General features: G+C 39.6%; 1 long non-coding RNA gene across 1 annotated transcript; it reads right to left on the reverse strand.

The window, feature by feature from the left end:
* Positions 1 to 33,967: 33,967 nt before the first annotated feature.
* On the reverse strand, positions 33,968 to 38,696 carry LOC142855504 (uncharacterized). The gene is made up of 3 exons (XR_012911521.1): positions 38,628 to 38,696; positions 38,297 to 38,439; positions 33,968 to 37,416 (listed from the first exon to the last, which is right to left on the reverse strand). It is a non-coding gene; the product is annotated as an uncharacterized LOC142855504 (long non-coding RNA).
* Positions 38,697 to 72,089: the final 33,393 nt, after the last annotated feature.

Genomic DNA, 72,089 nt, shown 5'->3' on the forward strand with positions numbered 1-72,089 from the left:
TTATGCCCCGAAATAATTACATGGAAACTGTATTCTTTTAAACACTTCCTGGCCCATTAGTTCCAGCCTCTTATTGGCTAGCTCTTACATATCGATCTAACCCATTTCTAATATCCCTATAACACCACGAGGTGTCTTACCAGGGAAGATCTTAACCTGCATCTGTATCTGGTAGGAGAATCATGGCGACTCCTTGACTCAGCTTCTTTCTCCCAGCATTCTGTTCTGTTTACTTGGCCTACCTAATTTTATGTCCTATTAAAGGGCCAAGGCAGTCTCTCTATTTAACCAACGAAATCATCACAAAACAGCAGACTCCCACATCATTTCCCCTTTTTCTGTTTAAACAAAAAGGAAGGCTTTCATTTTAACATAGTAAGATTACATATAACAAAACAGATATTAAGCAAGAATTACAGTTACAATATTTATATCTATTTTATCTTTTATCATAACTAAGGAAAACTATAACTATAACTAACCATTCTTCAACTCCATCAAAGACCCCAGAAGGATATAATATTACCTAAGCAAACAAGAAATCCAAAGCTCTAGAAATGTCAGAGACATCTTGCTGCCTGGACAGTCACCCAAAGTTCCTCTGTAATGTTGAGGCATCCATCTTCAGCCTTCAGGCCCATAGTATCCAGCAGACATTTCCATGAAGCAGGAAATTGCAAAGACAGTTCAGTCACTATCTGCTGTGTCCTGCAGAATGTCTCACAAACTCTTTCATGAGTCATGAACCCCAAAAGACCGTCTCACCTTTAGGCAAGTTCAATAGTCCTCTCTCTGCGGGTTCTCTGTATCCATTTTATGCAACAGTCCAGGCAAGAGCAGTTTCTTGCCCAAATGGCTATCAAACTCCATAAGGATCCTCTTTGATGCCCATCTTCCTCTCGAAGTAGATTGGTGCCGCCAGGAGCAGACATGTCTCATTGTCATGAAAAGTCCTAAGTTTTCTTCCTCTCTCCTTTTACCCGTTTCTTCTCTTTCTATTGTGACTAGTTTGACATGTGCACATCTTTGTGCACAGCCAAGGTTTGCCACAGCAAATGGAGGAGTTTTAACCAGAACTTTTGATTGTATGTGGCAAAATACAACTGAGATGACAAAAAAGATTGTAGGCTGAGTTTTTCTGTCCTGACTGCCTGCTTCCAAATAATCAGCAGCCAGTTCCCATTACTTGGAGATGTAATAGAAATTATAAATGCTCAGCTAGTAGCTCAGGCTTGAAGCTATCTGGTTCTTACAAATTAACCCATTTCTATTAATCTATGTGCTTCATCTGACTCAGTCTTCATCTGCTGGTGACTCCTGATTCTGCCCTTCTTCATTCCATCATTCTCAGTTTGGCTTTCTTGCCTAACTTTATCCTGTTCAGCTTTTGGTCAGTCAGCTTGTTTATTAAACCAATCATAGCTACGTATATTCACACAGTGTGCAAAAGGATTTATTATTCCACAGCAAAAGACATTTAGGAGGAAGAATAAAGAGTAGATTGGTTAAGGTGACTGGGAAATATGATGGTGCTGACCATGGGATTAAAGAGATAACCACAGACCCAGGACCTTTAGAGTTCTCTCTGCTCCTATCTCTTTTCTCATTGTCTGAATTCATTCTTCTCTCACCCCAAGACTTCCTATCTTAGCTGCTATAATAAAAAGAGCCTCTGAGTCTTTACCTACAGTCTGTTTTTCTTTTCTAGCTAGTGAATGAGCAGATATACTGTGATTTTGGATCCAGTGTTGGATTCGTCTTGTGCTGGGGGGGGGGAAGGGTGTGTGTGGGGGGGCACTAATTCAATTAATTCAGCATAACCGTACAGAAGCCTGTGCTTACAAGTGGCATTCTTGCTTTGTTGGCTGCCAAATATTTCAAGTAGCATCCCTAGAAATGGGATATTCTGATTAACTAGATTTGGGGTATTTTTCCCCCCTGTGAATCTAAAGTAGGGATAATAGCAGCTCTAGCATTGCATTCTATAAATGTAAGAAAATAGACTAGGGAGCCAGAAATTATTACTGTCAAAATATGTTGGACAGGGGAGCACGGAACCACAATTCTTAGTTAAGGGAGCCACTTTAGGGTTGGCAAGAGACCTGACCCTAGAGGGGCTCCCAGGTGCCCAAGCCGAGGTCCCCAGTTAGTTCCTTGGGCAGCTGAGGATAGGGAACCTGAAATGACCCCATCCTAGAGCAATACTGACGAATATCTTGCATATCATCATAGAACCTTCATCTGGTGATGGATGGAGATAGAGACAGAGACCCACACTGGAGCACTGGACTGAGCTCCCAAGGTCCCAATGAGGAGCAGAAGGAGGGAGAACATGAGCAAAACAGTCGGGACCACGAGGGGTGCACCCACCCACTGAGACAGTGGAGCTGATCTATTGGGAGCTCACCAAGGCCAGCTGGACTGTGACTGAAAAAGCATGGGATAAAACTGGACTCTCTGAACATGGCGAACAATGAGGGCTGATGAGACGCAAAGGACAATGGCACGGGGTTTTGATCCTACGTAATGTGCTGGCTTTGTGGGAGCCTAGCCAGTTTGGATGTTCACCTTCCTAGATATGGACGGAGGGGGGAGGACCTAGGACTTACCACAGGGCAGAAAACCCTGACTGCTCTTTGGACTGGAGAGGGAGGGGGAAGGAGTGGTGGGAGGGGGAGAAGGGTGGGAGGAGGGGGAGAAGGGTGGGAGGAGGGGGAGAAGGGTGGGAGGAGGGGGAGAAGTGTGGGAGGAGGGGGAGGGAAAAAAATAAAAAAAATATGCCTTAAATATTAAGTGGTTGAATTCAATATAACACATCATGGAGCTTGTAGCTAGGCATGTAGCTGTACATTCCACAGGGAATGTTATAGTAGATTCTCCCCCTTTCAGGTCTTTTCCTAACTAGTACTAGGCCTAACTGCTTTGTTTTCAGGTAGAAAACATCATCTTCCCCAGTCTGGTGGCATGAGACCCCTCTGGCTCAGCTCACAGGCACCATAACTGACTTTTATCCTGAAGACAGATGTATGGTCTTTGCACCATTTCCTTCCACTGAGCTCCTTAACCTCCATCACCAAGAACCTTCCATCCCCTCTTGGTCTTTTCTCCTGCCCTTGACTCCTCCTATTCTCTCTTGCTTTCTATTGTCTTTTCATTGTTCTATGTTGAATTGCTCTCAAAAGAAAGGAGGAGTGGCCCTCTAGAATACAGCTTATACCCACTCCACCCATATTTGGGAAAATACTATTTTTTTTATGGCCATAGCCTAAAGTTTTTACTTGGGTATTTTCCCAAACCTGGGTAGTTGAGTGAAAAACAAACCAGAAGATGGTGATGGTTTAATAGACGAGGAGATGAAGGCTAGAGATATTAAGGTGATTTGTTCTAGGTCCCTGAAAGGCTTTAGTGGGCTAAAGCCTGGCAAACACAGGTCTGAGTATAGCAAAGATGGTGCTGACAGATTTTGCTTTTTATCTTTCTCCGCCCTTGCTAAACCATTAGATTGCATTCCTAAAGTTATCCATCAAGGTCTGTTCCCTTATTTGGCTACTGACTCATTCTTGAGACTGATCACCAAGGTCCAACTATCAAAACCTTAAGACCCAGTAATCAATATTCATTATTTTGACTAGACTAAATAAAATACTCAATTAGAACTTACCAAAAACATCCTTGCTCATTCTAACACAAACCTCCCCCCTTTTCCCCTCTTAAAATTAATACCTGCAAAGCTATTTGCTGTTTCTGCCTGAATCAGATTCTTTTGCCTTGCTTAATAAAGGATCTCTTTAAATTTAATATGTGCTCACTTATTGGTGTTTTATGTGTTCTGTGCCTAATCCGGGGTTCAGAGGGGGAGCATCCCACAATAAGAGGGTTGCTTCAGTCATAAACCTGGTATTTGACGTGCAGGGAATTTTTACTCCAAATCTCAGGCTTTTATGATTACTGTTTTCTTTCACTATGTCTATTCATACCTTTGGTTATCATTGCCACCTCCCCATGGCATCCTCACAGAGGTTGGGGGTACATGTGTGGTGATGAGGGCATTTTCACAGAGGGTGGGCTACATGTGTGGTGATGGCTTAGGTGTAAGCTTGGAGAGGTGGATTTTGAAGTGATTCTAGAAGAAAATCCAGGCCTTTGAGGAGGCAAAAAAGAAACATGGGCCACCTGAATAGAGTGACAGAATGAGAAGCGGCTTCTGTCATCTGCCATGGATCCATCCCTCAGGTAGCTGCAGCAACAGCACAGCCTTGAGGAACAGGATGACAGAAACAAAGCCGTAGAGGGAGCAGCTGCTGTGTTCAGAGCCCCCTTCTGAGGACGGCCATGTGTCTTCTTGTTTGATACTTGGGGTAACCCTGGGAGCCACTGAATGTCATTATCTCCTTTCTGCTAAGGGAACAGAGACACAGAGGTTAATTAACTTGCCCGCATTGCACATCTTGTAAGGCTTACACTTGACCCTCACACTTGAGTCAGTCTGACCCCAAAGTGCATTTTGTGTCTTAATTGCATGCTTAGCTATTGCTGGAGGCTGCTGTTGGAAGCTGGTGACCAGTCAAATATGCAGTCCTCCAAGTACACTCAGAGAGCCATTCTGTTTGTGAGAGACTTCATTTCTGGAAGGTTCATCTTTATTAGGACTGGCCACTCATTATCAATCCATAAACACTGAGGTTTTCGGTGGGAGAAGCAAACTCAGAGCGATTCCTGTTCGTTTCCCTTGCCACTATCACTCCTCTTTTGTGTGCATGGCATTTTGTATTTTATTTTATTTTATTCTGTTGCAGCAGAACAGCCACTTGGCCACCAACTTGCTCTGGGATCCAGGGCAGGCTGCTCACCGTCTCTAAGCCCAATGCCTTCATCTGTAAGCCTGAGCGTCTCATCTCCCTTCCAGGCTCAACATTCTCCCAATCTCGATTTCCTTGCCCAGTGAGTGACTTAGGAATCCCGTGGGGAATAAATCATGTTCTGTAATAATGAGCTTTCCCTCAGTTCCATCTGCGGGTTCCACTTTTCACAGTGAACCTTGATGGGTTGAGGATGAAAAACTGTTTAGGAATGAGTGCCCTACCCCTCGAGCTGCACTCTGTGGTGGAAGATGAAGGTGGCAGGTGCTCTGGGAGAGACTGGGAACAAGGTTTTGGGGCTTCGGGGGACACTTCTGCTGTTGCTCTCATCACTCACCGCCCAACCCCAAGCCCTCACAGCAGAATCAGTGTGGCATTGGAAGTAATCAATGAGGCTACTGCTATTTGCTGATTATGATCAAGTACCATCGTGGCAGAAAGAAATCAAACACCTGGGGCATCCCTGGCACTCAGGAGAAAAATAACAAGTATTTCTAAGCTTGGTGCTAAGGAGGTAAGATATTCAACAAGTTTCCCAGGGGTTCAGCAGATGGTGGCAATCGGAGAGGGCTTCTCAGAGGTAATGAGAGTCTATAAAATAAATAAAATGCTACATGCCCAATTTGGGTAATTAAAAGAAGAAGAAAAAGAAAAAAAATTCTTACCCTGGCAAAGATAATCACTATTAGCATTGTGGCACATGCCTCTTTAGTTTCTTATTATTACCTTACAGAATCAAAATGAAATCTCATTATGCATGTTGTTTGGCAACCTTAGAGTTTTTTCAATACATGACATTTTACTATGTTAATAAATCTTCAAAAGCATATAACTTTTACAATAAAAATTGCTTTTTTCCCCCTTTAGTGCAAAAGTATAGTGCTTGTAAAACATAGCATATGCAAAATGTTATAAAGAGGAAGCGCCCATAATTCTAGCTCCTAGCATTATTACTGTTACAACTTGAATACATGTAGCTTCTGAAGTTTATTTCTAGAAGCCTCTTTATGATGTGAAACATTATGTATAATATATTGCATTTTATGTCCATAGATATTTGATTATTGAATCACACCCAGATGGAGATGTAGATCAGTGGTCGAACATGTATTCAACATGCACCAGGTCTTCCATGGATTCAATTCACACTACCAAGGAAAACAAATACACGCCCCACTCACAAGCCTTTATGCATCATAAGGACAGGAACTCTGTCCATCTCACTCTCTGCATAGTTTCTTGCTCCAGGCTCAGCTCCTGAAGTACAGTAGGTGTTCATTTTACAATATTTACCAAGTGAGAGAATGAGTGAACGTCAGGCTTGTGCTTTGATGGATCTGGAACTGGGAGAGAATAACTTAAAAATGGGATAGACTTTTGGAACTATGGATAACAGGTTATGGATCTTTGCACATATATCTGTTTATTACCCATGCTTTAAAGATTAAAACATTCAAAATAAATATACAAGTCCCCCAAGACCATTTTCTGCTTCTAACTTCATGAGAAGCGTGTGTTGGGCTGTATTGGACTATTCAGATCAATCACACTTCCAAGCTAGCTCTAGGAAGGCAGGAACATGTATAATTCCTCTTACTGCTGCCAACATGGTGCCATATGTGTCTCTGGCATAAGTGTGTGAATGTGGAGGAAGGAGGAGGAAGGTGACGGGAAACCGACACTGTGGGGAATAAAGCCATGTGCCATTGCTGTGCTGTGACCAGAAACTGAAAGCAGTTTATCTCATTAACATTCCTCCTCCTTATCTCATTTTGCTAGACCTGATTGAAGAAATAAAGCCAGTTAAGGGGCTAAACTAACTTTGTTATAGCTGTCTTGTTGTAATGGAAGTAAAGAAACACTTCAAATGTTCCAAACGCAAAGAGACCAATTCATAATTTGGATCTGGAGATTTTTAACCTCCGCGTTGCAGGATAGGATCCAAAGGTGTCAGTTTAAGGATGTAGAATATGTGTGTGTGGGGGGGGGGCGTGGAGTGCCCTGTGGTTACTAATTACTTCAGCCCTCTCATTTTATAGATGAAGAAGAAGCTGAGCTGTAGAAGGGAGAGTTGAAGAATTCCAGGTCCCACTGTGGTCAGTGTAAGACTGGAACAAGAGACCAAGCGTTCTGAGTCTGGGATGATAATGAGCGCTGAGTGTGAAGTTAGAAGTTTAAGACATCCCAGTGCAACTCATGAGCATGATTTCAATGTCATTGTGTTATCTCCATATGAGGGAGGGCAGGAGAGAAAACAAATGAAAGAATGGAGAGGGAGTGGGAGGGAGAGGAGGCGGAGAGTGGGGGAGTGGAAGTGAGGACAAAGAGACAGACCAGCCTTCCTAGGTAACACATTCTGCTTTAGTTCCTGGAGAATAAAACGTGGGCTACATGGAATATTTGGGAAGTGAAGCTCTTATCGACTTGAGCACATGGGAAAAACCTGGAGGGTTGTAGTGTTGGAACTGACGCTGTGAGATGCTTTGGACATGAGAATGGAACGCTCACCATCCTCTCGTGTAACATAGATGAACTTAGCAGAGGAACTCCGTTTTGGTCACAGGAGACTAAGCAGTCCACCGGGAGCCACCGTTAAACTTCCTTGCATGAAGCGCAGCAAGAACCCAGAGGAGCTGAGCTGTGGAGCTGATGACACACGCTCCCAGAATTAACCTGGCCTCCTAGCAAGGCTAATGGAGTCCAGGTGAAACGAAGAAGACATTATGGGAAGCACAGAAATTTTATAAGCAACAAAGACATTATAATGGTTTGTGCAAAGCTCCTTAGCTGTTTTTATTTCCATACACATTTATCCTTCATTCTCACCCCAACTCTCAAGCCAGCCCAGATCACTGTTAATGATGTTAGATACCTGTAGCCTCCTCTCCCCCTTTCTCCCCTCCTTCCTCCTTCCAGGGTCTCTTCTGCAGCCTTTGAAACTGGTGGCGAACCCCAATCTCCCAGTTCTGGGATTGTAGACCTGAATTACTACACCTGGTTGCTCTCTTTCTGCCTCAGCTCATGTTAAACATGGCTTTTAATTGATGTTCTTGAAGTAGCTTTGAAAAAAATGATTCTGGTCTTGGGCCCAGAATACTGCCAATTTCTCCTTGCTGAGAGCAATGTCTTTCAACCCTAAAGCTGGTAACAGTCTAGGAGAGTTTGCTAAAAATGCAAATTCCTAAAAAGGATCCGGGGGATGCCCAGGAGTTTCAATATTTCTAGCTTGTTTCCAGTGCCTTTCCAAGGAACAGCACTGGGCAAACTGGCCCGTGTGGGGAGTCCCAATTCATTAGCCATGGTAATAACTTCAGATGGTAGATATTTAGGTCTGGGACAGACCGATGAAGAGCGAGAGATTGGTGTGTGGCGTATCTGCAGATGTTGGATACCACAGACAGACTCACAAAGAATGCGAAATTATAGTAAGGAGAATAAGTTCCTAAACTTATGGTTCTTGGTTTGAGCTTCTCAGGCTTCTGGCATTAGAACAGTATCAAAAGCCTAGCGTGCAGGTTTGGCCACTTAGGAGCTATGGAATATTTGGTTAGACATTTACATCCCGGAGTCTCAACCATCCTCATCTCTATAACCAGAATCATCATACCCACCCTAGCTCCGCGTAGATCATTAAGGGCCCATTAGGTTGAAATGGGAAAAGTAGTGACTGGAAAGTGACATGTTTATAGCCGGTTGTCTTCATCTGCCCAGGGGTGGAAGGAATCTTACCCGAGAGGGTGGGTGTGATTAACGAAGCTGAGCCTCCATGGGAGCCCTGTGTTCTGTCTTCACTCCTGCTGCTACTTGCAGGGGGAGAGAAAACATGTCCTATGACAGAATGTTTTGGATGATCCCAAGGACATGGGTTGCTTGGAGACCCGCTGTAGAGCGGCTTTCTCGGAAGGGATTTGGCTGAGTTGAATAGCGAGAAAGGTCTAAGAAAACTCTTCCCCACATGCTGAACCCCAAAAGGCCAATGAGGAGAAGAAAAGGCATATGTAATTAGACCTTGTGCTTTTCCATAAAAAGAGATCATGAAATATGTACAAAATGTTGTCTTTGAGGGTGTCATAGTAACTCAGTCGCATTTCCAATTTGGAAACTATGCTCCAGCCTACAGCTTGTGCAAGAACAATAGATTTCTGGCTTGGTTATGAATTGTTGGCCTCGCATGAAGCATGACATTTCACGCTCCACCATTTACTGGTGGAGGGCACTCATGGGGCCTCCATTTGCTCTGTTCTCAGCCAGTATTCACAGCTTAGGGAGACCCTGGTGGTTCTATTACGACTTCTTGATGAGCCAATTTTTAAGATGTTTCTTCCTTCCTTGTATTGTTTGTCCACAGAGAAAACAATGCAATTCTTTGAATTTAAAAGATCTTTTGTTCTCAGAGGTTGGAACTATCCTCTATATTAAAAAAGTAGGACTTGGCTGAATGTGCTTTTTCCTTTTCTGCCCATATTTAAAATATCTTTGCCCTCTGCCACTTCCAAACTGTTCATACGAATTCCTCGTGCTCCTCACCTTCTTCTGGTCTTTGCACCTCCATCATGTTGCAAATACAGTCTTCTTCAGGAGAGTCTTTGTTACCCGTGGAGAGTGTGTACATGCATGTTCATCCTGCCTTTGTCTCTTCTGTTATTATTTTCACTATGATTATTATCTTGTGGCTTAAACAATAGAAATATGTTTTTATTTTTTATTTATTTTTTTTTTAACAATTCAGGACAGAAGACCAAGGTAACAGTGTGCCTTGTATCGTGTGTGTGTGTGTGTGTGTGTGTGTGTGTGTGTGTGTGATATTTTCAATAAAGCATATGCACATGTATCTCTGGCCCCTGAGAACTCCTCATCACTCTACCCTTGTCTCTTGTTCTCTTCTCAGATTTGACCACTGTACTGTATTATTTGAATAACCATGTAGACAGAATTCTGTGATCAGGGCTAGAGAACTTTCCCATCTTTGCCAAAACACAAGGAAGATCAGTATGTTTCTCAGTTAAGACAAACCATCATTTCCCTCTAGGTCAGTTCCAGTAGCTGCACTTTGAAACATTTAAATGGTTCAAAGATCAAAATTATTTCTCAGTAGTATAGACTGAGAAATCTTCCTTTAACCTTGTCTCACTGATTTTGTTTCTCTTTCCCTTTATCCGAAGAATTAATATATATATATATATATATATATATATATATATATATATATATATATATATTTAGTTTCTCTTTGGCCCACCCAGTATTTTATGTTCACAGAAGAAGATGTGAACACATATTCCCATTTTCCTGCTTTCCTAAAATTCAAAACATCAAATTCTACAGCTAGCATTCTCTACTGGCATATGTCATCAGGTATCCTATATATCTTTCCATGTTAGTACGCAGGCACATTTCTCCCTTGTTTTTCTGATTTCTCACTTTTGCAGGTGCACACTATTTCATCCAGCATATGATACTGGTATATATCTGTCCTTCTGGCTTCTTACATTTCTGTACTTTCCATCAAGGGTATAAGATATTTTTCTTTGTTTTCTATTTTTATTAGCATTTTCAAGGTATGCAAGATGGTTTTATCATGATACTTTCATACACATGTATTGTTGTATGTTTCTTGTAGCTTTTCCTCTAATACACTCTCCTATCACTTCTTCCCCTCTTTGCCCCACCCCTCTCATTTCTGTGCGCAGTGCCCCGTTGGCTTTCATCCCCTTGCCACATGGACATAATTGAATATAGATTCTGTATGTGAGGCAAAAACATATGGTGCCTTATCTCTTTCCTCTCCCTGTATTTTCAATCATGTACTTACCACTCCTATTGGTGAACACTTACTTAGATCATTCTTTAACTTTTGACATTTCAAATAATTGTATTACGATACGCTTGTATATATGTGACTTCATATACATGCAGGCATGTGTGTAGAATTTCAGAAGGGAGACTCCCAAAGGGCAAATATATGGTTTTATGTGGATTCCAACACCCTCTGTCCCTAATAACCAAGTTAATTTGTGCTCACTCCAGCTTCATTTGTAGAATATATTAAACAGCTTTAGTATATTTTTCAACCAAATATAAAAGTAATGGTAATTTATGTTTATATTTGTGTCACTTCAAATGAGATTGAACACTCTTAAAATTTTTGTTAACTGCATGTAAAGTGCACGAATGTTAAGGCTACATCATCTTAATAAACTTTGAATAGATAGATCTCCATATAACTATCATAAAAGGAAGATAACATTTCCAGCATTCTGGAGAGCTGTCGTTTGTCTCTGTATCTGTCCCCTGCTCAGTACTAATCATGTGCTGAATCCTATCATATAGATCAGTACTTGCATTTCCTATAATATGAATTATATGATATGTGCTCTTTTATTGTCTGGCTTCTTTAGCATACATTGTGTTTGGTATATTTGTCCTGGTGTTTTTGAATGCAAACATTAGTTAATCCACACTGCTATTTTTAGAAGCTATACACACACATATTAAATTACTTTATAATATGCAAAATTTTATCTACATCAGATTTCTAGAATGAAAGTATTTTGATTGTTTTTTGATTTTAGCTTTTATGAGTAGTACTTCCTTCATCACATCTGATGCACTCTTTAGAGGAAATGCATTCATGTTGTGAATTCAAGACTGGAGCTGCAGTTCGTATTTAGCTTTGGTAGGTAAAAGTTTGCAAACTGATTGTATCAGTTGATTGCTAACATTTGTCTTTGTAATTCTGCCCAATCCAGTAAGAGGTAGGGGCATTTAACTGTGACTTTAATTTTTATTTCCCTGGTGACTGCTAAAGTTGGATTTTTATATGCTTATTGATCTTTTGCATGTTTTCTTTTAGAAAATGTCTTTCAAATCCTTTGCTCACTTTAAATTGGTTCATTTGTATTTTTACTACTGACTTGTAGGGGTTTGTATGTGGAGGCCAGAGGTTGACATGTCAACATTGTCATGTATATTTTACTGCTTTCCACATCTTTTTCTGGAAACAGGGTCTCACACTGAACCTGGAGCCCAGTTTTAGCTAAGCTTGTAGCGAGCAAACCACCGGCATTCACTATCTCTGCTTCTTTAGCTTTGGGGTTATAGATGTGTACCGTTATTCTTGGCTTTTACACCCGTGGCTAAGGATTTGAACCCAGTTCCTCTTGCTTGAGCTCAGCAAGTGCTTTAGCCATTAATCCATCTCTCCAATCATGTATTTGATTTTTCTATTGAAGTAAGGGTTTTTCTTTTTTGATTTCTAGGATGTTATACTTTGAATGTAAAATGTCCACCATAGCTTCACGTGCCTGAACACCTAGGTTTCAGCTAATAGAACTCTATTGGGGATTATAGAGCACTGGAGTTTATGATACTTAGCTGGCAGATGAACATGAATCACTGCGGCAGTCCTCTGGGAGGTATAGCCAACTCTATTTCTGATCTTTCCTTTCAAAGGTTGTTCCTCAAAGCCTTTACTGAGTGGGAATGAGGGCTGAGTTCCATATAGATGGAGATCCCTTTCCTGAGTCTTCTCCATTCTTTTTATTTATTTTTTTTCTTGGAAAAAAATTCCGCCTCCTCCCATCCTCCCATTTTCCTCCCCTTCCTCCCACTCCACTACCCCTCCCCCCACTCATTTCCCCCTCCCTCTCCAGACCGAAGAGCCGTCAAGTGGAAAGTCCAAGGTCCTCCCCCCTCCATCTAGGTCTAGAAAGGTGAGCATCCAAACTGGCGAGGCTCCCACAAAGCCAGAAAGCAATTTATAGATTCAATGCAATCCCCATCAAGGTCCCATCAAAATTCTTCACAGATCTTGAGAGGACAATAATCAACTTTATATGGATAAACAAAAAACCCAGGATAGCCAAAAGAATCTTACACAATAAAGGAACTTCTGGAGGCATTAACATCCCTGACTTCAAACTCTATTACAGAACTACAGTAATGAAAACAGCGTGGTATTGGCATAAAAACAGAGAAGTTGACCAATGGAATCGTATAGAAGACCCAGATTTTAACCCACAAACCTATGAACACCTGATTTTCGATAAAGGAGATAAAAGTATACAATGGAAGAAAGAAAGCATCTTCAACAAATGGTGCTGGCACAACTGGATGTCAACCTGTAGAAGAATGAAAATAGACCCATATCTATCACCATGCACAAAACTTAAGTCCAAATGGATCAAAGACCTCAATATCAGTCTGAACACACTGAACCTAATAGAAGATAAAGTGGGAAGTACCCTACAACAGATGGGCACAGGAGATCGCTTCCTATGTATAACCCCAGCAGCACAGACATTAAGGGCAACATTGAATAAATGGGACCTCCTGAAACTGAGAAGCTTCTGTAAAGCAAAGGACACTGTCACTAAGACAAAAAGGCAACCCACTGACTGGGAGAAGATCTTCACCAACCCCGCAACAGACAAAGGACTGATCTCTTCTCCATTCTTATTGTAGATCTAGCTTCTTTCTCAGGCCATGTGCAATTAAGACAGACTCACATATAACAGGGAGCAGCTAGATTCTCAAGTGAGGGTCTTGTGGCACTCCCAAGTCCTCCTTGAGGGAGTGTAGACAGTCAACAAGCCCAGCTGGAATGATCTTTTCAAAGGTGTGCAGCTTAACTCCCCAAATTGCTTGGCTCAGGAGTATAGTTTCTCACAACATCCAGGAAGATATGAGGAGGCCTCACGCATGCTGTGACTGCCATAGTTTCTTCCATGCCTTCCAGCCATTGTGGGCCGTACCCTTAAAAACATGAGCTAAATGATAATTTCTCCTTTAAGGTGCACCTGCTAGCTATTTAATCACAACAATTTGGAATATTTTGTTTATTTTATGAGTTCTGAAACTTTCTTAAATGTGATTTCATCATAGGCAAAATAAAAATTCTGTGTCTTATAAGTTCAACACAATTCTTTCATTTTACAGTGAGAAAATTTGATTTTGAATGTTTAGTTAATTAAGATTTAATTAACAAGTAGTAATAAAATTTGGCTAAATACACAGCATAATTCTTTGCCTATATTCATGACTGTATGTACTCAAAAAATATATCACATGCAAAATTATACTCACATAGATAACAGATCTATAAATAGGGGGTAACAGGATATTACTCCTAAAATTACAGAGGGAGAAAAAAATTGTGACTTTGGGTTAGGCAACTATTATTTAATTAAAAATTTAATATTAACTTTTTCTTTATTCTTGAGACTTTAACAATGAAACATGATCATGTAAAATCCCCACTTCTCCCCTCCAGTTCTTCCCCCAAAACAACTCCCTTCCTTCCTTCCTTCCTTCCTTCCTTCCTTCCTTCCTTCCTTCCCTCCCTCCCTCCCTCCCTCCCTCCCTCCCTCCCTCTCTCTCTCTCTCTCTCTCTCTCTCTCTCTCTCTCTCTCTCTCTCCTGAGCCCCATTAGTGCTGCCCATGTATTTATGGATACGACACCATTCACTGAAGCATGAGGAATCTCCCTGTGGTCACACATTCATAAAAATAAGAAAAAAAAAGAAAAGAAAACAGACAAAAAAATCTCCCTTCCCTGCAAGAATGGTTCTCTCTTCCCAGCAGCTGTCAACCACCTAGCACCTCAAGGTTAGAGCCTGCAGTGCAGGCACCTCCTCCACCTGGTCGGAATGATCTTGAACAAGTAAGTATAGCCCTTAGATGTTCACGAGTGTGGCAGCTAGTCATCTAGAAAGTTGTAGTTCACAGTTCTCCCCACCATTCATCTTATATTTGTTTAACTCCCCACTTCCCACAGTGTTCCCCAAGTGTTGTTGGTTTGAGAACGATATCCCACTTAGGGCTGAACATTCAGTTTCTTGTTTTCACTACTTTGATCAGTTATGCATCTCTCCATTAACTGCTGCCCACTTCAATAAGAATTTCCCCTGGCAAAGGTTGAGAGCAGCCTCTGTCCTGGATCTGACCCAGTCTGTTTCCTTGGTCTACAGCTTCTGCTGGGCCCAGGTGACTCTAGACAGATATTTCTTCTGCATGATGCAAAACCATGAACAATAATAGAGAAATTAAACTATTTTGCTATAGTTAACTACTTTTGATGGTATTAAGGAAATGGAAAAAAGAAAAAAATGAGAGAAAATATTTCCAATGACAAAGGGGTTCTAAACAGAATATGAAAGACACTCATACTGTTAAATGATTAGAAGATACACAATACAAGTAAATAATTATAAAGAGCACTAGAGAAGACACTATATATAAAAAGATATGTGAGTGACAAGCATATAAAAATGATCAACCTCATTAGAATTAGGGAAACAAAAGTAGAAACGCTACTGCACATTTACTAATGTATGCAACTCAGGGATGATGCTGTGGCTCAGTGGCAGAGAGCTTACCTAAACACAAGGCCCTCAGTTTAGTCCCCAAGTATCGAAAGAGGGGAGAGAGAGAGAAGAAGAGAATGTGATGTATGCAATAAAAAAACCCAGGGTGTTAAATGTTATTGGGAATATAAGGAATCTGTGATGGAGGAAGGTCATTGGCTAATAAAGAAACTGCCTTGGCCCATTTTGATAGGCAAAAACTTAGGTGGGTGGAGTAGGCAGAACAGAATGCTGGGAGGAAGAGGAAGTGAGCTCAGACGCCATGCTCCCCTCTCCCCGGCAGACGTGATGAAGCTCCGACCCAGGATGGACGTAGGCTAGAATCTTCCCTGTAGGCACACCTTGGGGTGCTACACACATTATTAGAAATGGCCAGTCCAGGTGCGAGAGTTAACCGAGAAGAGGCTAGAGCTAATGGGCCAAGCAGTGCTTAAAAGAATACAATTTGTGTGTTGTTATTCCGGGTAAAGCTAGCCAGTGGCGGGAGCTGGGTGGTGGCATGCAACCCGCAGCTCCTACAACAAATCTGGAAGCATCATTTATTGTTTGTGAAAAGGAAAGGACACAATTGCTTTGAAAAAATGAGCTAACGATTTCCTAGAAAGTTAACCCAACTACTTCACAATGTCTTTTTCTTTTGTATTTATCCCCAAGAGAAATGAAATCATGGTCCATAGAAAGACTTGAATCTGATTGTTTCATGTTATTCATAATACCTTCAAATTGGAAACCATCCAATTATCTGTTGACTAGAAAAGAGGCTCAAAAGTGGTGCAGCCATACAGCAGACGGCCATTAAGCAATGAGGAACCAACTATTTTTACTTATAGCAATGTGTATTAACTTTATAACACACTGTCAAAATTATGGAGATGGAAAGAACACTGGGAAAGAGAAACATCATTGGAGGCCTGGCAGGAATAGAAGAGACTGATGGAGAAAGGACACTGCTGGGGGAAGGGGTGGGGGTGTGATGGGATGTTCTAAAGCTAGGTTGTGGCGATGGCTGCAAATCATTTAATTCATTAAAACTCTTTTGATCCAGAAACCTCAGATGGATAAATTTTTGAGTATGACAGACTATGCCTTATGTTTTTTTTTTTTTTTTTTTCAGAAGAAGATGCTGTATCAGAGAAAGAATAGCTGGGAAGAGTATCTTTCATTTTCTTCCTCTTAGAGTAAGTAGGATTATCTTTTCTTTCTTGTTGAACAGGGTGGTTCCTGATGTTTGCTGAGAGGGCTTATTCCCCTGAGCAGATGTACACTACAGCTCATGCCGAGTCTCTTCCCAGTGGAGACAGTTGCCAGCTCTGAGTGAGACTCAGCTGGAGAAGGCCGAGTGAGGCTTCAGGCGCAGACTCCCCTTAGGTTTCTCCTCTAATTACTCCAGCTGAGCACACCAGAAGAAAGGCAAAGCCACAGGGAAGCATATTAATTAAAATGTCTGCTTTTTCGTGGGCCATTGTCAGTCTCTTCATCTCTCCGAGGGTACAGTTGTGAGTTTACACACCTCCCCAGCATCGCTGCAGAATGAGAGCATCCCACACTTTAATTTTCAGAACAGCCACTGGGACAGGATTAAGATGCAGGGATATCTAATTGCCAACTGGGGTCAGCGAAGGAACAGTATCTACTTTGAAAACGAGACTATTGGGAACTGCCTTGAAGAACAGATTTTAGAAAGTCAATGATGACTTCCTTCAGAGAGATGGCTGCAGATTTCTTTATGGTGCAGCTAGCTTAGACAAGGCAAGGGACCATCTTGGCCCTTGAACTCTTGGATGTCTGGCAGCATGTTAATACACAGGAGCCACACTCATTGGATTTATTTCCACCATTCACACCTTCACTGTCAATTAATAATGAACAGCAGCAAACTGACTCTTAGGGGCTCAAGCTGGACCAGACATTGGTTGGCCACTCCCATAAATTCTACACCACTTTTGTGCCATCACATCTTGTAGGCAGGGAACATTGTAGGTCAGAGGTTATGAGGCTGGATTGGGGGGTCACAATCCCACCATTGAAAGTCTTGTTTGGTTACTACTTTCAAGCAGCTTTATTCACAATAGCCAGGAACTGTAAACAATCTGGATGTCTATTCAACAGTTTCTTCTGAAGAATACTTTCACCTGTCTTTTCACATGCAAGAGAAAAAACCCCTTAAGACAGAAGGAGAATCAATTGAATTCATTGTTACTTGAGATCATTTTTTAGTCTGGTATTTTAATTTAAAGATTACTTTGTTGGTCCTATGATCAAAAGCTTCTATTTCTACGGTCTTGTGCTGCTTTGGTTCCATGGATGAATACCTGTGGATCACAGTGGGGTGTAGACAGACACAGCAACAGAATGGGGCTCTCCTCTTCTATTCCATTGGTGTGTTTTCTTGGGCTTAGTTGAAGCCCAGAGTGTGATATGCATGTATTCAGGTCACTTCTTTGGCATAAATGTGATTGGATATATAATAGAAAATCTTTCCCTTTTCTTTTGTGGCATTTCTTACTTCACTTTTCCTATAGTAGACTTGCTAAAGATTTCTTCATGAATGGCATATTCTGTCATCCTGTAGAAGGATATACTACTTCCTGAAGCAAAGCCTCCTTTCTCTAGAGAGACAGAAACTCATTTATTCCCAATACCTTTCTTAGTCTATCTATTCCCTTTCTCTTCTCAAAATCTTATCTATTGTTTAGAGCAATTTAAAGTTTAATTGCTACAAAAACATCTCCCTGCAGTTCAACCCAGACTACCATCTTCTGCACTCATAAACCTATAATTCACACATAGACTATATTTCCAAACTGTGACAAACACTCATTGTTTTTGACCAATCATTTCTTAGTCATCTGAGAACAGTCATGTGCGTTTTAGCATGAGCTAGTATGTGTTGAAGGAGAGTGTCTGCAGTGTCTCTGGGAAGGTTTGTTGTTGGGTCCAGCTCTCAGGGGTTGAATTGGCCAGTTAGGACAAGGCTAATTGAAAGGAACAATCAAGCCTTTATTGATTTACTCTGTAAGAGCATCCAAGAGGTAGAAAGTACAGCTGGCTCCCCATTACATTTCCCTTCATGGAACAACATTGCAAAGGTCAGCAGATAAAGTGTATAAGGGGAAGGGAGAAGGTTTTTTTTTTTAAATGGCGGGGGGAGGCACTTACTTATTCACTTATTATTTTAAAATGAAGAGTCCTGAGCAAAGGGCTTCCGACTTTAAATGGATCCAGAGGGTAGAGAAGAGGAAGAACCTAAGATAAAAAAGGAATTTGGTCAAGCTGAAAAAAATATGATAGCCAAGGCCTTTGATAAGAAGAGGTACTTACAAAATACAGCAAGCAAAGCTCCCGATTGGTATTGGGGAACCTTGAATGTATATGAGAAATGTTGAGACACATGTGAATATGACTGAGTTGACTACATGGGAGGGTGTGCCTCAGTCCTTGACTGCATGTTATTCAGGGATTTGGAATGCATTGTCTATGTATGAGTTCTGAGACAGGGAGGAAATCTTATCCCCATGAATCCTTGCTGTTGCTGATGGTTGTTTGAATGATCTCAGGTCGACCTTAGGGCTTGGTTGATCAGCAGCTGCTGCCACCTTGTCGTCTACATCTGTTAGGCTCTATTGCATACCGATGGTTGGAATTTTGGTGTCCAACCTGGCTGTGTCAGTGCATTATGTCCCAGACATTATATGGCTCTGGAGATAACTATATCTGAACCATCAATGACATGCCTCTGGACTTCCCCTTGTGTAAGAAGAAGGTTCCAGATACTAAAGAAAAATTATGGGTAGCTGTGGATTTTGACTTGGAATCAACAAAGGGAATCAACACACCAAACAACAGAGGTAAATGATAGGAACGAACCTGTGGATGGTCACAGAAGGCCCTGTAGCCAATTAACTATAAACAGTAACCAGTTAAGTTGGAATGACAAATCTAGCAGGCTGTAGCTAATTTTGTTGTGTTTCTGTTTGTTTTCCCATGAACGCTACCCAATTTTATGGTGGTTGGAGTTCTCTTGACTTATTTTGGGTGTTTTGTGATTTGTTTTATTTTCCTTTTGTCACATAGACCAGTAAGTTTAATTGGTATAAAGAATTAACCTTCAAGTATATTTAAATCACAATATGTATGTTTTTCCTGTAGTCCTTATCAATACAACACTTATCCATGTACTGGTTTCCCAAAGCTGGTATGATCTCAATTATATACACTTGGGGTTGGAAAGATGGCTCAGAAGTTAAGAACACATTAGTCTTGCAAGGAACCCAGATTCAGTTTCAAATGCCCCACATAGTGGCTCACAACTGCTTGTAATTCCAATTCCTGGGAATCTGACACTGTCTTTTAACCTCCAGAGTACCATGCATACACATGGTATAAAAACATACATTCAGACAAAACAATTTTACACATAAAATATCTAAATTAAAATTTTAATATACTTAATTGTACCCCAAACACCAAATTTAGCCACCTTCCTCTACCATTCTCCTCTAATCTTAGTACATTTTATAGTAGCATAGTTTGAATATATCAGTTTTTTCTTCATAGTTAATGCATAAAAGATGTAACTATGGAGATCATTGGATCTTTAATTTTTACTGTACAAAATGAGTGATACTAAACAAAGTTCTTGTTTTTAAAACCAATGATCAATTACATTAAAATGAAAAATTTCAGCGTGGGGTCCAGTGCTAGTCTCTGATGAACAAAGCACAAGCAGAGGTCATTTGCTGTTGCAATACTCAGTACTATTTTCTACCATGTGCTTAGAAATGTGAGCAGGACTGTGTGTGCCCTGGAATTCATGGGGAGATTTGAGTACAACCTTGTATGTTGGGCCTCACCTTTCACTGATGTGGGATGTTCTTCTGTTTATGTGTTGCTTTTATTGGTTAATGAATAAAGATGCTTTGGCCTATGGCAGGGCAGAATATATCCAGGCTTGTAGAGATATGTAGAGAGAGTAGGCGGAGTCAAGCAGACACCATGTAGCTGCCAAAGAAGGACATGCTGAACCTTAGGAATCTTACTGGTTGGCCACAGTCTCATCGTGATACACAGATTAATAGAAATGGGTTAAAATGTAAGAGCGTGACTGTTGTATGACTGGGGAAGACTGTGGGGCCACTGGCAGTGGCACCAGGATTTATCCATACTGCGTATACTGTTTCTTTGGAACCCATTCTCTTTGGATGGATACTTTGCTAAGCTTAGATATAGTAGGGAGGGCCTTGGCCCTTCCTCAAAGGAATGTGCCTGAGGAGTGGATGGGAGGGTGGAATGGGGCGAAGGTGGAGGGAGTGGGAGGAGAGGAGGGAGTGGGAACTGGGATTGATATGCGAAATGAAAAAATGAAAAAATGGTTTTCTTTTTAAAAAAATAAAAAAAAGGGGCATGAATTGCTGAGGAATAATGGTTTTACCGTGTAAAGATTTGTTTTTTGTACTTGTTTAATAAAATGTTGATTGGCTAGTAGCCAGGCAGAAAGTAGAGGCAGGGCAATCAGAACAGGAGAATTTTAGGCAGAGGAAAGACACAGTCTGTAGTCATTACCCAGACACAGAAGATGTGACTGCCTTGCCGAAAAAGGTACCAAGTCACGTGGTTAATACAGACAAAAGTAATGGTTTAAGATGGAGGATGTAAGAATTAGTTAATAAGAAGCCTGAGCTACTAGGACAACCAGCAGTATTTAATTAATGTAGACCTCTGTGTATTTCTTTGGGACTTAATTACTGCAGGATCTGGTGGGGCAGAAACCTCTGTCAACAATGAGTGAGTTGAGGCCTGTGAGAAACCTTTAGACTCTATTATTTTATATTTCACCTGATTTTTCTTTTTGTCTTCTAAATCTGAGACCAGACCCAGAAGATGTAATTATAACATAATGAAATGATTCATGGCACAATAGTATTAAAATCCACAATATGGGGACATTAATGTTTCTCAGTCAAAAGAGTGGAATATGCCTTTGTATACAGACAGAGCACTTTATCTTAATGAAAAAAACTAAAATTGATACATAAAATATCATTTTTTTTACATAAATTTTTTTATTGATAAAAGAAGAATAAAGAAAAAAAACAAATTTCCACCTCCTCCCAGCCTCCCCTTTCCCTCCCCCTCCTCCCACTCTTCTCCCCCTCCTCCCACTCTTCTCCCCCTCCTCCCACCCCTCTCCCCTTCCCCCCACTCCTCTCCCCCTCTCTCTCCAGTCCAAAGAGCAGTCAGGGTTCCCTGCCCTGTGGTAAGTCCTAGGTCCTCCCCCCTCCGTCCATATCTAGGAAGGTGAACATCCAATCTGGCTAGGCTCCCACCAAGCCAGCAGATTGCGTAGGATCAAAACTGCGTGCCATTGTCCTTGGCGTCTCATCAGCCCTCATTGTTCGTCATGATCAGAGAGTTCAGTTTTATCCCATGCTTTTTTTGGTAATAGTCTACCAAAAAAATATCATTTTTTAACATCAGATGGGAAATTTTCTCTGCTTCCTAAGAGTGTCCTCCTCTGGCTTTTAAGCTGTCCTGACTATCAAGCCTCACCTACTAAAAGACATATCAGAGAAAGTTTGTATGACACATTTTATGTGTGTAATGTTTTCCTTTCTCATTATGATATATGAATGAATTATGTAATTGTTCTCAATAACGATTATTTCCTGTTCTATTATCAACCTCTCCTGGTGACAAATGTTTGGCAATGTACATCAGCATAAAGCCTAAGAAATCTTAAAAAGAGGGAATCTAGACCCACGAAATGGGAACCAAGTACAGCTTTTTGGTAGCCACAGTTTTTTTTTTCCCCAGTTAGGCTGTTTGCTGGCTGCAAGCGGAGACACTGCTCCTTTAAGAAGGCTTGCTGGTTTGTACTGGCAGCTTGAACAGCTCTGGCTCTTTTGGGAGGTCCAGCTATGGAACACTTAAATGGGTTTTGTGAGCAGAGTGCTACAAGTTGCTTAATCAGCAACATACACCCACTGTGTCCCTGGAGCAGGGGCAGTAAGCATGGCTCACATAGGATGTGGATATACCTTCATCATACTAAAAGGCCAAGAGAGGCAGAGCGAGCATCCAGGGCTGCAGGGACTATACTGCTTCCCATTTTAAAATGTTACTTGTCAGAAAAGGATTTCAGATACACAATAGGACAGATTCAGACATAAAAGACCTCTAAACGAGACACAGTGCATTTAAAAATTTATGTAGGCTTGGGAGAGAGAAGAGAAAGACTATAGACAGTTATAAAAAGAAATAAAGTCTTTAAAGAGACTGTAAAAGTAATATAAAAAGACAGTCATAGATTAAAGGGGCAAAGAAAAATAGGCCACATAAAGATGGAAAATACACAGAGAATCTAGATTATGCATATTATTCTGTTTTCTTTGAATTTTTTTTCAGCAAAGAGACATTTGTTTCTGGTGGCTGCTAAGTCAAACCAACATAAAGGTAGGATCAAATGGGTGCTGATAATCTTATGGGGACCTAAAAAAATTTAGGATTATGGTCAAGCCCTGACTGGAATATTCTGTGAGGCTTGATCATCTTAGCCAGCAGTCTTTTTTTGAGGGTGGAGGAGGAAAAGCTTTATTTCATCTTATAGCTTTTGTGGTCCATTATGAAAGGAATCCAGTGCATGAAATGGAATTGAGACTGGGGAGGAATGCTGTTTATTGACCTGCTCAGCCTGCTTTCTTGGACAACCCAGGGCCACCTTCCCAGGGGCATCATGGTCCATAATATACTGGGTCCTCCCACATTAATCAATAATCAAAAAAATGGGAGCTAGAGAGTTAGTATAGAAATTAAGAGCACTTGTTGCTCCTGTAGAGAACTGGGTTTGATTCCCAGCACCTACATAACAGCTCACAACTGTTTATAACTTCATTCCAGGGGATCTTCTGGCCTCCACAGACATAGTACATACATGGTGTACATACTTGAATGTAGGCAAAACACTCATACACATAAAATAAATTAAATAAAATATTTTAAAAATAGAAATGACCCACAGAATTTCCTATAAATCTGATGGAGGTGGCAACCAATTGAGATTCCCTTTCCCCAGATGACTCTCGCTTATATCAAGTTGACAAAACAAACACACAAAACAAAAACAAAAACCAACTGCCCAGCACAAAGGTCTATTTTTTTTTTCCTCCATGAGAACATGAATGTCCCAGGTATGGGACTAACTCACTGTTTCTAGAATACCATTGGCAGAGTTCTGGGTTGACCAGATCATACCATGTCCAGGGGTCGGGCTTCTAAATGTACATGACAAAAGTTGGAGAGAGGAAGGAGTGGGGATATATGACCGGTGGCCCCTTGAGTCACAAAGCTGATTCAGGGTCAGTGTGTGGGAACATCTGGAAGCAGATGTTATGGGAGACTGGCAAAAATTGGCAGCAGATCTCCAGGGCCCAAGATCCTAAGTGCCTCCCCCGCTTGCCCCCACATACTCTAGCTCTCTTCTAGGCAAGCCCAGCTTTCTTACACTTCAGGACCTCTGCCAGCTTCTGGTTGTTGAGGGCTTCAGCTGTAGCTCTTGACTTGTGACTCCACTCTCCAAGAGGTACAGTGTCCTGATGTTTGGTATGGAGTGCTTTTCCTTATGCACCTAAAACACAGTTAATACTTCCTTCTGACCTGATAAGCCTAACAAACACTCCAGCAGAGGGCATTTCCCTTAGAGTACACCAACTATGCCTTCATCCACTCCCAAGAATTCACACCTGCCTACCCCCCCTTTTCTGGAGCCTTTCCCTATTTAACCACATGTCATTTTATGTAAGAGTTAACTGAGCTTAAGTTGGATGTCTTTTGTTTGGTCTATTCACAACATTCAGATATTTGTGTCCTTTCCTCATGCCTCTGCTGGCTGTAGCCTCAGCTCCACTTGATTCTGCTCCCACTGTGAGTCATTGTCCCTGCTGGTACTTGTTCCATAATAAGAAATCCTGAAGTAGCCACAGGCAGGCACACCAACCAGCAGTCTTGAGGCTGTTCTGGATGTACAACTCAAAGTAAACTCCAATAAAGGTCCTCTGAAATGTTGGATCATCTGGGCCATCCACTGTGGTCAGAAATTTTTCAGGGATTCTTTCTTGATCAAACCTGATTTTTCTTAGCTGAGAATGAATTCAGAGCCTCTCATTTCCTGTGGAAACAAAAGAAAAACCTCTTCTCCAAAGTAACATATTTTTTGACTTAAATTGTGAAGCCAAGGGATTTTCAAAATACATATACATCTATATATAATAGTATTTATAATCTAATGTCTTTTAGTAGCTGTTGTTTCTTCTTTAACCATCAAACAATTAAAAGACAACACAATAACATACAGTATGCAGATTCTTTGTGTATTTTCCAACCTTACGTGGCTTTATTTTAAACACTATTTCTTTTATTTTTATTTTTTAATTTTTGGCATTTTGAAACAGGGTTTCTCTGTTTATCTTTGGCTGTCCTGGAACTCACTCTGTAGATCAGGTTGTCCTAACTCACAGAGATCCACCTGCCTCTACCTCTCAAGTTCTGGGATTAAAGGTGTGTGCCACCACACACAACTACTCTGTTTCTTTTTTATTTTAAAGACTATCCCTTTTCTTTTCTCTTACAAGCCTACATATATTTTTAAACATACTGTAAACCATTTAGGGTTTTCTTCGTCTGAATCTATCTTTACTGTATAACTTTCTTTTTCAAATAATATGAGTCTTTAATTTACTAAGTGATGTGGCTAGAATTAAAGCTGTGGCTTTAATGGCTGAATCCACCCCATTCTTTAGCTTTCTGCGAGTCTAACTTCATGGTGGAGGTACTGGCAGGAGCCATGTTTATTGCCGCAAGTCTATGGAGTTTCAAAGTCCCTGCCAACACCAAGAAGCATGCTGTTGGCTATTCATAAACAGCATTTAAGTGTTTGGTGGTGGGAGCTCTTAAAATAGCTGCAAGGTTTTTGCAGCTAAAGTAGAATCAGGAAACCACTCTTCAATGAGATGTGCTTGCCTCTAGCAAACAGAGTCCACCTGAAAAAAAAATGCGGGTACCAAGAAGCCATTCTTAACTCTGTTCTTTTGTGCCTAGAATTTCTTCCCATGCTCTCTAAGATTTTATGTTGCTTGGTACCTTTTATCAGTAAGGCATTTTCATCTCTGTGTCTGGGTGACAACTGCAGACTGAGCTTTTCCTCTTCCCAGAACTATCCTGTTACAGTTGCCCCGCCTAAACTTCCTGCTTGGCTACTGGCTAATCCGTGTTTAATTACATCAATACAAGTGACAAATCTTTACGGGGCACAAGACCATTGTCCCACAGTACAAATGCATATTTCTTTATCTGGTTTTATGTGGGTTCTCTAGATTGGAATTCAAACCCTCAAGTGTTAATCGAGCACTTTATTTACCCACTGTACTAGCTAATTTTATATCAACTTGAAACAAGCTAAAGTCATTTGAGAGGAGGGAGACTCAATTAAGAAAATGCCTCCATTGGTTGGGCTGTGGACAAGCCTGTAAGGCATTTTCTTAATTAGAGATTGATGGAGTAGGGACCAGCCCTTTCTGAGTGCTGCCATCCATTTTGGGCTGGTAGTTCTGGATTCTATAAAAAAAAAAGCAGGCTAAGCAGCCATGATGAGCAAGCCAGTAAATAGCATCCTTCCATGGCCTCTGGATCAGTTCTTCCTGCCAGGTTCCTGCCCTGTTTGAGTTATTGTCCTGACTACCTTTGATGATGAACAGTGCTGTGGAAATGTAAATCAAATAAGTTCTTTCTTCCCCAGCTTTCACAACACTAGAAACCCTAACTAGGACACCCACTGATTCCCTCTCCCCCCACAAACTCTTACTGTGTATCTAGATGATTTGGTTGAGACAAATTCATGCTTCTCAGGTATAGAGAACAGAGAAGCATTTGCTCAGATGCTGATGATGTAGTTTTATGTTTTCTACCTTTAGACGATCCCCCACAAACAGCAGTTCTGTGTTCTAATTTCTTTAAACAAGTTACTTTTTAAAATAAACAGTCTTATTGTCACCCTCATTCAGAAGGCCTAGTTCAGTCTTATGCTGGTTTCTCAGTTGTCAGTCTGGAGTCAGTGAGCACCCACTAGCTTGGGTCAGTTCTTTCTGTGGGTATCCCTATCTTGGTCTTCACCCCTTTGCTTGTAATGTTGCTTCTCCCTCTCTATGACTGGGCTCTAGAAGTTTGGCCCAGTGCTTAACTGTGGATCTCCACATCTGCTTCCATCAATTACTGAAATGAAGGTTCCTTCCCCCCCCTTTTTTATTACTTAAAAAAATACCAATCCAAATTCCCACTCCCTCTCCTCCTCCCAGTCCTCCCTCTCCCTCCATAAACCCTCCTCCCACCCCTCCAACCCTAAGGGAGTGCCATGCACCCTACCCTGTGTAATGTCCAAGGCCCTCCCTACTACATCTAGGTTGAGCAAGGTTTACATCCAAAAAGGATAGGATCCCATGAAGCCAGTATATGCAAGTAGAGACACATCCCAGTGTCACTATCAGTGGCCCCTCAGTCTTCTGCAGCTGTCAACCCCCTTCAGGGGGCGTGGTTGTTCCCATGCTCGTTCACTCCCAGTCCAGTTGGAGTTGGTGAGCTACCATTAGCTCAAGCAAACTGTCTCAGTGGATGACACCCTCATGGTCTTGAATTTTTTGCTCATACTCTCACTCCCTCCACTCTTAAACTGGATCTTGGGAGTTCAGTCTAGTGCTCCGATGTGGGTCATTGCCTCTGTTCCCCATCTGTTATTGGATGAAGATTTTATGGTGATATTTAAGATAATCATCAGTCTGACTACAGGTTAAGGTCAGTTCAGACACCCTCTCCTTTATTGCTTAGGGTCTCAGCTGGGTTCATCTCTGTGGGTTCTTGGACACTTTTCTAGAGCCAGGTTTCTTGCTAACTCCATAATGCTCCCTCAATCAAGATATCTCTTTCCGCCGGGTGGTGGTGGTGCATGCCTTTAATCCCAGCACTTGGAAAGCAGAAGCAGGTGGATCTCTGTGAGTTCGAGGCCAACCTGGTCTACAAGAGCTAGTTCCAGGCCAGGAACCAAAAAGCTACGGAGAAACACTGTCTAGAAAAATTCAAAAAAAAAAAAGATATCTCTTTCCTTGCTCTCATATCTGTTCTTCCTTCATCTCAACCATCCCATTCCCTCAAGTTTTCCTCCACCCTCCTTCTATCCCCCTCTACTCCCCATACCCCTGTTCCCAAATTTTTGTCTGATTCGAATTTGGATGAAGGTTCCATTATGATAATTAAGGTAGTCATCAATCTGATTATAGGGGAAGAACAGTTTATGTACTCTCTCAACTATTGTTTAGATTCTTACCTGTAGTGCCTGATTTCTCACTAACCCCACAATGACTCCCTCTTTCAAGGAATCTCTTTCCTTGCTTTCCCTCTTTGTCCTTAACCCAACTTGATCTTCTCAATCCCTCATGTTTTCCTCCCTGTTGAGGACCAGCCTCAACAAAACCACTTCTTACCATGTAGGGATGTGGGAAACAAAAGGCAGGAGTTTCAGGGATTATTCAGATCCCTAACATCACCCATGTTTATTTTTCCACAGCTAATTATACCAAATGTAAACATGTTTGCATTTTTTAGCTTCCACACCTCCCCATTCCCCTACCATCCTTCCTCCATCCCCATGCTGAGGGGGACAGTTGTGTGGCATGGGCAGTTGATGGGACCACTAGAGTGGAACGAGTATTTATCCCTAGTGCATGAACTGCTCTTCATAGCCCATACCCTAAGGAGGAATACCTTGCTCAGAATCAAGGAAGAGGGCCTTGGTCCTGCCTTAAGTGATTTGACAGACTTTTTTGACTCCTCATGGGAGGCCTCACCCTCTCTGAGGAGTGGATGGGGGATGGGATGGGGAGAAGATGGGAGGAGTGGGAGGACGGGAAGGAAAGGGAATTCAAATTGGTATGTAAAATATGATTGTTTTAAAAATAAAAAAATAGTTTTATTATTCTAAGTGCATGAAAGTTTTGCCTGCATGTATGTCTGTGCACCACATGTTTGTAGTATCCGTACAGGCCAGAAGAGGGAGTTTGATCTCCTGTGACCAGAGTTAATCAACCTTGTAGGTGCTGGGAATCAAACTCAGATTCAAGAGCGGTACTCTTGATTTCTGAGCAAAATTTGAGTAACTATTTCTAGTAGAAATCCACTGGAATTTAATATGTTAAGATGGAGAAATTCTACTCATATATTTTTTGAAGGATATTTTTTGTTACTAGCTTGTCTTGGAAAATTTGTTGGCAGATAATTTCTTGAGATTCTATATTGTGTGGGCAGTGCATTAAGCTTTTTAGTATATGTGTGCACATTTTCAGGTTATAATTATTGTAGATGTGTTTTATATCAGGAAAATAATTCTGACAAGGATGACAGAAAGAGCTGAATCCTTTAAGTATTTTCTGTGCAAAACAATGTACCAACTCATTACATACATGATCTTTAATTCTCACCACAGATTAATAAAGGAAGTAGAAGTTTTATAAAAATTACTATGCATTATATTTTTCTCTCTTTTGCCTTAATTGAAATGAAATAGAAGAATCTTTGTATGTGTATGCATATAAATAAACATATAAACATTATCAACAGACACTAGAGGAATACCCACCATTTTATATGGCTTTTTATACCTAAACATTGACCTGGAAAGAATTTGTCTTTACACCCTTGGCAAATAAAGAAAGAAGCCTAGAGAAAGTAACACCTTGCTGAGCTGCTCTTTGGCAGAGATGAACCAAGCTTATGGTTTTAACTTTACATTTAACCCTTTTTTCCCCTCATGGTCTCAGGCTCCTCCTTTAACACTCTCCATTTTCTTCCTGTCTCTTTAAGCCTTGAAGCCTGGTCCTGCTTTCAGGAGACAGACATGGTGCAATGAGCAAAACTCAGTACAGACTGGTTTTCAATCCTCCTGCCTGTGCAATGTGCTGTTCCCCGAGCTTCAAAGGCTCGTCTTGCTGTTGTTTTTAGGAGTACAAGCTAGACACCAACTCCTCCATGAAGTTATGTGTGACTTTGTTTTCACAGTTGCCTTCCTTCCCTTAGTGTTTACTCATTCTCAGAAACTGCTTCTGCCCCAGCATTGGATGTCACAATGCACTGTAATTCTTTTCCTATATATTGAGAAGACATCACAAATGTTAACAGAAGTCTGACTTCAGACCTGGTACCTATAAACCTGGTACTGTATGTTTTCCCAATCCTGATGTAACATCATCTTTGACCTGGATGCTTCATCTAAAAATACAGAAGTTACCATGATTTTCCTTATCTTCACCTTGTTCGCTGGGGTGGTTGATTGAGAATGGCCCCATGGGCTCATATATTTTAATATTTGGTTTCCAATTGGTGGGACTATTTGGGAAGGATTAGGATGTATGCCTTCATTCACCCTTCCTAGTTATCTCCCTCTGCCTTGTTGTGTCTGTGATAATCTACTGCTCTAGTGCCATGCCTGCCTGCTTGCTGCCATGCTCCCTGCCATGAGAGTCACAGACTCTAATCCTCTGAACCTGTGATTCCCCCAAAACTTCTTTTGTGTAAGTTTTTTTTGTCATGGTGTCTTATTACAGCAATAGAAAAGTAACTAAGATCTTAACAACAGTAGTTCTATTTTTCAGTTGAAATAGAATCCTGATTTTTTATCTTTTCCTCCTTAACTAGTGAGAGTGCCCCCATCCTTGTTTCTTTGAGCCCATTCTTAAACAGTAGCTAGAGATTTTTTCCAAGAAATTTTATCAGATTTTATCACATCCAGCTTGAAATGCTGTTTCTTCTCCTTTCAGTAAGATAAAATCCAAACAAGTGATTGGCAAAGAAATATCTATGTAGAGCTTGACCTATCTTTATTTTATATCAAGATCTTATGTTCACTAGTCTCCTGGTGTGGGAGAATGGTCTGTATTCTGTCAATTATATTTTAAATAAATGCTGATTGGCCAGTAGCCAGGCAGGAAGTATAGGCGGTACAATCAGACAGGAAGTAGAGGCAGGTCAATAAAAACAGGAGAATTCTGGGAAGAAGGAACCCCATTCCTCTGCAGTCCTGACCCACAGATGAAGGAAGATGTGATTGCCTCACTGAAAAAGGTACTGAGCCATGTGGCTAAAATAGACAAGAATAATAGGCTAATATAAGTTATAAAAGTTAATAAGAAGTCCAAGCTAATGGACCAATCAGTTTATAACTAATGTAGACCTCTGTATGATTTTTTTGGGACTTAAAGATTGCAGGCAATGGGCAGGACAAGGACCAGGTGAAACAGAAACCCCGTCAACAGACTAAAGGCTTCACATCTTGACTACTGTTTCTTGAACATACTGGGTCTGTTTCTTTCTCTAGACCATGTTGAAGTGTGACTTGCTGAGTGAGTTTGCGAGGATGGAGGAGTGTTTAGCTTTTAACCACCCTGGTCCCATATTCTTCATTAATTTCCTTTGCAAGAGCAGCTTAAAAACAAGCTTCATCCCCATTCCTTTCAGCAAGTTTGATGCCGGGATGTTCCAACTCAATGCCTTTCCAGCTGAAATTATATTATTTCCTCAGATAGATCTTTCTTTACCTATTGCAGCACCTTTCCCACTCCTAAATATCACCTTGCCTTATTGTTTTAGCAACAACTAGTAAATTGTTTGTTTGTTTCCCTACTGTTAGACCTCACTTATCTGTACCCTCTATGGTCAAAGGTCTCAGTTCTCCGATCATGAATCCAAATGCCAGGCACATGGTAGACCTTAAATATATGGAACCTACTAGAAATTGGCTGTAAAGCATTGCATTATATAGAATTAAGTTTTTCCTTTGCTACTTGGTATCCATGTAGCATTGGGGGAAATTCCTTAACCTCTTTGAACCTCATTTGTAATGCCCATTTCTCTGAGATGTTTTTAAAATGAAAGATCAATGGATGCAATATTATTCTGAGAGACTTATTATTATTACTTTTCAAATCAGTGGTCACTTTTCTGTTGAATGGACCAATAGTTTATTAATGGCTCATTCCTCAACAATGTTCAAGCTACTCCTTATTGAATTGTATAATATCAAGATGACACATATGGTAATTCTCAAGAGGTGCTAAAGCTATTATGCTAATAACTTGTGCTTCTGTGTAGTTTATAGTAATGCAAGTGTGCTTGGTGACATGAAGCTGCCTACAGACACATTGCTGTGCTGTTGCCAACGCAGGGTTCTCATTTCCCCTGTGCTCCCCTGGTGTTTCCATTAGCTGTGTAATATAGTTTGCGCCAGCTAAGTGATTAGCATCCAACTGTTCCTGTGTTAATGCTTGTGTTCAGTTCATTAAAAAAATTCCCTGTAAGAATTCTAGCTTCATTTAAAAACCCTTCATAGCTCAGAGAAAACTTCCTATACATATATAAAAAATTATGGTCATTTGGCACAGAGATCTTTTTTTGAAGACAGGAATAAGAATGTTTTTAATTATGTATTTTTGAAAGAGTGGTTATACTGGAGTGCAAGTCACTGGTGTTGTTAAACACAATAGCCACTAAAGCTACAGTTAGATCATACCCACAGTCACTGGTGTTGTTAGACACAATAACCACTAAAGCTACAGTTAGATCATACCCACAGTCACTGGTGTTGTTAGACACAATAGCCACTAAAGCTACAGTTAGATCATACCCACAGTCACTGGTGTTGTTAGACACAATAACCACTAAAGCTACAGTTAGATCATAACCACAGTGAATGGAGAAGAAAATGGGTTTTACAAATGGTCAGATGAAAGGAGCCACTTTACCTTAGGCAGAAAGAGGCAGTTTCAGTTTAAGATAATTTTGGGGCAAGGGAAGGAAGGGTGGTGTTAGAATAGCCAAAAGTTAATACCTGTTAAGAAGACTGCATGTGGAAGGTATGATTGATGATCTCAAGTGTAGCGGATTGGAGGAGGTAATGTCTACCCAAGTAAGGTGGAACGTTTGCCTTTCATGCCTTTCCCCCACTTCTTTAGTACTGTTATCTTGTTCTAGTTTGTATATTTTAATTTCTTTTTTTCAATTCTATCATTATGTTTTATATGCCATCTGTCACTGACCCCATCAGTAGTCTCTTAGGTAAGGTTCTATTTATTAGCATTAAATATATGAAGCATGGTCATTCAGATATCATATTTGCCTATTTGTCAGTAATTCTCTGAGAATGTTAGTACTGACCTCAAGACAAGTATACAGTACCCTGTAGGCACTATCCTTAGCATCACAGGGAGTATTTTGCTGCCCCCAAATTACCTTTGTACTTCAGTATTTTAATGCTGCCCAGCCCATGAGAAAACTGCTGTATTTGTATGTTTTTATCTGTCCAGAAAACTTCTAGGACAGAATTTTAAACAATAAACTTTCAACAAAACACCTGTTTAGTAGGGTTACAATGAAGTCTGGTCTACAACATTGTGAGCCAGTGTAGCTCAGTGTTTAAACACAGGCTTGAAAAAATACTGTTCAAGATTACACATTGACTCATTTTTTTGTGTCATTTATACTTTGATACATTGTTTAGTTTCTAGAAGCCTTATTTTCCTCATCTATTTAATGAAGATAATAAGAACAATTACACTGTGATGTGTGAAAGTTGGGGCATCAATTGCTCCATTCTGATACTGATAGGAATATTGCTATCAGAAAAGTGGTTAAGTTTATGTGGATGGAGGGAAGTATTCTTTGGGAAAATTTTATAGCTCACTTTCCATTTGAGGTGCCCTAAAATGTCCTTTAGAATATCCCTTAAAAGCATCTTGGTGAGTTAGCATGAGCATCACTAAATAGAACAATGTTGTACTAGCACAAAGAACTGTATGCTTGGGTGGGACTGGGAGGCATGATGTGAAAGACACAAAGGAAAAAGAAAAGGAATATGCATACACATTTAAAAAATAGTGTGGCTTGGAGCAGACCAACTCTCCATTTCTTGGTAGCCGTCAATTGCTTATAGCCCTTCATGTAGGAGTGGTGTCTTGTGAGATTCCCCCATGCACACTGGTGTGTCATCTGGGGGTGTGACTGCACAGGCAGGTACTGCGTAGGTGACCATATTGGTGAGATTTTCTGGATGCAGACTATTCTCTGCCAAATTTAGAAGACATCATCTGATAGCAGGCGTCTTGGCCCCCTGCGTTATCCCAAGTGGTCAGACCAAAACCACTACACATATGAGCAATACTAATTAATCTCAGCAGTTTGAATTTATATATATATATAAATATATATATATATATACATACATACATAAGTATATGTATGTACATATGTGTGTTTAATGTAACAGAAAAAATTAAAGAAGTCATGAATTTGAAAGGGAGTTGGTGGGCATAGGAGAAGTTGGAGGTGGCATAAAGGACAGGTAGAGATTATGTAAATACTGTATTACATCAGAAATTCTAGATAATTAAAAGATACACCACCAAAAGTTGTTAAAATTATATATTATTATACATCATATAATTATGCATTTATATAATCATACATATATTTGTAATTACATATAATTGCACATATAATATGCTATATAATATATCCACACATAACACAATGCTATATCATATGCAGTATATAATATCTATATTATAATATATAGTATTTAATTACTATTATATGTTATGTATGTATAGTATAGTATGTATGTACACATATACATATAATATATATTATGAGAGCCAAAGGAAGTGTAAGATAAAGTATTGGGTAAAATAAAATAAAAATTGGATGAAATCTCAATTAAAATTTGCACACACTCAAACATGATCACCAATGTTCATGCATGCTATGCACTCAGTGGTTGATGAGTATAGATTTAAAAATTTTTAAATCTATTGAACTAAGGGCAACTTGGATTTTTATTTAAGAGAAACTCCTTAACTAATCATGTGCCTTCCATTTTAAGCCAGTAATTCCACTCATTATTTCATTAAATACACAGTAAGCATCTACAATGTGCCAGGCACTTAGAATTATAATCCAGTAAACAATACAGAGTGCCTGGCCTTAGAAAGCTCACATCTGAGAAGAAGTCAGATGTTTGAACAAGAATTCAAATGTCTGAACAAGAAAACCTAATGTTTGCATACAGTGCAGGGCTTAGGACGAACAAAGGTTTACTCAGGTACCTTCTCATAAAGGTCCGTCACTGTGCTGGAATATAACTACCCATGTTTTATTATAACTTAATTCTCTTGTCCTTTCATGATAGTGATTCACTATCCTATGGTACAGTTCTAATATAATTAGTTCTGCTGAAAGGTGCTAGGAATTTGCAGGATGATTTTCAGTTAATATCTGAGTTTTATTATGTCTAAATTTTAATGAGAACCAGGTAAGATCATTCTGATTTAACAAAGAGAAAAATGAGAAAAGTGTAGCTTACATCTCAGCGATTTTGTAAACCTCATTTTCCATTATGGGAATAAAAAGTTTCCTTTCTTTCTTTTGAAAATGATTGGCCAGTGTTTCAATTGTGATTTTGCACTTTTAAAAATAGAACTTTGTGTGTGCATATGGTATGTTTTCGTGAAATCTACTCCTTCATTCTTTTTGTTTTCCATCCATCTCCTTCAGTTCCTCCCCTATCCTCCTCTGACACTTTCCCTTCCCAACTTCTTGTGTCCTTTTGTTTTAAGCACACGGAGTCTACTTAGAGGTATGTGCATGGACGTTGACCACCCACTGAAGCATGGGTAGTCTTTGGAAGGCCATATTCCTGAAGAAAACTGACTCTGCCTCTTCCAGCAGCCATTGCTTCCCAATATCCTCTCAGCTAGGATGGGGATTTAATAAGTCCTTCCTACATCCATGCTAGGATTTTAGCTGGCTTGATATCCTGCAGGTCCTGTGAATGCAGTCATGCCTCTGTGAGTTCTTATGCAACTGACCATGTCATATCCAAGCAATAATGCTTCACTGCACATGTCCACCACTCCCGCCTCTTACAATCTTTCTGTCCCCTCTCCTGTGATAACTGTGGATCCTTGTCAGGGCGTGTGTGAGACAGATTTCCCATTTAGAGCTGAACAGTAGTACATAGTTTCTTATCTTATCTACTTTGATCATTTCTGTATTAATTTCATTTCTTTATTAATTTTAATCTACTTCAAACAAGAAAATTCTCTTGTGAAGGTTGAGAGATGTACAAACATATGGGCATGAAGATAAGAATTTAGGAGAAAGTTTAGTACCATGTCCATTTAGCAGGATTAGGTTCTCTCATATGGCCTATGACCAAGATAATCACAAGCTTTTGGTCCAGTAAACATTACCAGGCTTTAAGTCCAATCAGAAACTGTTTGGTTATTTCCACAAATTTTGTGCCACTATGACACCCGTGGGCACATCTTGGCAGGTCAGTTGTTACTATAGTTCACAGTTTTCATGTCTGGGTAAGATTGTCGAATACTTTTCTCTCCCAGTGGTATAAATAGAATGTTTTGGTACTGTGAGAGCTAGGCAGTGTTCAGAACATGATGTTAAGATCCTGTTGATGAGTCCACCGCATGCCTGAGTCATTGAATGTGCAGCAAAAAAGGTGATACTTATTTTGAATCTATATCATAAACACAGGTTACCTTTCGTGGTTTGTATACAAGGAACAATTTGGTAAAATAAGTATTGCCTATGTACACTTAATAAGTAGGTTTCAACTATAAGTGACGCTCTTACTTTCAGAACAAAGGTACTGTAATCGGCTAAGAAATAGTAATCCGTTGAAGGCATTTAACCTTCTACCAGTTGTGCTTATATGCTTATTGAGTAATATTACAGAGTTGATTCCCTCTAGTATAGCAATTATTATTTTTTTTCTGAGTGACATTCATTTGAATTTTATAGGTTTAAAAAGAATACATAAGAAGCCAAGGTGTTGGACATTTTTGTGTCTCATTTTATGGTTCTTTCCCAGTTCAGCCTTTCCCCATTGTTATAACAATCCATTTGAGTGGAGTCATATACTATTAAGAAAAAAGTTATAGTATTGGTTATCTGAACACTGAATGGAGAGTGCTGGTACTAAGGATCCTCAGGACCAGAGATTAATTTCAGAATCTGCCACATGGTAGAAGGGCTTCACAGCTAATGTATGTCTCCAGCTCCTTTAAAAAAATTTTAATATAGGGTTTTACTAAATTCAGTTCTCAGTCTGAGATCACATGACTGTGAAGAGGCAGTGACCTTCAGGATCATGTGAGAGCAAGATTCTCACACGGTGTGAGAGTCTACTTTTGTTTGTTTCAGTGGGTCAGTGGATAGGACATATCACTACTTACACAGTGGCTCATTTCTTGAGGACTAAATTTCTATTCTTTGCATTAATTATCAAGAAGTGAATCTACTTTTAATATATCTTTACATAGTTGTCAATATGGGAATTCACACATGCAGATTTAAAGAGGATATAAAAATAGCTTATTAATACTGTTTTTTAGTGTTTTACCTTAGTTTTTCCATATTTTTTTTGTACTTAATACCGTGAGTTCTTTAGGTTCAGATCCTGCTGAAGAAGTATGTTTGTAATGATTTTCTCTCTAATTAAGTAACTCTCAAACTAAATTACACATGAATCATCAATCTGTCATAAATACATTAAGATTATTATCTGGTGAGTGCTATCAATTTTATTCCTGTCTCTGAATTATTAGTCCCCTATTTGTTTATATAACAAATTCAGCAGGAGTAATTATGTACGAAGAAAATGATTCTGTCATTTTAAATAAACCGCTCAGCAACTAAAACATCAGGACTATAATTAAAGGCATCACTCACAGCTTCCAATTTTAATACATAAAGGAGAAGGACATGATTAGATTTCAATGCACTTGTTTTTGTTTTAACCATATCACTGTTTGATTTTGCTCCGGTTGTGCTGGTTTCAAAACACCACAGTATATTACTAAACATTACTAATTCTATATAGCAGTTTCAAAGTACATCGAACTGCCCTTATTAATGACATTAGGCTTTCAGTTTATAATCTGATCTCTGGATGCAAGCACAATTCCTTCTGCTTCCAGCCTGGAATGGCATCTGAGGTAAATTCCCAGACGAACAACACTCTCCTTCCAGTTGGGTGATACCAGAAAGTTTGGATTCACAATGTAGTCAGCAGTGATTTACAGTAAACACTGTGAAAATAACCCATGGGATTAAGGCATTCATTTGGGACTCTGAATTAATGGGCACATACCCTTCTGCCATTGGCCCACCCACACCCGGAATCACTCCCATACCTACTATTAACTAAAATGCACAATGCTCTCAAGCAAATTACCCACTTGAGACCTTGGTTTAGTGTGTTTGAAGAAAAATAGGGTGAATACATTGGGTTGAATGCCTGAGTTGCTGAACTGAGTTCACTCTCTTGATACTGTCAACCAGCTGTGGGGCTGTGAGAGCTGTGTCCCATGAAAGATGTGAGCCTAGTTCCTTAACTATCAAATGTGATAGTGATGTTGACCATGATTACTATTGCTATAGTAACCTGAGGGACTCTGAAATTATGCCTGATACCTGAAAAATACTTCCATTCTCCTGCGATGGTATTTGCAATTTTCTTCACACAAGCATTCCTTTAAATTATTAATTCTCAATGAGGCATTTCACATGCCTTTTGTAACAAGCACTCTCCTGGGCTTCTCCTGTGGCCTGTACAGTTAGAACCTGCAAGACGGGATGTAGGAATCTGACTTTAGGTAAGCTCTTTTGACAATATTTAGGCATAACCAAGTAAAAATATTTCAAGAAGGTATTGTGTGATAATATTACTTGTTGAAGATGATCAAAGCGGCAGCATAGGAATTCTTCAGTGTGGTGCAAAAGGATGTCATTTGACCTGACCAGAGTCCTGTTCTCTGCCATAGCTTATGGCATGAGTTATTCCAATGTGCACTTGTTTGTGTTGATGTTATCCATTTGTTCCATTATCCCTAACCACACCTTTTCTGCATCCCGCATTGGCTCCCAAGACCACAGCTTTTTCCCTTCCCACCTCAGCAGCCCATGTACCTGGAACACCAGTCACCCTTCCAGATGCAGTTCAAGCAGAACCTTCTGAGGGGTGGGTAGAGCCGAGTACCGACTTGGTTTTGCCAACTCACAGGCGGGTTTGATTTCCCATCTGCATCCGATTCTTCAAGAGCGGAGGTCACCTTATGTATTTTCAGCATTTTAAATAAATAATAAAAGATCTATTAATATATTTTGACACAGTTTTGTATCTTGTCTAATTTAGATTAGACTCATTTGCTCTGGGTTATTCACCTGATTCTTGAATTTATTCAAGTCATCTAGATATATCTATGAACTCTAAGCCAACTAAACCTCCAAGTCAGTTTACCTTTTACTGTTATTCTTATATCCTCTTCTGGGACCACTTCTTATAGACTCATGTGTGCTGGCCAAGTTTTGTCAAGTGCACACAGAGGGATGTCCCCGTGTGTTAGAATGTCCAAGAATAGATTGCAGAGAATCTGAAAATACTCTTTGCTGATGGTTAGCAAATTCCTTAGTAGCTGGCAAAATTCTGCATGGTGACGGTAGGAAAAGTGGGTCACATGGAACAAGGTGTTCGTTCAGCACTCTTGGAATATAGGATGTCCTTTCTTTGGGACATTTGGATCGGGTTTAGCATCACTAATCAAAATATGCTGAAATCTGGAAATTTAAAACTTTCCTGAGCTTGGCTGTGCTGCCTCACTGTATACCTTGCCTCCTATAAAAGGCCACAGTTGAAATGAAAGTGCATGAAAAACATTTATAAAATTACCTTGAGGCTTTCTGTATAAGGTGTATAAGACATAAATTGGGTTGTGTCTAGACTTAGATACCATACCCAGGATATCTCATCATATATGCAAATTTTCCAGAATCTGAAGCACCTCTGATCACAAGCATTTTAGGTAAGAGATTAATTTATTTCACCAAAGTGTGACACTGATTTCAGGTCTCTGTATGTTCATCTTTGGCTTCAGGATCTTCATAAGTATTTCAGTGATAATCTTTTGAGATGCAAAGGAGTGGTTGTGCACAATAGAGCACACTGCCACCTTCAAACTTGTATCATCTTTTCCTTCTCATAGAAACACTGAGAAATAGTTCCTACAGCACTGTATGGCTTAATATGCTTCTGTGTTTACTTTAAAACATGAAGTAAGACCCGATATTCTTCTGTAAAAAATGGATCTAAGATTTTCTTCTTTCTGATCTTTGTCCAACCTTTGCAGCACCAGACTTTCAGAAGACGGTCTTTTCTTTATTGAATTGTCTTTTTATCTAATGTCCACCTATGTATGCAAAGATTGGATTGTTGGTTCTTAGTCTGTTTTACTATTCTGTCTTATGATATCACTACACTCTCTTGGTTATTCCCATGTAAAGGTAGGCTTGGAATCATGTACGACAAATCTTGCTTTATTCCTAGGGAGATGGCTTAGTCACTACAATGCTTGTAAGCATGCCACCCTGAGTTGGGATATTACCATCTACATAAAAAACGGAGTGTGACAATGCATCCTTGTAACCTCTGTACTGGGGTGGAAAAAACAGGAGGATCTCAGGGACTCGATGATCTAGTTGAACTGGTGAGCTCCAGCCTAAGCATAGACCCTATCTCAAAATACGGAATGGAAAACTGTGATATTTCTACTAACTTCTGGCATCCATATGTGTGAATTGCATGTGCACACACGAGTACATGCATGCACGTATACCACATACATAGAAACACACAATTAAAAGGTTTGTCTATATTTCTTAAGCCAGCTGTCTTTTCCACCCACTCACCTTCATGTTACTCATAGCAGAGCTTATCGAATGCAGTCGTGGGAACTTGTTAGGAACGGAGATATTAGCCATCACTGCAGAGGTTTTGAGTCAGGGAAACTGGAGGCCTCATCAATGTGAGTTTTAATAAGATCTCCAGTTGATGCTGGTGGCCATTCAATTCTCAGAATCACTAGCAGGGAACATTTTCCTACTCCAGAACTGAGGAAGAACTTTGTGTGAGTTACCAAACAGTGACTATTTTAAGCCTTACAGGTCTGTGTCACGTGACCAATTATATGGTTACAGTGTGGAAATGGGCCCTGGCAGCAGGTCAACAAATGAGCATGACTGTGTTCAGCGAAACTGTGTTTACACCAACAGGTGGTGAGCAGAGTCTACCTGCAGACCGCAGTGTGCCAGCCCGTCTTGTGTTCCAGTCTCTAGTCTCCTGTACCACAACCCCTGGCGATTGTTCCATTCCTGTTGGAAACATGTAGTTGCCATTGCTTTAAACTTCCTTAATACCTCCAAAGGAAGGCCTTGGCCAACCGACTACTTCTCTTAGGGTTTTTTTTTTTGTGTGTGTGCAGATATCATATAATTTTCATGCTTTGCAATAGGTGTGTTTTGTACTTATTTTTGAAATTCTGTGTCATTGACTCACTTATAGGTAACCTTTAGTGCTGGCAGTTGGGCATATGATTTTAGTTTAAAGACTGAGTGTTGGTCATTGTGATGGTTTAATGTAATTGGCCCCTATAAGCTCATAGGGGTGACACTAATAGGAGGTATGGTTTTGTTGGAGTAGATAGGGCCTTGTTGGAGGAAGTGTGTTGCTGTGGAGGGGAGCTTTAAGGTCTCATATATGCTCAAGACACACACAGTGTCCCAGACCACTTCCTGTTGTCTGCGAGTAAAGACGTAGGACACTCCTCTAATTTTTCAGCACCATGTCTGCCTGCATACCACAATGTCACACCATGATGATATTGGACTAAACCTCTGAAAATGTAAGCTATCCCAATTAAATGTTTTTTTCTGTATACGAGTTGCTGTGATTATGATATCTCTTCACAGCAATAGAAACCCTAAATAAGGTAATCATTTACCCTCATTCTTTAGGACCTTTAAGTTCTGAACATTGACTCTACAGCATCTTTTAGAAATGTGTGGTTCCTGGGCCTTAAAAGAAGTATTAATAATGGGAATTGTATTAATTTACCAAGCTTGCCATGGAAAAAGGCCCCAAACTGGATAGCTTAACATAATAGAAGTTTACATCATACTTTCAGAGGCTAGAAGTCCCAAATTTGTGTTTCTGCCAGGTTATGATCTTTCTGGTGGCTTCTTACTTTCACCTTATTCTTTTAAAAATTATTTTAATTGAAAAATAAATACTGTATATATTAGCTAGGCATAATGGCACACTCCTTTAATTCCAGCACTTGGGAGGTAAAAGCAGGTGGATCTTTAGATTTGAGGTCTACAGAGTGAGTTCTAGCCCTGCCAGAGCTCTACAGAGAAACCTTGTCTGGAAAAACAAGAAGTATATATTAATACTTTACCATACAATCTTTTGAAATGAATTAATTTGCCCAATATATGAATTTTGTGGTAAAATACTTAAAATCTACTGTTAGCAATTTCAAGATACAAGGATTGCTGCTAATTATACCTATCATGTTGTATGAAATATTTTTAAACTTATTTTTGAAATTTTGTGTTCAGAATTGTTCCCAACTCCCCTGCTCAGCTGCTGGTTATAACTATGATTTTCACAGATACCGTCAGTTAAACTTTGGAAGGTTTTTCTTCATTTTTTAAAATTGATTTTTATTGAGCTCTACATTTTCTCTGTTCCCCTCCCTGGCTCCCCTCCCCCTTCAGCCCTCTCCCAAGGTCCCCATGCTCCCAATTTACTCAGGAGATCTTGTCTTTTTCAACTTCCCATTTAGATTAATCTATGCCCACACCATATTGCACCTATCATAATGTCTTCCAGGTTTATTCATGCTGTTTAAATGACAATATTTATTTTTCTTTTGTGAAGATTTTTTTCTTTTTAAATTGTGTGTATGCATGTGCATGCACACATGTGTATTTCTGTGTGCGTTTGTATATACACATGTACATGAATGCAGGTACTTGCAAAGTACAAAAGAGAGCATTGGGTCTCCTGGAGGTGGAGTTACAGGCAGTTGAGCTTTCCTACATGGATGCTGAGAACTAAATTTGGGTCTTCTACAAGATCAGCAAGTCCTCTTACTTTCAAATCTATACTTCTAACCTGTGAAAAGATGGCTTGCCTCCCGATAGGCCCATGTAACCCAGGTCTTTCACATGACAGGAAGGGTTACTCACCACTATACTAATGAAGATGCTCTTTTTCTTTTAAGACAGAAAGATATTGTATGATGTTCATGACCATACTATGTTTTCTGCTGTCATCTAGGTTTATGTGTTATTTTAATATCATGGATGGTTTTAGAATGAACCTTGTATATAGGATTTTCATATGTTTAACCATCCCTGCATCTCTGTGATGAAGCCGACTTGATGGTAATGGATGATGGTTTTGAGGTGTTCTTGTTTACAATTTGCCAGTATTTAATTAAGTATTTTTTTGCATCAATGTTCATGAGTGATATTGGTCTGTAATTCTTTCTTAGTAACGTCTTTATGTGGTTTGTGTATCAGGGTAATTGTAGCCTCATAAAAAGAGTTTCACAATGTTCCTTCTGTTTTCTATTGTGTGGAACAATTTGAGGAGTATTGGTACTAATTCTTCTTTGAAAATATTGTAGAATTCTGAGCCAAAACCATCTGGTTCTGGGATTTTTTTTTGGTTGAGAGACTTTTGAGGACTGTTTCTATTTCTTTGGCGGTTATATGTCTATTTAATTTGCTTATCTGGTTTCAATTTAATTTTAGTAAGTGGTATTTATCCAGAAAGTTGACCATTTCCTTTAAGTTTTCCAATTTTGTAGATTACAGGTTTTTGAAATACGTCCTCATGATTCTCTGTATTTCCTCCATGTCTGTTGGTATGTTCCACTTTTATTTTCTGAATTTGTTAATTTGGATATTCTTTCTCTGCCTTTTGGTTAGTTTGGATAAAGGTTTTTCTATTTTGTTGATTTTCTCGAAGAGCCAACTCTTTGTTTCATTGATTCTTTGCTCTGTCCTAGGTTGCTGGCTCAGTCCTGCTCCTGTGGAGTTTGCTGTCCCAGGCCTGCTTCGGCCCAGGTCGCTGGCTTAGTCCTGCTCTTGTGGAGTTCACTGACTCAGTCCTGCTCTGGCCTGAGTTGCTGGCTCAGTCCTGTTTCCATAAATGTCCCTGGTCTGGATCAGCTCCCACTCATGTGGAGTTCACTGTCTCTGTCCTACTCCAGCCTAGGTTGCTGGCTCAGTTTATTGTTTGTTTTTTGAAGAGTAGGTTTTCTCACAGGAGTGAGGTGATACATGGATGTGGTGTTTTCATTTGTACCTGTCTGTTGCTAAGTGATGTTAAGCATCTTTTCACAAACCTGCTAACCATGTTTATCTTTCATGAAATGCTTTCTCAGGTCTTCTGTCTGCTTTGTAACTGGTCTATTTATTTCATTGTAATCGAGATGAATTCCTTGTGCATTTTGAATACTTGCCTCTTAGGAGATACATAGTTTAACAATTTTTTTCCCATTTCATTGTTTATCTCATTGCTGCTTTACTGATTGCTTCTTTGGTTATGTGTAAGATTTTTAGTTCAATGTAATTCCATTTGCCCATTTTTTACTTTAGCTACCTAAGCTTCCTATATCTACAGGGTTCTTGCCCAGATAAATGGTATGTAGATATTGTTCTAGAAGTTTTATAGTTTCTCCTCTTATATGCAAATATTTAATAATTTTGAACTGATTTTGATATCCAGTGTGTGATAAAATTTCTAACTTCATTTTTCTGTATGCCTGGTCCATTTGTTGGAGACTGTTCCCCATTGTGTGGTAATTGGTACCTTCCCTTGTCATCATGATGAGTGAATGTCTTTCTAGTTTTCCAACTCTTTTCCATAGTGCAATGTGTTTGCCTTTAGTGTCATACTATTTTGACTACAGTAGCTTTGTATTATATTTTAAAGCCAGGTGTTATTAAGCCTCTAGCTTTGTTCTTTCTGTTCAAGATTATTTTATTTTTTAAATAATTACTTTTGATTTATAAAAAGTAATTTTTTTTCTGGTCCTGTGAATAAAAATTGATAATTTGGTAGAGATTCTTTACTTTTCTGGACCCAGTCTTTGGATGGCAACACCTACTGTTGACATCCTTTCTGTCACTGTCCTTTGGAGTGTGCCTCTTGTTTAATTTCCCACTTTTGTGAGGAATCTACCTGTACTGATTTGAGACTCTCATGATTTCTGCAAATTTTTATTTTTATAAAGCCATGTGTATAAATACTAGAGAGTTAGGAATTCAGAATTGTACTGAAGATAGGAGTCAAAGAATAACAGTAATGAGGGAATACACAGTAAGTTTCAACAGTGGTTGCTCCAGATATGAATATGTAAGAATTTTTTTCTACTTGTTTTATAATATGGAATTTTTATTGCTGGGAATGGTTCACAGGAATTGCTGTTTTACTTTAGAAGAACAGATCATGGTTATGATTTAATAATCTATTTTTCTTTAAGAGGGGAAATTTGTACTTATATAAAAACATGTTAGATGGGCCTGAGTTAGTAATGAAACTTAACCAAAAGCTTACTTGATCAATAAATATCTAACACAGTTACTGATGCACAGAGCTTGCTCAGTATGATGTTTAGTCTCTAGAATCAATTTGACAAGATTTGGAATTACCATGGAAACACATCTTTTGTTGTTTCTATGAGAATGTTTATAGGAAAGTTTAACCAGTGAAAGAAGAACCAGTCTGAATACGGACAGCATATTCAGCATGGAGACCAGCATGCATCTCTGTATGCTTCCTGACTGGGGCACAATATGAGCAGCTGCTCCTCCTCTTGCTGTGGTGGAGATAATTGCTGCTTTGTTTCCCCACCATGATAGACCAAAACCTGTGAATCATTATAAACGTTTTCTCCTTTAAGTTGCTTTCCCCCATTTTGTATGTGTGCACACACATTTACTCTTATAGGCTTGCCCAGAAGTCAGAAGTCTATGTCTGATGTCTCCCTAATTATTTCTCCACATTAAAATTTTTTTTCGGGACATAGAGATTATGTCTTAGTGTTTAAACCCTGATGCTTTTGATAGACTGGCTGGTCAGCAAGTCCCTGGGATCCACATCACTCTGTCCACTGGCACTGGGCTTGCAGGTGCATGCAACCAGACCTGGCCCTTTTACAGGTGCAAGGGATCTGGTTTGGGCAGCAAGCGCTTTACTCATTGATCCATCTCCCTGCTCTTAGCTTGCTTGTCAGCTGTTTGGTAGGTTATAGCAATGAGGACAGGGCTAGTCGACAAGCCCGGTATGTGCAAGGAGGGAAATGAAGGTGATTGTCCGTTTATCCTTATCAATGAAAGCTGCCATTTATTAAGCTGAGTTAAGGGCTTCATTTGCATCTCATGGGGCTACCTCAACCCTGGATATGAATGTTTCTTGTCTTTTTACAGATAAATCTTAAAGAAGTCAGTTATGCAGTTATTTGTTCAGTATCACAATCAGAAAGTCACAAAGCAGGGACTTGAACCCAAATTAGTTTGCAAGCTCATTAAAATACATTTTAATGAAAGGGTAGAATATAAATAATGTATATATTGTATGTAAAGAGAAAGCCTTTGTTTTTAACTACTGTTCTGTTTTTTATCTCAATTTGATATTTCTCTGATAAGACATTTGTTGAGTACCTAATGTGTAAAATTTTAATAATTAGTGCTCTGGAGACAGGCTCTGGTGTTGAGCGGAACTGGTGCTAGTTAGGACAGATCTTTTTGTCTCATCTTTTATCACATGATAAATGGCTCAAAAATCTAGGATAAAATTTTATTTTAATTTATGGGCAAAACAGTGGCAGTGGTCACTTTTAAGCAGGGTAGAGTCATGATTAAATTCACCTGGGGTCTATATATTGTGTTCTGTTCATCTCAGAGATTTTTGTTCACCAATTTCAAAATCTTCCTTTATATTTAGTCTATATCATTGGTTCTCAACCTTCCTAATGTCCTGACCATTAAATACAGTTCCTTGTGTTGTGTGACCCCCAGCCATGAAATTATTTCCTTGTTACTTCATAACTGTAACTTTGCTGCTCTAATAAAGCTTAATGTAAATATCTTATATACAAAGTATCTGATATGTAACCCGTAATGGGGTCAAGACCCACAGGTTGAGAACCACTGATGTATATAGATTATGAACATGTTTGGGAAGGAAGGGGTCCTTAATTATAATTTATAGTTGCCTAGCTCAGAATGCAGGTGTATAATTTGCTACATTGTAAACTTGTTGAAGGTAGAGGCTCTATCTCCTACAAAATGATTGCTGTATTTTAAACTACTATAAATACAATAAATGAAGATGCAGAACTGAGAACATAGAGAGCATTGCTCTCCATTGTTGGATATTGTACTTCCTGCTGGCTTTCTGAGAGAAAGTGGCAAACAGGTGTCGTCTTTGTGTCTCCCCTAGATCTGAGTAACATTGACCGAAAAGACTTACTGCCTCTCAATTCTAGGAAAATGCAGGTCATATCCCAAGGCCTGCCTCTCTGACCTTTTCTCTGTGCTCCTTGCTGAAGTGAACAGAGTACATTATCTGATTTGTCATTCTTACCCACCAAGCCTGATATCATCATGCTGCCAGCGGGGCCGGCTGTTTTTGTTTTGTTTTGCCTCTCATAGGTGGAGCCAGGCATAGGTTAACATCCCTCCTCAGAACATGTGAAATCTAAAATGTTTTATATACTAATGTGACAGAATAAATGGAAATTTCCTTGCCTGATTCATATGATATAAAAATACAGACACGTTAAAGTATTGTGTAAAAGTACTTTTAGGCTATGGGCTTTAGGTATATATGATACATACAGAAATTTTATGTTTAGATGTGGTTACATTCCTTAAGCTAGCTCATGATGTATATGGAAATATTCCAAAATCTGAAAAAAGATCCAAATTCTGATCCAAAACATTTTTGAATAAAGAATATTTAATCTGCACAGCAGACACTGTGTTCTGTGGCAAAACTGCTTCAGAAATAGAAATGTATAACCATTGTCATTCTCTTACAGATCGATCCCTAGAAATAGAAGGATAATGGCTCTTTGTTTAGTCCCAGGAGTTAAGAAGCAGGATGCATTTTAATCACATGGCTTGAAGGAGCAGTAAGAGACTGGACTGGAGATCTGGAAGTCTTAGTTCTTGTTTGGACTCTGCTTCAGACTAGACCAAAGCAACTGGTCCTAAAGACTCAGTTTCTTTCCAAGCGAAGAAACAGAAAGATTATCCCTGCTCAGAAATGTCTGAGAAAACTGGTCCAAAGGAAGTGTGCTGGGATTTCATTACAAGAAAAGCCAAGGCGCTACCAAAGGAAGAGAAGAAAAGTCCGTAGGAGGTGTCTGGGAGAAGCGTCACTAAGTGGACTGCTTTACATCTCTAGGAAAATGCATGTGAACACTTTCTTCCCATGGAAATGAGCTTGAAAAGGAAGATTAAAAGATGTAGGAAGGAGGGAATCTGCTCTTTGGTGTGATAATAAGGGTGAGAGACTTAGCTGTTGGAATGTCTTCTCTGCTCTGTGACTGAATGCATGACATGGGATCCTGGCAGTCCTGGGAGAAGGGCTGTCACTCCATTTTTTTTTTTTTGTGTACACTAGACAGTGAGTCTTCCTAGACTGCTGTTCAGGTCAATTCACAGTGACTTTCTGTGACCCATCTGTTCCTGGATGTGCTTCCCTGTTCCTCTGCAGCACTTGGACTAAATAACCACCCTGTGATATAGCAGGTCCTGGCTAAATAACCAGACGGATTGTGGCTTTGTGAAGAAGTTCACATTGTACAGTTTTCCTGAATCTGTTGCCATTTTCCCCTTCTTCCAGGTATCTTTCTGGTTACGTATGTAGCCATTTAGAATGCGATAATCTTTTTGAAGCAGAAGACTGATTTTCTCTCTCACTGGTAGTTGTAAAGATGCTTATTCAATATCAGGGACAAGGCAGGTGCTTCTTGAGTTGAACACAATTGAGCTAAATTTTTCTGGTTTGACTAGAAAATAGGCATTTCCTTAAATCAATACATTTATTTTGCTAATGAATTTATTTTATTTTATGTGTGCAGGTGTTTTGCTTGCATGAATGTGTAACATGTGTGCCTTGTGCCTGCTGAGTTCAAAGAGGACATTAAACTCCCTAGACCAGAGTAAAGGATAGTTGTGAGCCACGATGTGGGTGCAGAGCATCGAACTTGGAACCTCCACAAGAACAAGAAGTACTCTTAACCACTGAACCATCACTCTAGCTCCCATTTTTTTTATTGTACTTTTTGTTGTTGTTGTTGTACCAGACTTTCATATACTTCAGAGTGGCCTCAGACTTGTACAGCAACTGAGGATGACCTTGAACTCCTGATCCATCATAAGTGAAATCTATGCTTTAAAGTAATCTTTTAAGCTTCCATGCTTCCGGTACTGGGTAGGGCTGCACGTCCTGAGAACACAGGAAGAGATGCGTGGTTGCTTTAAAGAAGCATTCCTAGGGGCTTGGTCCTTGCGAGGATAGCTAGTAAAGCTTGTGACAGGGTGACAGTTTTCAGTGCAGGACTCTAGGTCACTTGCAACAAAGGCAGTCACTAAGCTGCTTTTCTCATTTGAATAGAAGAGACTTGAAATCCTGACTGGCTTTTCCTGGAGGAGCAGATAACAAAGCATATAGATATAATCAGAGTTAAATGGGATGTAAATTATCCTGATAATTCAAGGGTAGGACACTGGGAAGAAAAACTTGAACCCAGGACAAGGGGATATTTGAAAGCCAGCATTCAGTGATTCAAGAAATTCTGAGGAAGTGACTAGGGAATTTATAATACCTTAAAACAAAGAGGGGAGCTATTAAGAAGAAAATTATGGGCAGGAACGATGGCTTAAATGTTAACAGAGCTAGCTACTCTTCCAGAGAACTGTAGTTTGATTACCAGTGTGACATGACAGCTCACACCAGCCCCAGGTATCTTCTGGTTTCTGTGGGCACTGCATGCATGTGGTACACAGCCAGCCATTCAGACAAAGCACCCTCCAACACATAAAATAATGAAATAAATAACTAAAAGTAAGAAGAAGGGAATCACATTTTTCTTGAAGGAAACAGGCAAAGGGAGGATGACCGTGCTGAGGGGTGTACCACTGCATGCTCACAGATGCTAGTCTACTTGTGAATGGCTGTCAAGTGCTAATACTGTGGTGAATGGGTAAAGAGGGTAAAGACCTTTCCTTGACTTGGCTACTAGCTTAAAGAAAGTGAAGTGCAAACTCAAGGAATTGGCCCAGTGTTGAGGTAGAGAAATGGGTTGGAGATCTATATGATGCTGAGCAACTTACTTTCGTTCTGAGATATCCCCGTGGCAAGACTAAGCATCATGGGATTAAATGGACTGGACTCATTGAAGAGCCAGAAATTATTCATTAGTTCCTGGCCACTAGAATGAAAAGTAAGAGATTGGATTTCATACACGAGAGATGTCATAAGCACTAAAACAGGCAGTCAAAAGTTGCTTAAAATTTCCTTCTAAGTCTAGTTTAAAAGAAATGAAAACCTTGAAAGGTTTTAGTGATAACAAACATGTTCTTGAATAGGTTCCCACTTGTAAATATCAAAGACAGACTCTGGCTGATTAAATATAAAATCATTTGTTGAATTTGTAGTGAACACATTTTAGTTGTAAAAGCAAGAAGATGGAGCCAAGTCACAACCACATCATAGAACATCAGAAGGGAAAGTGCCTGCTGGCGGGTACCACTGAGTGTCGGAAGCCACTTTATACTGCTGATGTTTCTTGGACATGGCTTTTCAGTAGCATGCTGCAAGCAAGAAAGGAATGACCCTTAACCTTTTCTTTTGCTTTAGAAGTGCCCGAATCTGTTTCTAGTATGGGAGAAACAGCTGCCTGTGGCAAAAGGTTTGGAGAAAGCAAGTGTGTGGCAAGTTCTGCTATTATGGAAGGGGTGATTTTCTCTCCCTGATCCAATATTAGGATTTATTAAGTGAAACTTTCTCCAAACACAGGAAGAGATTCTGAAGCTGGACAGCCCCCAAAACAGTACACAATGCCTATTCTTGTTCCATGTTGTTACTCCACAGGAATCCTCTGCCTGTGAGGTCTTGTACAATGTTTTACTAGGGGTAGGGTTAGTTTCTCCAATTTTGTGGAGTACAGGTTTTTGAAGTATGATGTAATGATTCTTTGGGTTACCTTAGTGTCTCTTGTTATGTCCCCCTTTTTATTTCTGATTTTGTTAACTGGATATTATGCCTCTGCCTTTTGGTTAGTTCGGATAAGTGTTTGTCTATCTTGTTGATTTTCTTAAAGAACCAGCTCTTCGTTTCATTGTTTCTTTGTATTGTTTTCTTTGTTTCTGTTTTATTGATTTCAGCCCCCAATTTGATTATTTTCTACTATCTATTCCTCCTGGGTGAGACTGCTTCTTTTTTTTTTTTAGAGCTTTCAAGTGTGCTGTTATGTTGCGAGTGTGACTTTTTTTCACTTTCTTTTTGTAGGAAGTAGGTGCTATGAACTTTCCTCTTATCACAGCTTTCATAGTGTCCTGTAGGTTTGGGTATGCTGTGCATTCATTCTCTTTGAATTCTATGATGTTTTTAATTTCTTTCTTTATTTCTTCCTTGATTCTGGATGATTTAGTTGAGCATTGTTCAATTTCCATGATTTTGTAGGCTTTCTGCATTTAGTGTTGTTGTTAAATTCTAACTTTAAGCCATGGTGATCTGATAAGAGACAGGGGATTATTCCAATTTTTTTTTGTATCTGTTGAAATTTGCTTTGTTACCAAGTATATGGTCAATTTTAGAGAAGGTTTTATAAGTTGCTGAGAAAGTATATTCTTTTATATTTGGATGAAATGTTCTATTGATGTCTGTTAAGTCTATTTGAGTCATGACATCTGTTGTAGGAGCTGAGGGTTGCATTCTGCCACCCAGCTCCTGCCACCGGCTAGCTTTACCCGAAATAACATCACACAAACTGTATTCTTTTAAACACTGCTTGGCCCATTAGCTCTAGCCCTTACTGGCTAATTCTCGCACCTGGACTAGCCCATTTCTAATAATTTGTGTAGCACCCCAAGGTGCGCTTACCAGAAAGATTCTAACCTACGTCCATCCTGGGTGGAGTTTTATCGCGTCTGCCCCGGGAGAGGGGAGCATGGCCTCTGAGCTCACTTCCTCTTCCTCCCAGCATTCTGTTCTGTTTACTCCTCCCACCTATGTTTTAACCTATGAGGGCCAAGCAGTTTCTTTATTTTTTAACCAATGACCTTCCTCCATCAGACATCTGTTAGTTCTCTTATTTCTTTGTTAAACTTCTGTCTGGCAGACCTGTCCTTTGGTGAGAGTAGGGTACTGAAGTCTCCTACTATTAATGTGTGGAGTTTGAAGTGTGATTAAAGTTTTAGTAATATTTCTTTTACATATGTGGGTGCTCTTGTATTTGGGGCATAGATACTCAGGATTGAGACTTCATCTTGATGGAGTTTCCCTGTGATTAGTAGTATGAAGTTTCCTCCATCTCTCTTGATTGTTGTTAGTTTGAAGTCTATTTTATTAGATATTAGGATAGCTACACCAGCTTGTTTCATAGGTTTATTTGACTGGAAATTCTTTTACCAACCCTTAATTCTGAGGTAATGTCTGTCTGTGAGGTTGAGGTGTGTTTCTTGTATGCAAAAGAAGGACGGGTCCTGTTTTCATTATCCATTTTGTTAGTCTGTGTCTTTTTATAGGTAAATTGAGTTCATTGATATTAAGAAATGTTAATGTCCCCTGATTGTTAATTCCTGTTATTTTTCAGTGGTAGTGTTTGTTTGTGTGTTTCTCTTCTTTGGAGTTTGCTACTATGAGGTTATACTAACTTTCTTGGGTTGGAGTTTTCCTATTAATAGTTTCTGTAAGGCTGTATTTGTGAATAGGTATTGTTTAAATCTTGTTTTGTCATGGAATATCTTGTTTTCTCCATTGTGGTAACTGAAAGCTTTGCTGAGTATAATAGTCTGGGCTTGCATCTGTGGTCTCTTTGTGTCTGTAGCATGTCTGTCCAGGACCTTCTGGTTTTCAGAGTTTCCATTAAGAAGTCAGGTATAATTCTTGTAGGTCTGCCTTTATATGTTACTTGGCCTTTTTCCTTTGCAGCTCTTAATATTCGTTTTTTATTCTGCATGCTAGTGTTTTGATTATTACATGGTAAGGAGACTTTTTGTTTTTGTCCAGTATATTTGATGTTCTGTAAGCTTCTTGTACCTTTATATGCATAGCCTTCTTCAGGTTGGAAAAGTTTTCTTCTATGATTTTGTTAAATATATTTTCTGTGCCTTTGAACTGGACTTTTCCTTCTTCTATTCTTATTATTCTTATGTTTAGTCTTTTCTTGGTGTCTCAGATTTCTGGATGTTTTGTGTTAAAAATTTGTTGGATTTAACATTTTCTTTGACTAATGAATCTATCTTCTCTACTGTACCTTCCACTCCTGAGATTCATTCTTCCATCTCTTGTATTCTGTTGGCTGTGCTTGCATCTGTAGTTCCTAATCATTTACCCAGGTTTTCCATTTCTAGAATTTCCTTGGTTTGTGTTTTCTTTATTGCCTCTATTTCTGTCTTCAAGTCTTGAGCTGTTTGAACTGTTTGCTTCACCATTTGATAGTTTTTCTTGAATTTCTTCAAAAGATTTACTGATTTCTCCCAATTTTTTGTTTGTCTTTTTCTTCATTTCTTTAAGGGAACTTTTCGCTTCCTCTTTATGGTTCTCTGTCTTCTTCATAAATTTATATTTAAGGTTGTTTTCTTTTGCTTTATCTGGCTTAGGATGCTCAAGTCTTCCTGTTATAAGACCACTATAAGGTTCTGTTGTTGCCATGTTGCTCTTTAGGTTGTTGAATATATTCTTGCATTAGCACCTACCCATCTCTTCCTCCAATTGGTTCAGGCAGTATCTTCGCCTCTTGGTCCAGTCCTTGCAGTCGGTTTCTGTGTCTTATAGATCCTCTTTTGGACCTATCTTTGCAGTTGCTGTCTTTGTCTAAAGGAGCTGTTCTTGGTCTGCTCTGTGCAGTTGCTGTTTGTGTCTCAGGGAGTCACTGAGGTCACAGTGTTGGGGGCTTGATTTCATGGTAGAGTGGGACTTATAGATAACTGAGTACAATGAGGGGGTGATGGAGGAGCCTGCCTGCAGGAAGCTTGCCCACTGACTGGCTAGTGTGGCTGAGGCATGTGGGATAGGGGCCTATGGTTTTGCCTTGGGGTCCTAGGGCCTAAAGACTGGACTGTCCAGCTGGCGGGCCGGTCACTCATCTCTTGGTCCACTCTGTGCAGTCACTGTCTGTGAGTCTGTGTCTCAGAAAACTTTTGAGGTCATGGGGGAATGGGTATGTTTGGGGGGACAGTAGGTTTGTAGAACACAGGGTCAATGGGGGAGAGTACTGGAGCAGCCTGCCTGCAAGAGGCTTGCTGCTGACTGGTTAGTGTGAGGTGGGTGGGGCAGGGGCCCGGGTTTTTCCCTGGGGGCTTAGGGCCTAAAGAATGGGCTTAAGTTATATTTTCAATTAGCTTTATGAACTATTGGGTTTTAAGAGTTTTTCATAGATTCTTAGGTGTGGTTAACCCAGCCTCTATCCCTTTCTTTATCCCATCTTCTTGTTCCTATCCTTACTCTATCCTTTAACTCTTAATATTTACCAGTCTTCTTTCATATCACGTTTTCTATTGCCCCTCCACTATTCTTTAATTAGGAAACCGTAGAATTCCACATGGCTTTCTATGCACCATTTGTATGGGTTGGCTTTTCCCCTTAATCTCTCATTTCTTCCATATTTCTAAGTCCCTCTTTATTTAAGCCTTTCAAACCTCACTATTCCATTCTTTTACTTTTGTTTTACCTATAATCTTCTTTTCCCACCCCCTGGGACATGTTCCCAACCTCAACCCTTTCCTAAGTTGCCTTTCTAGCTTCCTGGCTTCCACTTGCGCTCCAAGGTAAGCACACAAAACAAAAGATTTGACGCTAGCGTCTGTATATGAAAGCATGTGTGTCATTTGTGTTTTGGGGCCTGAGTTACCTTACTCAGTGTAAGTTTTTCCAGTTTCTTACATTCATTTATATGCAAATTCCATGATTTTGTTTTATTTTACAGCTGAATAATATTTCATTGTAGTAAGTACTGTTTTCTTAAGCATTTATCTGTCGATGCCCATCTTGATTGAGTCCATCACTAGCTACTATGAATAGAGCTGTACCGAAGATGGATATGGAAGTGTCTCTGTAGAAGGATATAAAATCATTTGGGTATATGCCAGGGGATGTTACAGCTGGAACACATGGTTCTATTTCTATTTTAATGTTTTGTTATTATTTTTATCATGTATTCATGTTTGTATGCCTCAGTACATGTATATGCATCTGAATGCAGGAGCCCCTGAGGTCAGAAAGACCTTAGATCCACTGGAACTGGAGACACAGATGATTGTGAGCTACCGCGTGGGTGCTGAGAACTGGACCCAGGTCTTCTTCAGGAGCAGTAAATGCTCTTAAATTGAGCCAACTCTCCAACTCCAGCTTTTTGTAATACTTTGGGAAAACTCTGCACTAATTTCCAAAGTGCGTGTCCAGTTTTGCTCATCTTCACAGCCCATAGGCTGGCCTCGGGAATATCAAGTTCTTTGTTGAACAAAATGCTTACATTCCTATTGTACAAATACTTGAAGTAGAAAAGAAAAAAATCAATTCTCCCAAATTAACAGGATTCCAGAAACCACATAAGTGGAGGAGAATTTGGAGGATGACGAATTGTTCTACTCTGCTTTCTGTTAATGTGATAAACAGCACAACCAAAAGCAACTTGAGAAAGAAGGATTTATTTGCCTTACCCCTACAGGTTCACAATCTATCACCGGAGGATGTCAGACCAGGAGTTCAAGCAGGAACTGAAGCAGAAACCATGGCAGAATGCTACTTGCTGGCTTGCTCCCTCTGGCCTGCTCAGCTAGCTTTTTTATACAGTTTAGGTCCACCTATCTAGTGATGGTAATACCTGAATTTGTCTTGGCCCTCCTACATCAATTAATAAGAAAATGCCTAGAAGAAATGCCCACAAGTCAGTCAGATGGAGAAAATTCCCCACTGAGAGTCTCTCTTCCCAGGTATGCAATATTGACAACCAAGATTAGCCATCATACAGATGGCAGATATAGTTATTTCCCGGTTGACCTATTAAGGTTAGTTGGGCCTGGAGTTATCCCATCCTCCTCCTAGTGCTTCATTTAGTAGTGTATAGAGGACCACAACCACTGTCACTCCTTTATTTATTGAAATTAGAACAAAAATAAGTTTACGAGCCACCCATAATCATATATTTGTTCACCAGTAGAATGCACTATGCCTGTATTTCCTTTGTGCTTAACCCTATAAACCAGTAAAATAAATAGTTGGAAGCAAAATTTTAAGTACCCAAGACATCTTAATAGCATATAGTGTTACACACTATAAGCCTATTAAAGTGATGAGTTTTTGATAGGAACAATAAATGAGCATGTGGCTCAGACATAGCATCAAGCAAAGCACACAGAATTTGATTGACCTCCAGTCATCACCACTCACCTTTACCTCTGGAAACTAAAGACTGGAGACTCCCAGTTCATGGAGCAATGCCATATACAGGGGAGCTCCCAATCTTTCTCACGTAGAACAGCAGTGTCAGTGAATTTGGAAATAGTAGCACAGGGTTTTGGATTTCAATGCTGCCAAGTCAGGGAAAGTTGTTTTTAGTTTGGGGGCTATCTGCAGAGATTTGACACGATGGTGTATTCATTAATTTTTCTATTGTTGGGAAAAAGACTTGATTACTGAAACAGCGTATAGAAGAAGGAGTTCTTTGGGGCTTATGGCTCCAGAGGATAAAGTCCATCATGGTGGTGGCATCAGGTGGCAGGCATGGTAGCAGGAGCAGGAAGTTGAGGTGAGGTCTCACATCTTGAATCAAATGAATGAAATTGAGAAAGGACACTGGGAAGGGCTTAAGTCTTTGAAACCTAAAAGCTCATCCCAGTAATACACTTCCTCTAACAAGAGCACAGACCCTAAGCCTCCCCAAACAGCACCACCTACAAGGCACCAAGTGGTCATTTGTCTCAGACTATGAGGCACATCTCATTCAAACCAGCACAGATAGTATACTAGATTAGTATGAAAAGGAAATTCCTAATGAAGTGGTTCACAGAAGGCATACATAGCCTCTAGAAAGCATTCGCTTCCTGTTAAGGCCTTTAGCTCATTACATGAGCCTAGTGAACTGTTTGGAGATGTGGCAGAAGGGAATTCAAGAAATGAGGATGAGATGCACTGCACTGGCAGTATGGTTTTCCCAGAGTTTAAAGTTAATAGCAAAGGAGAAAATGATATAACATCAAAAGCCAATGTTAGCCTAGAAAATCCATGAACAAGTCACTACTATGAAAGCCATAAACTTTCCCATTGGGTCCAGTGATTCTCCTCTCCCTTTTGGTCTTAGAAACAATTGCTTTCATTAGTTGAGCACTAAACTAAATAGCCCCACACTAAGAGAGTAAAGTGATATTTTTAAACCCCACAAATATTATACTATTGGGCACAGTGCTTATGGGATGGACATCCCACAGAGATCTAGAACTTCTGATGAACCCTTGAGGCTAGAGTTAGAAGAGTGGAATGCCTTAGGCTCAGGAGACACAAGGTTCTGTGCCTCCTACCTCTGCTCCCTTGTAAGTTCTTTCCTCCTCTCCAAAGCAAAATTAAGACTAACTGGAATGGTGGAGTAGAGTTCTATATTTGTTTTCTTTATTCTTTCTCTGTGTGTCTTCCTCTCTGTATCTCTCTCTTCCTTCTCCTCTTTCTTTCTGTACATTCATGTGTGTAAATGTGGATGCATGTGTGCCATGACATGCAAGGTCAGAGAAAAGGAAACCTTGCATGCTGCTTTTGCCTTCTACCTTGTTTCAGATGGGTCTCTGTTGTTTTGTCTCACTGTGTATGGCAGGCTAGCTGATGAACATCTAGAGGTTCTATTAGCTCTGTCTCCCACTTCCTGCTAGGATTGCTAAGATTACAGATGTGAATGCTACTGCATTTGACTTTACTTGTGTCTTGGTAATTCGAAGGAAGTGCTTTACCTGGTAAACCATCTCTCTAGGCCAGCGTTCTATGTTGTTTTATGTCTGTATGTAATATTATATTATAGCAATCTATTTATATATAACATACAATTCTATAGATGTTACACATTTTGCATGTTTAGCTATATATGAATAACCACATATGATATATATATATATATATATATATATATATATATATATATATATATATAGTCTTCCCCTCTCTTATTTTGAGCTTATAGCTTGCAAATTTGACATTGGGTATGTAAATGAATAAGAGATATCATCTCTGTATTTGAGTTTTTCTAGCCATATATTTTATTATTTCTGTCTAGTAGATCTATAGAGACATAGTTTAAGAAATTTTTAACCTTTTAACTCAGAATTGACAAACGGTGGTCTAATTTGAGAATTAGATTGGACAAGTTGTTTGTATTTGTAAATAAAGTTTTGTTGGGACTCATAAAGTTTACACACTGGCTACCTATGGATTACAGTGGCAGAACTGAATATTTGACATTAGTGATTGACAGCCCCTGATGGATATTTGCTCTCCACTCCATTAATAGAAACAATATATTCATTCCTGATTTATTTCTCACCCAAGTCTCCTATTTCTTAAAAACAAGATATTTTACACACAGCAATGAATTTCTATATAACATGGTTCTTGTGAGTGAGGAATTTCCTCAATGATTTTGGGTCAGTAGCTCTCTGCTTAGGCACTTTCGCCAAGAAAATGACTGCTGCTTGGCCTAAAAACTCATTAAACTGAAGAAAAGATCTCTAAAACAATCCACAAAGCTCCTACATATCAGTATATCAAAACTCTCCTTAGAAGTTGATGTCTATCTCTTGGGTGAGAAATTCTACAAATGCTTATGGATTAAGAAGAAGATGTTTATCTCAATTTGTGCTTCCACTGCAACCTTTCTCTGCTTGATCTAAGGCAAAATTTAATTCTGCATTCAGATTTCTGATTAGGCTCAAAGAAACATTTGTTCAAAGGAATGTCTGAGTAGGAACTATACCTATGTGTGACCATGCCGATATTGAAACTTGTGATTAAGCCTCATTTAAAATATGCTTCATGAAGAAAATGTTCCAAAGGAGGCTTATGTCTCATCCAACCTCAATTTCCCTGAACAGAGTGAGTGAGATTTCCTAGAGTGGCAGAGAGATGCTTATCTTGAAGTGGAAAAAGGTCATTAGTTGAATCCCATTGAGACATCATAGAAGCCTTAGTGGTTAGTGGTCTAACTTAAGATCAAGGAAAGGGAAATTATTGCTTATTTCAGAACTGTTTCCACTCTGATGCAGCCCTTATTGATGGAATATTCTGTTGGTTTCAGAACACAGAAAAAGAAAGGTGGTATTTGTTCTTTTTATCTACTTCCTATATCACCACTGTAGAACACCTGGTTCATCTTGGAACATCTGGTTCCAAGCAGCAAGTTACTCACCGATCTGGCTGAAGTTTATTTTATAAAATAATTTTAATGTAGGCTCAGCACATAGCTTTGCCATTTTCAGAAGGCAAGAAGACTGTAAATTCTGTCAACAAAAGTTTTTATTATTGTCTCTATTATTTTTATTTATTATCTCTGCACTGGGATCAAGCAGCTGCTGGCTAAGTTAAGAAATTTCCCCTATCTATGTCTCAAAATTCTTGTCTATAAAATAGAAGATTGGAGAGATGGTTTATGTGGGTCTTCTGATTTTTCATGATTCTTCATGCTGTAGCCATCAACGTTTCTCTTACACTTTTCTCTAGGCTACCATTGTTGATTTCATATTAAGGTTGGGAAATACGTTAGTATTTTCTATAGTTTTTAGACTTCTATTTGTCTGTCTGCTTCCCCCTCTCCCGTCTCTGTTGAAGGCCCCATTACTCTCCTGTTTTTCTTGGGTGGTTGCTCTTTACCTCCTCTTCTAATATTACTTTCTTATTAGAGTCTGAAAGTCTCCTCTCTTTTCTCTCTGTTCCATTACCCCAGCTTGCTCCATCACTTTTCCTTCCTCTCCATTTCTTTGACCTCTACCATCAAACTTCTTTCCCTCAGGTTCATTTCAAAATCTTCCCGGGGCACACGGCTGATTCTATTTTCTCTCAGCAATACCGAGGTCCTTGGGTGAACTAGCTTTGTGGTGTTAGGCAGAAATATAAGTGTTCTAAGGATCTGTGAAGGTCAGGTATCTGTCTGCAGAAATAAATGGGTTTCAGTGCAAGGCCAAATTAATTCTACAGGAAAACCCTGTGGATCCCCTTTCCAGTTAGTCACACATATAGAACCAATCATAACACACTTCCCTACGAGAGGAACATGGGAACAAGAATAGGAGAGTTTTTTGTAATGTGTCTAAGGAAGAAAGTGAATAATGGGGTTGGACAACCTTTTAAGAAAATTATCTTAAAATACTTTTCCCCTGAAAAGTTATGCCTGTCCTCCACCCCTACTGTATACTGAGCAACTAGAACTCTTCATCATGGAGCCTAAGGGACTCAGTCTCTTGGATTGAGATTTGAATACATACTACAACAAGTTTTGAGGCAGGTGTGAAGAAGTCATGGAAGAATTGTGGGGAAATTGACGATGAACTTCATCGCCAGTGATATTGTTCCTTGGTTGTAAAACAGGATTTCTATAGGATTACAGATGGCCTTGCTCAGCCATTATTGGTTATCTCAGAAAGGAATGTCTGTTTAGGTAGCCTGTCTTCCGAGATTGCCTGTCTTACCTTTGGCAAGAAATTCCAGGAAAGACTGCAGAACTACATGTAGCCCCCACAACTACAATAATTTCCGCATTCCCAAGTCCCTCACCCCATCCCTATAAAGGGTAACAGACATCTCCCCTCAAAAAGACATCACAGTTTCCTTTGGGAGCAAGGCTGTCCCTCACTACATGTGCTAATAAACACAATCCCATCTGTTGAAGGCCAGATTGTGGTCTCTTTTTGTCTTCTGTTTCTTTAAGCTGCTTTGACAATCTAACATCATCACAAGGCAACCCTGTGTTTTTCAGAGAGACAAATGCAACCCCAAAACAATATATGAGTGGATTATGTAGGTATTGTAATGACTTGTAGCTGAAGGGTGGTCATTTAGGACAGGAACTTTTTTTTCTGTCCAGAACCAGAGTGATTAGATATGATTATGAGAAGTTAGAATGGTAGAATTTGCAGCATGTAAAGATGGAACTTCTGGCAGAGCAATAGTGGGGCACGCCTTTAATCCCAGTACTCAGGAGGCAGAGGCAGGTGGATCTCTGTGAGTTTGAGGCCAGCCTGGTCTACAGGACAGGCTCCAAAGCTACAGTGAAACCCTGCCTTGGAAAACCACAAAAAAGATAGTACTTCTGATGTGTGTATCATCTCCCCCAACAAATAATGATTCTAGAAGAAAGACAACATCAAGTGATTTATTCCTTCATTCAGATAATGCCTACTAAGTAGTCATCTAGTGTCAAGTATGTGTCTAGATTCTGGGACACAGCAATGAGTAAGTTCACCTTGATGAGGCAGGGTACCACATGCATGACTGTAATCGATGGCCTTTGTGGCCTCCTTTTCCTTAAGAATAATTCTGTTGTTTGTTAGGCTTTGAGAGATAGAGATTTTAATTAGATAAATATAAACGAAGCTCCCACACATTGTTTATCTGTCTTGCAACAATTAGAACTCTCTTGCAACTGAAGTTATACTAAGTATAATGGCAGGATTTGTCTCCGTTGGCTTGACATGCTAGAGGATTATAATTCTGTACCTTAGCTACATATTTTAGCAAACAAATAGGCATTGCGCTCTGATGTGACTCATGTAGAATCTGATACTTGCTTGTCCTCTGTTCCTTAAGTCTAGTACTGAAGTGTCTCCATGCACCCACCTTGTATGTAGGTGCTGGGGAATCTGAACTCAGGTCCTCATGCTTACACAGTGGTCATGTTACTTGTTCAGCCATCTCTCTGGCCCTGAAATACACTTGAATTCCCAGTGGTAAAACCTGCAGAAAAATCTGAAAAGAAAGGGGAAATTTATTTCTAGTCCCTTCCTTTCATATTTTCCTGTCTTTTCCCAGATCCAGAATCTCTTACTTGTTTCAGAACTTGGCTCAAAACTCTTATGTAGGTAGAAGTTTCTGTCCTATAAGCTGCTTTCAAATAACCATTCAATTAATATTAATTGTAAATACTCAGCCAATAGCTCAGGCTTGTTATTAGCTAACTCTCACATTTAAATTAACCCATATTTATTATCTATGCTTTGCTACATGGATTGGTACCTTTTCTCAGTATGGCATACCTATCTTGTTTCTCTCTGTCTCTCTGCTGGTGGCTCCAGACTCTGTCCTTCCCCTTCCCAGCATTCCCAGTTTGGCTCCCTCATCTAACCCAGCTATTGGTTCATCAGCTTGTTTATTAAGCCAATCACAGCAACAAATCTTCACAGTGTACAGAGGGCTTATTTCATAGCACTCCTAATTCTTTTTTACTTTTTCTTCCATCTGCCTGATGTATCTCAAGCTCTCTAAAATTTATTTTTTTATCGCCTCTCCTCTCTCACATAGATGCTCTTTTCTTTAGACCCACCTTCCAAATCACAACTTACAAGATGGTTCATATGAAGGAGGCAGCACAGCACAACCTGGGACAGTGCTTGTCAAAGTTTGTTATGTATCACAGCAGCTTTTGTTTGGATGCTGATTAAATTCATCAGACTTTGGGTGGGGCTCCTAATCCTGTCCTTTCAGCAAGCTCTTCATTACAGTTGCTAACATTTAGCGCTGCTGCACACAGAGAACAATAAGAGTTTGCTTTTTAAGGAAAGTAAAACCATTCCTTTAAATTTATGACCTTAGGAAAGTTCATTTTCCTCAGTCTCTATTTCTCTTATGTATAAATTAAGGAAGGAAGTCAGTCACATTCACTCAAATATAAGATTTAACTGGTTTAATATACACAAAGAATGACTGCCTATTTCACAAATAGGGCTTGGGAATACCATTTGCCTACATTTTCTGTAAGAGTCATAGAAAATGTAAGATAATAAATGACTATTTTTATCAAGGTCCCTTAGACTATCAATAATGCATCCTCTGTTTAGGTGTAATTGTTTCTGTTTTTGCTTATAAGTCTCCCATCTGAACCACTCCCTAGGTTCTTTTTTTTAACAAACAAACAAACAAACAAACAAACTGATTTCTTGTTAGGTACACTTGACAATCTTCTAGGCAGGGTCACTTGGGACAAGCTATTGCTGTGACTCTGACTCATTATCCTTGATACACTGTGGGAGCAGATTTTAACCAACTTTCAACTTTCAGCTCTCGTCTGCTCTTGAGTTTGGCACTTAGTATCTCACTAAATTTAGTGGGCATTTTCTGTTTTAATGAATATCTCACTGTGTAAATACAGATGCTGTTTGGTCAGCCCTTTCTCTAGCAGTATTTTCCAGGGAAAATTTGCCTGCAGTAACCCCCTGAGGCAAACACCATCCCCCTCTACCGGCCTTGCCCAAACAGCTGGTCTAGGCTCTAGAACATAAACTCTTTTTAAGAGAGGCTGGCTTTGTGGGAGCCTAGCCAGTTTGGATGTTCACCTTCCTAGATATGGACGGAGGGGGGAGGACCTAGGACTTACCACAGGGCAGAAAACCCTGACTGCTCTTTGGACTGGAGAGGGAGGGGGAAAGGAGTGGGGGGAGGGGGAGGGAAATGGGAGGCTGGGAGGAGGTGGAAACTTGTTTTTTTTTCTCCTTTTCTCAATAAAAAAAAAAAGAGAGAGATAGGCGATTAACTCCAGAGTCAAAAACTCCTGTGAGAGCTGTTTCTATCCTAAGAGTGACCACATCACATCTTTTTGTATGCAACTCTTCTATGTGAAGATATCTGAGGGTGTTTATTCTGTAAAAAAGAGGGAAAAAAATCCACATTTCTCCTCAGTATAGATAAGTTAGAACCCCCAATCAAGAACCTACCTCTAATTGGAAACTTCTTGCAAAGGAAATTAGTTCTTGTGAAGTTGGTAGCATAGGCCCCTGACCCTCGCATCTATCCCAGCCCCCAGGCCTTGTCTGGACTCTAAATCCCAGCAGGCCAGGGTATTCAAGAGATCTCCCAAGGTATTTAAAGTGATCTCCCAAAAGAAGAACACATGGTCTCCCTTTCTTGCTCCCAGAGGTTATGTTCCCTTGGCTTCCTGGTTCCCCCTCGGGGCCACCCAAGAGTGCAGATCTCCCATTAAACCTGGATATTTCTTAATTTGGCTTGTTTTAATTTGGCTTGATTGGGAATTTTTGCATCGGTAGGGAGCTCGCATTAGGAAATATTCCTAACAGGTCTTTCCAATGGAGTCTACTAGACATACAAAACACACTTACAGGCAGGCCCCACACCCAGAAGTAGATGCCAACACAAAATGAACTCAGGCCATTTTGGAGATTTTTTGATTTTCTTTTTTTTTTTTTTTGGTTTCATTTCATATTGCTGTTCATTCAGGTGTTTTCAAAAAACTTACTTTGCTTGTATATTATGGTTTCTGATTTTGCGTTTTTATGGGTTTTGCTTGTGTGTGTATGTGTGTGCACATTTCTCCTGCCTTTATTTTCTAAAGTGGGAAAGAAGGCATGGAGTTGGATGTGGGGGGAGATGGGAAGATCTAGAAGAAGATGAGGGAGAGGAAACCATGATCACAATATACTGTATGAAAAAAAAGTGATTTTCAATTAAAAACAAAAGGAAAAAAAGAAAAGCAAAAGCCAACAACTCTTGCCCAGGAAACATTGTACAAGAGTTATCAGCACCTCAGGGTTAGATAAATAACCTCATCCCTCAAGATAGCTCCCAAGTTTTGCTGCTTGTTAAAATTTCGAGAGATTTTTTGTCATTTTGTGTATACCAAATAATTCTTTCATAGTTATCAATCCTAGTTGAAGATTGTAATTCAAATCAGCAGCCTGTGTTTTCACAGTTCTTTGGCTTCTGGTACTGAGCAAGGAGCTTTAAGAAAACATGTGCAATCCTAGCACCCCTAATAAGATCTAAATCATTTAGATGGGTTCAAAGGATCCCAGGTCTTAATTTTGTGCTAGAGAGGCACAGTTAGAAGTGCTCCCTGTGGACTGGTCCAGGCTGGCTGATTAGAATAACTTGGCTTGAGACTTTTTTTGATCACTAAAACAGCTGCAAAAAATATTGATTAGAATGCTAGAGAGAGTTGTAACATAGAACAAAGAAAAAACCGCCCGATTATCTGTGGTCAACTGTTATATGATATTTTCATTACATCCTGACTATAAAGTTTGTTTTGAATCAGATGGTGGAGCTAGCTGCTAACTGACAAACATTACCCATAGGGGTTTTGGAGGAGGCAGGAAGTAGTAAGGTCAAGCTAAAGAGGATCTAAATTCTTTTTGATGGAGGAAGAGATAAAAGGTCACTGGTAGCTTCTCTGCCACTTCTCTGATTATTCTTACCCCCAATATCTGATTCCCGATTGTTTATTGATAAGAATAATTAGATAAATGCTACATCTGGAGCACAATGTGGGACTATTCTATTGTCACTAGTCTCATAAATTCCTTGGTTTTATTTTGACTCTTTAAAACTTTTCTTAAGGCTTAACTATTATCTCAAAAAGTTATAAAATTAATATCTATTTTAAAATATAATATGTGTAGTACCATACTATACAGGTCTCTATTTCTACATTGTATGGCGGCCAGAATTTCAGGCCACAGTTTGCATCTGCCACACAGGAGGTGGTCACCTAGCCTTTTGACACAAACTGACACCATCCTAAACAAGTCAGGATATGCTAATGTTGCTCTGCTCCTTCTTTGTAATTTTGGGAGGTCATCTGGGAAAGAGGTGTTAGTCTATGTGACAGAGCAGACATAGATAGGAAGATGTGACAAAATGGACATAGAAAGGTGTAGATATGACTACAGTCATTCTCCCGGCTACCTAGGAAACCGAATGTTAATGAATTACTCCCCTCAGTTTACGTTTTGGTGTAAAAGCTATTTGGAGAATAAACGCTGGTGATTTTTCAGGATGTGAACTCAGGATTTCATGAGGAATCCCTGAAAACTCCCTCTTGATAGTCATGTGAGTTGTCTTAATTATTCCCACACTTCCCCTCTGGTCTGAGAAATAATTTATATATATTTATACTTTCTGTTGTGATATTAATGGTCATACAGAGTACTAAATAACTCTAGAAATAGGTTTCATCTAACTTCCTGTACATGATTTTGGGTTTGGGTCTCTATTAGGTAACTAGTAATTAAGTTTGTGTACACCAGATTTACTTAACAAATTGTGGTCATTTAACCTCTCTGAGACCTGCTGCAGATGATATTTAAAATATTTGAGTTTAATGCAGTGAACCATGACCATTCATAGCAGTGACGTTTGAAGTCTCCAGAAGGATGATGGGGCCACACAATGACGATTCCATATGGATTGTGGTAATGGCACTAAGCTGAAAAACACCACGCAAAGATTGACTTTGGACTACAAACTGCTCAGAATAATTTCAAGGCAGTTAGCTGAGATAGTCCAGCCTCATGTATTACTCCAGTTAGGACTTCAGATAAACCCAATACTTTCCCATTACACAGAGACTGGCAACAAATAATACAGCTAGCTCTCACGGGAGGTGACCATTATTTTAATTTTCTCAGGGTCTCCGAGAGATGACATCATCCTCCAGACAACAGGAAGCAATTTTAAGAACATAACACTCACATTCCCAAGAGGTGGGATGGATAGTTTTGGTCATTCATTGGGTTATGGATATTTGTCATCTAGGAGGGTTGATTAAAAGTTGTTATTGGTAATGGTCAAGAAAAAAGTTGAACAAAGAAGATTATATTCAGAGATTTCATTCTGAAAAGAAAAAGAGGGGATATAGAAATGATAGGATAAAAGATAGTTTACTGAATCTACTTTTTTAAAAAAATTTATTTATTTATTAAAGATTTCTGCCTCTTCCCCGCCACCGCCTTCCATTTCCCTTCCCCTCCCCAGATCAAGTCCCCCTCCCTCATCAGCTGGAAGAGCAATCAGGGTTCCCTGACCTGTGGGAAGTCCAAGGACCACCCACCTCCATCCAGGTCTAGTAAGGTGAGCATCCAAACTGCCTAGGCTCCCACAAAGCCAGTACGTGCAGTAGGATCAAAAACCCATTGCCATTTTTCTTGAGTTCTCAGTAGTCCTCATTGTCCGCTATGTTCAGCAAGTCCGGTTTTATCCCAGGCTTTTTCAGACCCAGGCCAGCTGGCCTTAGTGGGTTCCTGATAGAACATCCCCATTGTCTCAGTGTGTGGGTGCACCCCTCGCGGTCCTGAGTTCCTTGCTCGTGCTCTCTCTCCTTCTGCTCCTGATTTGGACCTTTAGATTTCAGTCTGGTGCTCCAATGTGGGTCTCTGTCTCTGTCTCCTTTCATCGCCTGATGAAGGTTAATATTCAGGAGGATGCCTATATGTTTGTCTTTGGATTCACCTTCTTATTTAGCTTCTCTAGGATCGCTAATTATAGGCTCAATGTCCTTTATTTATGGTTAGAAACCAAATATGAGTGAGTACATCCCATGTTCCTCTTTTTGGGTCTGGCTTACCTCACTCAGGATAGTGTTTCCTATTTCTGTCCATTTGTATGCATAATTCAAGAAGTCCTTGTATTTTACTGCTGAGTAGTTCTCTAATATGTATATATTGCATACTTTCTTCATCCATTCTTCCATTGAAGGGCATCTAGGTTGTTTCCAGGTTCTGGCAAATACGAGGGAGGGGGACTTGATTGGGGGAGAGGGAGGGAAATGGGAGGCGGTGGCCGGGAAGAGATAGAAATCTTAAATAAATAAATAAATCCGTCTGCCTCTGCCTCCTGAGTGCTGGGATTAAAGGTGTATGCTACCACTGCCCTGCCTCTATGGCTAACTAGTGGCTAGTTCTGCACTCTGATCACCAAGAAAGCTTTAATTGTTAAAGTACAAACAGAATATCACCACAATGGAGTTTACTTTTTTGTTGCGAAAGTTAGCCACTGGGCAAGAAACTGTCCTTGCCTTAATTGCTAAAAGTATGCTGTCAAAACTAGACAATCAGGACACAAAAGAAAGCAACTGCTGAACTTTGCCAAGACAAGGTAGGAGAGTCCTTGAATATTTCTGCTTCACAGAAAAGTCTATCAGATATTTTAGACTTGTCTGAGGTTTTTTGTCCTGCCTGGTTGCTGCAGTCATTAAGTCCCAAAGAAATCACACAGAGGTCTATATTAGTTATAAACGGATTGACCCATTGGCTCAGGCTTTTTATTAGCTAATTCTTATATCTTATATTAACCCATAATTTTTGTGGTGTTACCCACGTGGCTCGGTGCCTTATTTGGTGAGCCAGTTACATCTTTCTTCCTCTGAGGCTGGGTCATGACTGTGGACTGCGTCCTCTTCCCAGAATTCTTCTGTTCTCATTACTCGGCCTCTACTTTTTGCTGGTCACCCTGCCTATACTTCCTGCCTGGCTACTGGCCAATCAGTGTTTATTTAAAATATAATTGACAGGGTGCAGACCATTGTCCCATGACATTAGACCTGTAGGCCTAATATGGTTGCCCCAATATTACAGAGGAACCTTAGGTGATTCTCCAGGCAGTTCGTTGTTTCTGTCATTTCTTAGTTTTGGAAATTGTTTGCTCAGCACTTCCTGTTTACTTAGGTAATATTATATCCTTCTTGGATCTCTAATAGAGTTGAAGACTACTAGGTAGTTAGAGTTACAAATTTAGACAAGAAACTTATAAACAAGGTAAAATGTATATAAGGTTAAGACACATATAAGGATAATTTGGGGTTAGTTAGGACAGAAAGTGAATTAGGTACAAAATTTTAGACTCACTAAGGTAAGAGTGATAATGGAGTATTTTCTCTGAATTTGTCAAATACAAATGAACTGAACAATGTGAATGTAATTCTTACCTGATGATTGTTTTTTAAAAATTTATTAGATTTTTTAAAAATACCAATCTAAGTTCCCACTCCCTCCCCTCTTCCCATTACCTCTACACATCCTACTACCCCACCCCATCCAATCCTCAGAGAGGGTAAGGCACATTGCTTTGGGGAAGGTCTAAACCCTCCTTTCTATATCTAGGCTGAGCAAGGTATACATCCAAAGAGAATAGGATCCCAAAATCCCAGTACATGCTCCAGGGATAATAAATCCTGGTGCCACTGCTAGTGGCTCCTCAGTCTGCCCTAGACATGCAACTCTCAACCACATTCAGAGGGACTAGTTTGGTCCTATGCTTGTTCCTTCCCAATCTGGCTGGAGTTGGTGAACTCCTATTAGCACAGGTAAATTGTTTCAGTGGGCGAACCTATCATGGTCTTGACCTCTTTTCTTATATTCTCATTCCTTCCACTCTTCAACAGGACTTTGGGAGCTCAATTCAGTGCTCCGATGTGGGTCTCTGCCTCTGCTTCCGTCTGTTGCTGGATGAAGGGTCTATGGTGATATTTAAGATATTAAGTCTGACTACAGGGCAAGTCAAGATCGGGCCCCCTCTCCTCCATTGCTTAGGATCTTAGGTGGGGTCATTTTTGTGGATTCCTGGGATTTACTCTAGAGCCAGGTTTCTGCTAACCATATAATGACTCCTTCAATCAATTTATCTCTTTCCTTGCTCTCATCTCTGTCCTTCCTCCATCTCGACTATTTTATTCCCTCAAGTTCTCCTCAATCTTTTCCTTCTTCCCTCCTCTATTCCTTCTACCCTCCCTTCTACCCCCACCCCCATGCTTCCAATTTTGTCAGATGATCTTATCTGTTTCCAATTTCCAGGTGGATCTATATATGCTTTTCTTTGGGTTCACCTTATTACTTAGCTTCTTCTCTAGGATCATGAATTATAGGCGCAATGTCCTTTGTTTATAGCTAGTATCCACTTATGAGTGAGTACATACCATATTCATCTTTTTGGGTCTGGGTTACCACACTCAGGATAGTGTTTTCTCATTCCATCCAGTTGCATGCAAAACTCCAGATGTCATTGCTTTCTACCCACAAATAGTACTCTAATGTGTAAATATGCCACATTTTCTTTATCCATTCTTCAGATGAGGGGCATCTAGGTTGTTTCCAGGTTCTGGCTATTACTAATAATGCTGATGTTTGTTCTTATTGTATACAGTTCTACTATATACAGAGTTAAAACTTTTCATTTTTATTTAGACAATATTACATGTTGTATAATATTTTGATTGTATTCTGACAATAAAGATTGTTTTGAATCAGAGGGCAATGCTATCCACTAACTGCCTTAAATTAACCATAGAGGTTTTGGAGGACTGTGGATAGATAGGGGACAGGAAATAGTAAGGTGGGACTGAGAGAGGATCTCAGCTCTTTTGGATGGAGGAACTGAAGAGATAGTCACTATTAGCTTCTCCATTGATTCTCTGATCATTTAGGTTCTTACTTCACTATGTGACTCCTGATCTTTTTATTGCTAAGAAATAATTAGATAAATGCTGTACCAAGCCTCCTAAGTAGTAGATACTTAAATGATGTTGATGAATGGGTCAGATGAGTCATACTCTGCTCTTCATATCTTTGTTAGTGGCTTTCATTGCTGATCATGTGTTCTTCTAGGCAGCTACAGGACCATAATCCAGAATTAATCTGTATAAAAATTTTGTTAAAAATCTAAAAGACTTTTAGGTGAGATGGATTTAAGTTCCTCTCTCTCTTGGCCACTTCTGTAGACCTTTTGTTTATACACATTCTTCACTGTCATATATACAATATTACTGATGCTCACCTCCAGATGAGGAGAAAATGAGATAAAAGGTTAATATCATATTCCCATGGGTACATTTCTTTTAAAGAAGGACATATCACTTTGCAAAATGCTGAGGCAGAAAATACAGTGAAACAAAATGAAAACATGTTTTTGATAAACTTGACCTATTCTCCTTCCAGTATCAAAATACTAAACTCATTATGTGTTCTAATGTCACACATAAGACTGACTGCTTCTAAAGGGTGATAAAGGAATGCATTAAAACACTTTCTTATTTGCTAATGAAGTCAATGTCCAGAAAATCAAGACTTCTTCTATTTTCTTGGCATTAATTATTTCCCATTTCCCTATTCCTATTATGTTTCTTCAATTTTAGTCTTTGTAGATTACTTATAATCTCGGTTCCTGCAAGCACATTGTTTTTCAGCAAAATAAAATGCTAGTGTTCGTTCATGTGTGTGAGTGTGCAAATGTGTGTGTGTATTTGTATGTGAATATGTTGTGTATTTATGTGGTATTAGCACTGTGTGTGTGGTGTATGTGAGTGTGCATGTGTGTATGTGTGCGGTTACATGTGAATATGGTATGCTTTTATGTGGTATAAGCATTTGTGTGTGTGGTATATGAGAGTCTGTGTTTATATGTTAACATGGTATCTGTTATTGGTACTTATACAAGTACTTATACTTGTTTGTGTATGTGTGTGTATGCCTGTGCACATACAAAGACCAAAGGAGGATGTCAGCTGTGTTGCTCCTTTTTTTGCATTTTTCTTTGCATTATTCTTTTGAAACAGGGTCTCTTACTAAACCTAGAGCTAGGCTAGAAAGCACCAAACCGCAGGAACCCTCCTTTCTTTTCTCTATAACACTGGGATTATGGGCATGTGTGTGCACCTATACTTGCCTTTATACATGGGTGCTGAGGTCCTCTTGTATACATAGTAAGTGCTGTTGCCCACTGATGCACCTTCAGTATCAAACAAATCTTTTTTTCCCCATTTTATATCTAGTTTTCATCTCCTAATGATGTTCCTGTGCATTGAGATGAACCAATACTATTCTCTGCTGGAGTGACAAAAAGCCAATATTATATTGATCATTTGAGATTCTTGAAAGAAATATGCTAAAAACAAAGTATTACCATGTTATTTTAGGATTAAATAAATGAAAATGTTAGGCTAAGTCAAGTGATTGTATAAATGATTATATATTAGTAGAAGGGTAGATAATAAATAGTATAAACTGTAGAATGAAGACATATATTTAACTGTTCTTTCCATAGGAATGAAAACAAATATAACATAATTTCAAAGCACACAGAGGTTACATATTTTAGAAAATGTTGAATTTTGAATATAAATATGGCGGTGTTCTAGACTGAGATAGCAGGAAGTTAGACAAGGATCTGGTAATACAAGTTACCTACAGCACTTTAGGGATGATGTTAAAAAATTTTTGGTTGGGAGAAAGCATTGTGTGGAAAGTAGGGGAAAACCTGTGTGTGTGTGTGTGTGTGTGTGTGTGTGTGTGTGTGTGTGTGCAGTCCTGAATGGATATATTGTTGAAGTGAGCCAGCCGTGTCAAGCATCTAAGCCCACAGATCTAAGGGACACTGGCAAAATTTTTCTCCACAGTGAAGTTCAGAGGGAAGACAGTCTTCCTCTAGTCTGAGAATGAGTGTTGACACTATATTCAGAAAATGTCTACTGCAGCCAAGCTTTGTCCCCATTCCCACCCCTACCTCCACCCAGACCTGCCCCCACTCCTGACACTTATGATCTGAAGACTGACTGTTTCTCTTACAGAGAGGGTTCCTATCAAGACTGGCTAAGCCTGCCTTTTTTGTCTTGCTGTGTACCATAAACACTGCCTCCTTAATTCATGT

The sequence above is a fragment of the Microtus pennsylvanicus genome, chromosome 8 (assembly GCF_037038515.1).
Source record: "Microtus pennsylvanicus isolate mMicPen1 chromosome 8, mMicPen1.hap1, whole genome shotgun sequence".
NCBI lineage: Eukaryota > Metazoa > Chordata > Mammalia > Rodentia > Cricetidae > Microtus > Microtus pennsylvanicus.